The 69,880-nt window shown below is 46.8% G+C and overlaps 1 long non-coding RNA gene across 2 annotated transcripts; it reads left to right on the top strand.

The window, feature by feature from the left end:
• The first annotated feature begins 27,198 nt into the window (after positions 1-27,198).
• On the top strand, positions 27,199-55,236 carry LOC142771417 (uncharacterized). 2 transcript variants are annotated; one of them, XR_012885907.1, is made up of 3 exons: positions 27,199-27,333; positions 44,731-44,867; positions 55,152-55,236. It is a non-coding gene; the product is annotated as an uncharacterized LOC142771417 (long non-coding RNA). The 2 variants fall into 2 exon arrangements; XR_012885906.1 differs by lacking the exon at positions 55,152-55,236 and adding an exon at positions 44,928-45,060.
• The last annotated feature ends 14,644 nt before the right edge of the window (positions 55,237-69,880 follow it).

Below are 69,880 nucleotides of genomic sequence, written 5' to 3'. Positions count from 1 at the left end.
TTTGGGTGCACGTTAAAGAACCCCAGATGACAGAAATTTCTGAAGCCCTCCACTAAGGCGTCTCTCATAATCATATAGTGCTTTTGGGACGTTAAACTCCACATATCAATCAATCAATTGAGTTGTGGTTGTATTTTTGGTAGATTGTCATCGTGCGGCGGCAGCACGTGACCCTTGCCGTCACATTCTCCTAGGCGCACGCAGGGTGCAGGTGATCAGACCCTTCTCTTCCCTTTTGCCACCTCTCCTTTCATCCTACTCTTTCCTTACACAAAAGCGCTGATGCTTTAGCTCCAAGCCGGAGGCATTGCTCGCTGCCAGTGCCGTTCGTAGTGGGGTCATTGCACGCCAAACATATTACCTATTTTGGCGACCACCTCAAATGGATTCGAAGAAATATCCTGCTGATTTACACCATTGAAAGCAGTGAATCACTAGAATAGTTTGGGAAGAAAAAACTTGTGGTCACGGGAGCGCTTTCCAAATTTATTCAAATGTCGTATGACTGTTCGGGGAAAATTTTTTTTTGAGTGTCACCCCCTTTTTCAATACCAAAATTAGTTTATATAATAAGTAATGGTGACTGTGCAAGGTGTTTTAAGCTAATCATCATTAGCGCAATTTTTTGGACACATACACCTACAAGAATTTAGCCGCAAGGTGTTATGTTTGCAGTCTTTATTATTGCATCACTGGTCTTTTAATGAATATCTGAGAAATTAGGAATTACTCCATTGAAGGTAGATTTTGCAAAAAAAAAATTACCTTCGCACTCCTCAAGTCGCAAAACTTCACAAAATATCACAAATTTCCCCAAATCGTCCACTTTGTCCATATTGAGGCCAATTTGCACCACGTGGTGGTCAAATAAAGATAACATTTATATCCAACTTGAAAGGAAGTAAGCAGTTCTTTTGATATCCCAAGTTATATCATTACAATTTTCGTTTCGCGGAAGAAAATAATTTTTGAAGTTTCCAATTGGCGGCTATCTTCCCAGTTGGTTATATGGCAGCTTCCCTCTTGTTCTCCGGGGCCCCGGTATTCCTCAAGACAGACCAGGGCGTTTCCTATCTGCCTGAGTATAAATAGACGACATGCCTCGTACGCAGTTGATGTTATCGCATGCGCTCTTCGTGCGACTGAGTTGGATCGGCTTGCTTCCCCTTTGCTTCAGCCACGTTCGTTGTGCTCGCTCGCGTTCATTTACCCACGGCTAGAACACACGATTTCCAGGGGCTGTTATCGATTTGGACTTTATATGGTGCGTGAAGGCGATGCCGATATCGGAAACACGTTAAGAGTATTCATATCACAGTAAAAATAATAAAGACGAACTATGAACAAACGAATTTTAGTTACATGCACGCAGGCTCTCTGTCAACACATCGTGCCCCCAAATAAATGGCCTGGTATTGATTGATATGTGGTGTTTAACGTCCCAAAACCACTATATGATTATGAGAGACGCCGTAGTGGAGGGCTCCGGAAATTCAGACCACCTGGGGTTCTTTAACGTGCACCCAAATCGGAGCACACGGGCCTACAACATTTAGGTGGCCTGGTATTGGCATTTCGGCTAGAAAATAACTAATTAGAGCAGCCAACTTCTAGAATTTTTTATAAGGTCCACTGAAGAAGGACATTTTCTCCGTACCTACAATAACAGCGCTACGTCCTTTGGCGTTCAGGGCTATTTTAGCCTTCTTCTCACAAACTGAGAGGCATACGTGAGCTTTACGTCAATTTTTGCCGTGCTTCTGAAGGACTGTTTTTACAGTGTCGTACACCCAGAGGGTGATGTCGTCATCGTAAATGGTGTGATGAAATCTTTGGATGGTTTCAAGTTATGAATGAAGACCAATGAGGGTGAGGTTAAACAACAAGGGAGAGATCACGGAACCCTGCGGGGTGCCCGCGCTTCCCATGGTTATTTCGGACGACCTGAGTGTTCCCACAGTGCTAGTCGCCGTTCTGCCCGTAAGAAATGCTCTTATATAGTTGTACAAGCGAATCCCAAGTTTAGGGTATTGACCTGAATTAGAATGGTGTTATGCGTGACAGAGTCAAAAGCCTTCTTGAGATCTATACCAAGTATGGACTTAGTAGAGCATCCTGTACTGTCTATGATGTGATGCTTAAGCTGCAAAATGGCATGCTGCGTTGAAAGATGCATTCGGAGTTAAATCATGGTGTGTGGGAAAAATCATTGTCCTCGAGGTAACTTTTCAGTTTAGCCAGGAAAGCGTGTTCCATCAATTTGCCCATGCAAGATGTTAAGGAGATGGGCCTAAGATTGTCAGTATTCACTGGTTTGCCTGGTTTCGAAATCAGAAGCACCTTGTGCTTTTTCCACTTCGGGGGCAAGATTCCGGTGTTCCAGCTGTTATTATTGTAGTCTGTGATATGCGTGATCAACTCATCGTCAAAATTACGTATTATCTTGTTCGTGATTTTTTCTGGACCTGGCGCAAATTTTGTGTTAAGTTTTTGTTGGGCGGCACGGATATCTGCTTCGGTGAATTTTACGTCTAGAGTGCTGTTGACCTGGCCCGTATAATCTGGATTCTGCTGAGTAGGAGTCTGAGAGATATATTGGGTCTCTACCTCCCTGAAAAACTCCTCGTCCGTGCCCTTGTAAGAATTGTTTAGTTTGTTGATGGTTTGTCGTTGGGCGGTTTTGCTGTCTTCTGGATCGAGCAGGAACCGTAGAAAATGCCATGTTTTACTAAGAATTATATGTCTGTCCATCGCATAACAGGTTTCGTCTCAGTGTTGCCGGCTTAGCTGTGTTGCGTAAATCTTTATCTCTGTGTTGAGGAGTGCTATGTGTTTCCTGTGGTTTCTTTTGTGTTGTGTCTTCCACCTTTTTGGAGCGATTGCTTTGCCTCCCACACGTCGAGGAGTCGGCATTCGATTTCTTCGAGGTATGCCTCGGGACGTACGATTCGGGTGGAATTATTATCATCCTGTTTAAGCGTGTGTATCCAGTCCTCTATGACGTTCATGAGTTGGACCTGGTTCTCACGTGATTTGCGGAATCGGGTCCAATCTGTCAACTTTATCTGTTCCCCTATGGGTTTACGTGGGCCACTTTGAACATGTACTTTAATGCTGCAGTGGTCTCTGCCCCGGTCTTCCAGGGTATTTTTGCAGCTGGTTGCAGATGTGTTTCTCGTGAACGTCAGATCAGGCGTTGTGTCTTTACTGGAGCTAGTGCCCGCACGTGTGGGCAGGCTAGGGTTGCTGATGAAAGTTATACCCTGCTGCTGCGAGTCAAACCAGAGGGCTTTACCTTTAGGAAACACGTTTGAGTATCCCCAAGCAGTGTGTAGTGCGTTGTTGAAGTCCCCCAAAATTAGGATGGGATTTCGGCCAGCGATGTTGAGGGCGTGTTTAAAGAGTGTGAGAAATCTGTGCTTCTTTTGTTCAGGGTTGCTATATATGGTTAGTATAAAAAGACATTCATGTCTCTTGCGTTGCAGAACGAGTTCAATAAATATATTGTTTTATTGGCAATTTCCGTGTCGTGTTGCGTCAATGTAATGTTTGGTATAACTAGGGTGGTAAGGACAGTCGTCTCTCCGTTGGCATGTCCAATCGAGCGATAGCTTTCCAATTTAGCGAGAAAATGTGCCTCCTGCAATAAAATATTATCGGGCTTAACTTTCTCCTTATGGTAATAATGAAGATTTGCTTGCTTGTTTGCGTAGCTTTTACAATTTCATTGCCAAATTGTGTAGGCCTGGTTTGTAGCTATGATGAGACGCAGGGGGTAGGAATGTCGCCGGCTGTATCACACAGAATGCCGACGAGGAAGGTCGCTTTACAGTCGCCATGGGGTCCAGTCCGCTGGGTGGCAGAGGGGTGATTCTAGCCTCCACAGCAATGAGTCGCTGTTGCGGGTGTTCGTTTTATTGCTGGGTAATTTTAGCTAAATTCTCTACGCGGTCAGTAAGAGCTGAGATCAGTCGGGATGAGTTGTTCATCCACTCATTTATTTCTTTGACTGATTGCTGACTTTTTTCAGGACTTTATTCTTGGGCGTCATGCGTGTGGGTTTTTCTTCATTGGCTTGGGTATCGGCTCTGCGTTTGGGATGTGGTGGTGTTGTACGTTCCTCCATTTTCAGTTGGTGTAACAGCTAAGAGCGGTGGCACTACTCGTGTAGCATGTTCCATTTTTTATAATGGTGTAACGCTTTCCTGAGGAGCCTGTTTTCCTCTCCTAAAGCCGTCATTTTCTGGTTGAATTTTGCTAACATCTGTTTTAGCTGTGCTATTTCAGCCTATGATTTATCAAGTTTGCCTTGAGACACGGCCTCCTCAGACCCCGGGCGCGCCTCCTTGACTTAGTCTGCCCAGCCAACCTTGACGGTTGCACTAGGTCCAGGCGTAAAGCTTCGAGATGTTGACTGCGACCGGGAGTGGGGCCGGAAGCGAGACCACGACCGCGACCGAGATCTCGACTAGGCTTTTATTTCGGGCTTCCGGGCAGGAGCAGTGTCCCGCTGCTCAAGGCTGTTGTCGAAAGGCGTTCACTTCATCGGGAAGTCTTCATATTGTTGTTGTTGTTGTTGTCGCTCCCATAGCCGGCGTTTCACCAGGTATGGCGTCTTGTAACGTGCCCTGCACGCCTTTTCGGCCGTCTGGTGGTCGCCGTCGCATAGTTGACAAGGGGCTTGCATTGGTGATCTTGCGCTGGTTTGGCCGTATGAAAGCCACGGCACACTTGGTGTTTCGGTTTTGGGCATACATCTGCGCAGTACCCTAGGTCACCGCATTGATAACACGTGTCTATTTGCTTGCAGTAAAGAGAGCACCTCAACATTGCTCTTCCGTATCAAATGTATGTTGGGACGTGAAGACCAGCGAACAGTGCGATCACCGTGTCGTTGTGTTGCTGAGGCACTTCGCAGTGATGGCTGTGGGGTTCTTTGTCGTAATCATACTAGCCGTAATATCTCGGGCGGTATCTTCCAACAGGATAGCACGTATCACACCTTTTGACGTACCATGTGGTGCTGCTTCATATGCGCTGGTATCGCACATCTTGTTGCCGACCACAATGCGAGAGATTTTCTGGTATCTATCAGCATGTGCCTCAATGGGTGTGCTCACAACGATGATAATTTGCTGGAAATTCGGGCCTATTGTGTCCTCATCTTGGGCTTCTCTCGGAATTTCAGCGGCGTGGTAAGTGCTAGCCGCCAGTCGGCCGGCTCTATGATCGGCAAGGCTGCCTCTAGGTCGGATGATGACCTTATAGTAGCCTAGGTGCAGTGGAGGCATCCGGCTTACTCTTGTTACTTGACGGAGGCGTTGCTCACGCTGTTTCTTGCTGTTATTCCCTCGTTGGGAATCCGCACAGGGTTCCACTGATTGCCCGCGGGTCGACTTATTTTGAATTCTTAACGAAAAATGGGTCCTCCCTCCACAGCGACCTCCATGTGTTTTCAGAAAGTCGGACGCGTCAAATGCGCCGACCGGCGTTTCTTGGTGTCCGCAGAGCTGGGCCGGTCTAGGCAGCAGTGTCTCTGGAAGCTGCGTTGCCGGTGGCTTGGCAGGCGTTAGGCATAGCTCTCCCGCCAGCGTGGTTGACGAAAATGCGTCTCTGAAGGTGTCAAAATTCAAGTCCCCACATGAGAGTTGGTGCCGGGTGATTCCTGATGACAAGCTGAATACGCGGCTACCAAAGTCTTGTGGGCTCGCAGGTGACTTCTGCTGCAAAACATTCGTTGAAACCGGAGCCGACACGACGCGCGTCCACTCGCTCCGACGAGAGCAGCGTCTCTCCGACTGGATTGAACCTGAATTTTCCGAAAGAAAGACAAGTAAATATATTTATGAGGACGCTGATAGGTCGTTTCGCAAACAAGTTTTTAACTGCGAAAAGACCCAGGTGATTGAGTGAGTTTCAATTTCTGCCTCTATATCCTTAACAGTAAAACTAAGTCATATCGGAGAAATGTACTTAAGGAACATAGGTTTTTTAGATGCGGAGCATCTTATACTCGCGCCTTGTAGTGCGCCGTTCGCGCCGTCCGCACCGCTTCTCGAACATTCGACAGCTGACGCGCGCGCATGCGCCGTACGCCGTCGCCCACTCTTCCACCATCTGTGCATCCCTTCCTCCTCTACACACCGCGCGCGCTTCACTCCTCCACCATCTGTGCACCCTTCCTCCTCTACACACCGCGTTCGACATCTACAATTCTCCTGATTCTCCAGTGGACGCGCATGTGGCGTCGCGCTTCGAGAACATTCAACAGCTGACAGTGCATGCGCCGTCGTGCTGTATATATACTCAAGGTCGGCGCTCGCTCGCTCAGTTGCCGCTCGTCGGTTGGTTTGTACGGCGCGTCGACGTCCAAGGTCGCGGTGAAATGAATTCCAACGAATCCACAAACACAATGATCGACGTCCCTTCGACCAGCGCCGCCCTTTCGCATACGTGTGTACGTGTTCACTCATTTAACACCCCCTCCTACAACCACGTTAACCAATTTAGCCATCGACCCAAGTAAGTCGCAATTTAACACCCCATTTCACAACCACGTTAACCAATTTAGCCATCGACCCAAGTAAGTCGCACTTTAACACCCCGTTAACCAATTATATGGTCCGCATCCTCCTCAGTGTTCCCCCGAGGGAAGCTGCGGGCAATTTTTTTGTGTGTTGAGAATGCTCACGAAACATGTCCTACCGATTCAGCAGAATACCAAAGCTTGCGCAATGAGAACAGCTTTAGCGCTAATATTATGTTTCGCTGGTGTTTACGCAAAAAAAACATACTGTAAGCAAAACGACCCGTGTAAGTGTAGTCTACAATATTAATGTGCCTTACGGCAAATAACGACAATATCATTTATATCAGCTTAGTTCTGGTACCCTCACTAGTATAGTACGAAATTCGCGTTTCCAGTGGTTTTCGACATGTTCATCAAAAACATCTACATACCATACAGCCTTATCAGAATCCAAGACACTTTGACTCTTATGCTTAAAAAGACTTCGTGGGACAGGCAAGATTAAAAGGCATTAGAGAGGCTGATTGAAAAAAATTGGCAGGTCCCACGTACCGTGGGAATCTATAATATGCGAAGCACAAATGAGAAGTGTTGATATGTCACTCTAAAACCAGTACAACGTTACAAGGTGAAGGAAAATGACGCCATACATGACTTTCATGTCATAATTATCATGTTTGGATGCGTCGCTTACCTTCATCTTCTATTCAGGTCACGTGAAATCAAATTTAGTATACGTGAAGCTAGCAAAATGGCCGCGAGCACACTATATGAGCGTGGCATGGTGTCATGTTCTTACATATTATGCTGTCAGGATTGTCATGTTTCCACCAGTCATATTGTAACAATGCAGAAACAGCAGCAGTTAAATACAGAAAACTCACTTTAATTGTACCAGAACACTGGCAAACTGATCGACCCTCTTCTTCTTTCTCCCGCTGCGCGTGTACTTCGTTGTTCTCTTGGTGCTGCTTATTCAATGTGGCATTCCCCTCCCTCCTGAGAGCAGCGTCCCGATGCTCTTCTACAAAAGACGGTGTAGTAGATGTATGATGTAAATCAGTCTGAAAAATAGGGCTTCATTCGCACAACTTCACAATTTCTGTTTTTTGCTGGCGAGTTGTCGAGGGGCTGTCAGGAACAACCACGTAATTAACGGCGCTCGGGCGTTGTAAAACTGTCTAGGCGCCAAAATACTTCTTTAGCATTTTTTCAGACAGTCCCCGGCGGCGGATAGGACTCCATACCCGAACTTTGTCACCGGGCCGATAGACGACATGTCGGTGTCGCAGATTATAACGTTGGGCGTCGTAATTTTGCTGCCGGGTGATTCGGACGCGTGCAAGCTGCCTCGCTTCTTCTGCTCGTGGGTAAAAGATGCAGCGTCCGAATCGATGTCATTGCAGTCGTGCAGTAACATGGCGTCAAGCATCGTCGTCACTTCACGGCCATAAAGTTGACTGAACGGCGTTCTTCGTGTAGTTTCTTGCTGCGCTGTATTATAGGCGAACGTGATGTACGGAAGAATGTCGTCCCAGTTCTTGTGATCCACGTCAACGTACATACTCAACATGTCGGCAATAGTCTTGTTGAGGCGTTTTGTTAAGCCGTTGGTTTGTGGATGATAGGAAGTGGTTTTCCGATGGGCTGTTCCACTGAGCTCAAGCACTGTCTTAAGGAGCGCGGCCGTGAAAGCGGCACCTCGATCCGTTATTATGATTGTCGAAGCACCGTGCCTCAGGACGATATTTTCTACGAAGAATCGTGCGGTTTCAACGGCGGTGCCACTTGACAAAGCCTCTCTTTCCGCGTAGTGCGTAAGATAATCAGTGGCGACTATTCCCACTCGTTGCCAGCGTGGGAAGTCGGATATGGTCCGAGGAGATCCATTCCAATTTGGGCAAAAGGTACTGTGGGCACTTGAATTGGTTTTAATAGTCCAGCTGGTTTTAACGGTGGCGATTTTCCTTGTTGGCAATCGAGGCACGTGCGCACGTAATGCTTCAGAATAGCTGGAAGTCTTCGCCAGTAGTATCTCTTTTGGATTCTGGCCGATGTGCGTGTGTATCCGAGATGACCAGACATTGGCTCATCGTGGCAAACACATACGATCTCCTCACGGATTGACGTTGGAACGACAAGTAGGTGGGTGCTTCCTCTGGGAGAAAAGTTCTTCTTATAGAGAACACCACTACGTAAGCAGAATGACGGCAGGCTCCTTGCAAATCTTCTAGGAACGGTTGTTGTCCAGCCATTCAAAAACTCAATAAGGGGAAGCAACTCGCTGTCTTCTTTCTGCTTGCCCCGCCGCGGTGGTCTAGTGGCTAAGGTACTCGGCTGCTGACCCGCTGGTCGCGGGTTGAACTCCCGGCTGCAGCGGCTGCATTTCCGATGGAGGCGGAAATGTTGTAGGCTCGTGTGCTTAGATTTGGGCGCACGTTAAAGAACCCCAGGTGGTCGAAATTTCCGGAGCCCTCCACTACGGCGTCTCTCATAATCATATGGTGGTTTTGGGACATTAAACTCCACAAATCAATCAATCTTCTTTCTGCTTGCACGAAATCCTAGTAGTGTCGACGACTCCTACAAACGCCATGCTGTCATCTTTTGTGTCATCGTCGCGCTTTATCGGTGACCTTGATAAGCAATCGGCGTCGGCGTGCTGCCGTCCGGACTTATACACGACCGTCATATTAAACTTTTGAAGGCGTAAGCTCCACCGTGCGAGTCGACCAGACGCGTCTTTCAAGTTGGTCAGCCAGCAGAGGGAATGATGGTCGCTTACTACGTGGAAGGAACGACCATAGAGGTACGGACGAAACTTCATAACCGCCCATACGACAGCAAGACACTCTTTTGCCGTTGTGGAGTAGTTGGACTCGGCGCGGGAAAGTGTCCTACTAGCATATGCGATTACACGCTGAGCTGAGTCTTGCCACTGGACGAGTACAGCGCCTAAGCCCACGTTGCTGGCATCTGTGTGGACCATGGTAGGAGCATCCTCATCAAAGTGAGCAAGCACAGGCGGAGTCTGCAGGCGTTGTCGGAAATCGTCAAATGCCACCCTTTGATCGTCGCCCCATGAGAACGAGACGCCTTCTCTTGTGAGTCGTGTTAACGGTGAGGCTATGTGGAAGGAATTGGCAATAAATCTTCGGTAGTATGCGCATAGGCCAAGGAAACGCCTGACTGCTTTCTTGTCTTTTGGCACCGGAAATTTTCTGACAGCCGCAATCTTATCGGGATCAGGAAGAACACCTTCCTGGCTCACCACATGACCTAAAAATTGGAGCTCTTTAAAACCGAAATGACACTTCTCGGGTTTCAGTGTTAGGCCGGCAGACCTTATTGGCCTAACTACCGATAGAAGCCTGCTCAGGTGTTCCTCAAATGTTTTTGAAAAAACAATGACGTAGTCCATATAGGCCAGACATGTCTGCCACTTAAGGCCTGACAGAACGGTATCCATCAGTCTCTGAGATGTTGCGGGGGCTGAGCACAATCCGAATGGCAAGACTTTAATTTCATAAAGCCCGTCAGGCGTTACAAAAGCTGTTTTTTCTCTGTCTCGCTCGTCGACCTCAATTTGCCAATACCCACTTTTGAGGTCCATTGACGAAAAGTAGCGTGCATACCTCAGCCTGTCGAGTGAATCATCGATGCGCGGTAACGGGTATACGTCTTTCTTCGTCACACGGTTCAGCTTGCGGTAGTCGACACAAAACTGCAAGATTCCGTCTTTCTTTTTAACCAGCACTACCGGCGACGCTCAAGGGCTTCTTGACGGCCGGATGACGTCATCATCGAGCATTTGCTTCACTTGTTCCTGGATCGCTTCACGCTCTTTCGGTGCTATGCGGTATGGGTTCTGTCGTATTGGCCTTGCCGTCTCCTCCGTTATTATCCGGTGCTTTGTCAGTGGCGTTTGACTGACTTTCGAGGTCGATGAATAACAGTCTTTGAACTGATGAAGAAGATCTACTAGACGCTGTCTCTGCGCTGGTGACAAATCCGTGCTTACGTCAATAGGTGGTGGGGCTGACGTGGCTTGCGGCTCGTCCCGTTGTACTACACAGCACTCGCGGATTTCGGTGATCTCGTCAAAGTAGGCAATTGTAGTGCCTTGTGTTATGTGTCGTCGCTCGTTGCCAAAAATCGTCAACAAAACCTCCGCTTAACCACACACAACATTGACAATACTTCTGGCAATTGCAACACCGCGAGAGAGTAGAAGCGTGAATATTTGTCCAGCGATTCCTTCTCCAGTATTCTGCTCGCTGCACGTGACTAAAACAAGGCGGCAAGATAACGGAGGTACGGTCACATCGTCAATGACTCGCAGGGATTTTCGGTGTAGCGCTGCGCTTTGATCTGCTGAAAAGGTCAGTACACTGTCCGGTATATTGATGATGGCACCATATTCACGCAAGAAATCCATCCCCAAGATTGCCTGTTTGCAACACTCAGAAAGAATAACGAAAGTTGCGACGAAGGATGCATCCCCTATCTTCATTCTTGCGGTGCACTTTCCGGTAGGTGTGAGTGCTGCCCTCAAGCTCCTCTAATCTGCGGTCCTGTCCATTCCATTCTAACCTTCCTGAGCGTGTCTGCCAGACTCTCACTCATTATTTAGAAGTACGCGTCAGTCTCGAACAATGCCATGACGTCATGTCCGTCAATCGTAATTGCAACTTCGGCAGTAAGAACCCCATCTTTCGTCAATTCATTGAAAATGTGTCTCTCTTCGCTCGGCAGCATTGGGGGATTTTCAGCACTTCGACGATTCGCAACCTTCCCCCCTGAGGTCGCTGCTTTTAGTTTCCCCAGTGTAGACTAGGAGATCTCCCTCTTGGCATGTCAGTGGTGCTCCGTCTAGAGGATGGAGAATAACGCCCAAGAGAAGGTGATTGCGACCGAAACCCAGGAGGAACATCCCGCGAGGTCATGACACTTGTGTCGACGTCAGGCGTGCCGTTGCAATCACTCCGAGAAACAGTGGAAGGAAACCCTTGGTACCCTGTGACGCGATACGGGCAATACCGAACGATGTGGCCTGCTTCCCCACAATGAAAGCACAGGGGCCTATGGTCAGGGGTACGCCAGATGTCAGTTTTGCGAAGTGGGGGCCACCTCGGCGTCGAAGTTTCTCTGTAGTACCAAAGCGCTGTCGGCGGATGTTGCTGGTGGTGCTGACGCGGTGTCGGCACGTTCGCTGGCTGTCGGCGGACTATGTCTGCATAGCTTGCCCTGGGAATTCTCGTGTTCGGCTCAGGAAGCGACAGCGCTTGCCTGATCTCCTGGCGTACAACTTCCGTTACTGAGGCGATCGCACAGTCATTCGGTTCGGCGACGAGCTTCTTGGCCTCTTCTTGTACGATTTCTCGTATTAGTTGGCGCAAAAAACCTTCGTCGGGTGTTGTTGCTGGGGTCGTGGCTGCCACGCTGATCGGTGCACTGTGGGTTGGGCGGTCATACTGGCGCTAACGTAAATGCAGTGCGCGTTCTATGGATGTTGCCTCCTTGGAGAATTCATCTACACTTGTAGGCGGGTTTCGTACGAGACCAGCGAAGAGCTGCTCCTTAACGCCCCGCATGAGGCGGCTAACCTTTTTGGCTTCCAGCATATTAGGATCTGCTCGACGCAATAGCCGCGCCATGTCCTCAACAAACATCGTAACGGATTCATTTGGTTTCGGAATTCGTGACTCGAGGAGACGCTGTGCGATTTCTCGTCTTTCGGTGCTCGCGAACGTGTCGAGGAACTTCTACCGGAACTCGTCTCAAGACGACCACACACGATTTGTGAACCATTTTTGGGCTCCATCTTGAAGCGGAAAATAAACGTAGCCCAATTTCAGTGTGGTGTTCAACCCGTTAACATTCGCTGTGTGCTCGAATACCTCGACCCAGGCAAGTGCGTCCTCATATGCGTTTCCGTAGAAGTCAACCGGAAGTCGAGGGTTCAAAACAGTTACCTGTGACGTGCTTGGGCTGGACATGTTGGGGCCAGTGCTTCCAGGCACCGTCATGATTTCTGGCACGGTCACGCTTTCTGGCAATGGACCGAACTCTGAGCTGAGGCCTAACAGGTGGCGGCTGCTGCGGTGAACGGGGGTGTCGATGCGCGGAAGTCTTTCTGGACTAGATGCGGGGCTGTTGTCAGGCGTCCCATACTTGTACCTCGCACCTCCACCAGTGTCACAATGCAGAAAAAGCAGCAGTTAAGTACAGGGAACTCACTTTCATTGTACCAGAACACTGGCAAGCTGATCGGAAGAGAACCTCTTCTTCATTCTCCCGCTGCGCGTGTACTTCGTTGTTTTCTTGGTGCCGCATATTCCATTCGGCAATATATTCCGTCAGTCATTGAGGTCACGTAACACCAAATTCGGTATATGTGAAGCCAGCAAAACGGCCACGAGCGCATCATTAGGGGCCACATATACTCCAATGTAGCGTTGACGTGCACGCACGCTGGGCCCAGCGACACTGCATTAGGAAAATGAGAGCACTCTATAGTCTGACGCCAGGCGCGACCGGCGTCCGTCGGAGCGGCCCGACAGCAACCAGCGCGAAATGCGAGCACTTCGCGCTTATGCGCTACCCAGAAAACACTGCGCCTCCATCTTTTTGTGATGACGCATGCGTCAAAGGAACGCAGCGCGGCACGCGCCTGTGTGTATATGGCAGTACCAGTGCCTGGCGTGGCAACGCCGGCGTGACGCGACGAAATGAACGCCGGCGAGCACGCGCACCGCGTCACGTCGAAAAGTGGTGGTGCCTTGATCGCGGCATGTAGTCATGTTCTCACGTGACACGCTTCCCATGATTATCTTGTTTGCACCAGTCACATACCTTTGTCATTCATTGGCACCATGTAATAGAAAATTTGGCATATGTTGAGCTAGTGAAACGGCCGCGAGCGTGTCATCAGTGTGGCATGTAGTCATGTTGTTAAATGACACGCATGTCGTCATTATCATATTTGGATGTGTCATTTACCTATGTTGTCAGTTCGCAACGCGTAATACCAAATTTTGTATAATTTAAGCTAGCGAAACGGCCGCCAGCGCATCATGAGCGTGGCATGTAGACATGTTGTTACCTGCCTACATCTCATGATTATAATGTTAGGGTCTGTAATTTCTGATCGCCATGCAATCATGCCATACCATACCAGTTTTGCAACATGCTATGTGAACGAACTCTCCGTAAGGGTTGCAGGACCATGAAATGTAAATCATGATACTCATGATATACATGTCATGATTTTCATGTTATGACTTGACAAATATGTTATTCAAACATTCATGTTGTGCCATGCTAACTTTGGTATGGATACTATTATGGAAACGGCCAGAAGAGCTAAGTCGTTGGTGAATAGATAGATAGATAAATAGATAGGTAGATAGATAGATAGACAGATAGATAGATAGATAGATAGATAGATAGATAGATAGATAGATAGATAGATAGATAGATAGATAGATAGATAGATAGATAGATAGATAGATAGATAGATAGATAGATAGACAGACAGACAGATAGATAGATAGATAGATAGATAGATAGATAGATAGATAGATAGATAGATAGATAGATAGATAGATAGATAGATAGATGCGCTCAAGGTCGCTGAAGTTCGCTAAGAAATGCTTCGTATTTAAAAGTCGCAGCTTTGCCGTAAAGGCAATGCAATGAACGTGATAGCAACAAATTGGAAGGTCCCGCGCAGAATGGCAAGCAGGCCGAAACGTGCCCCGCATTTCTCACGCACAAGTGACGCATGAAACGTACTCGCACGTACAGATGAACGTGAATAAGCGTCTCAGTTGTTACTTCGCCTGTCTGAAAAGCACGTAATTTTCGCAGAAGGTGGATGTGCAGCGATTGCAGTGACCTTTGTGCACCCGGTAACTACAACACAATACGTACACACGATCCTCCTCACTACAAGGTAAGGAAGCGCGATCGAGTGTAAAGGCAATTTTCTCTACTTGGGCTAAACTACTCGTGAGAGATGAGAGCTGCCACGCGCTCAACGCACCGTCTTGCTGATAATGCTGGAAACAAGATAGCTCCCCACACCCGCCGCCCCGAGATGCCCGCCAACAGCGGCAAGTGGTAAATATAAATCGCTTGTCGTTTTAACGTCCAAGGAGGTACGCCACGGTGGCTGAGTGGTTAACGCGTCGCATTGACGACGCGGAGGTCCCAGGTTCGATTTCGCGAACAGAACTCTTTTTCATTAATATTTTTTTCTTGCGTTTTTATATATATACAGATACGTATACATACACGGTGCTTAACATCGACGCCAACGTCTACGTTGATGCCGGCAGCGAAATCCAGCCGAGAGTGTCGATATAACGGGCACGTCGGCTGGCCGTCGGCTGGCAGTGGGCACGTCGGCTGGCCGCCTGTAACAGCCATGACCAACCCTTTTGTTTTCTTTATGCAGTGGCTTCTCGCACGGGAGACATTCACGGCCGATGCATCAAACAAGCTAGCGGATTCCGTCGGCGCTGCGCCGATCTATCTCGGTGACTGCGCAGAAGAGGCATCGCTTGTTGTCAACTCTTGGACGCCACCACCGTCATCGACTGACGCCTATATAAGCAGCCGAACATCAAAGCTTTCCTTCAGTGGGCACCTCGGCTGGCCGGCTGTAACAGCCATGACCAACCCTTTGGTTTTCTTTATGCAGGTTAGTAGCAAGTATTTCTGTGTCAAAACTAGTGATCCTTGCTTTATCCAGCTGACGTGCCCCACCAGCTTATGCATGTGTTACCTGTACGTGCGGAACATAGTACTGTTTCTGTTGAAACTTTGTGGCGATATCGAATCGAACCCAGGTCCGACTACTGAACAAATGTTGAAAGAACTTCTTGAAGGCCAAAAGACTATGCATAAACGACTTAATACTATAGAGTCGAAACCTAAAAAGGTAGAAACATCAGTGTCAACCCTCACGGAACTGAGTACCAAAGTCACCAATCTCGAAAAAAACAGTGCAAGGACTAGAAAAAAGGCTGGTGCATTCAGAAGACAGAAGCAGAAGAAGCAATCTCTTTGATTTTTAGCATTCCTGAAAAACCAGCAGAAACACCAGAATCGCTGGAATCAGCAATAATTGAAGACTTGTTCAAAACTAAGCTTCGTGTAGAGGTAAAATCTGTCGAAAGACTACACAGCTTGGGGCGTAAGCAACCCGACAAACCTAGACCTGTGATCTTAAAGTTCACAGATGAGAGGGAAAAAAGACACGTGCTGAAGAACTGTTCTAAACTGAAAGGAATGGGCATTTCTGTGTGTGAGGATTTCTCGGCAGCCACGAGGCAAATCTGAAAAAACCTATGGGATAGTGCCTCTGATAGCAGGAAAGCGGGAGTAAAGGTGAAACTGTCATATGATAAAATTTGAATTGATAACGAAACGTATGAATGGGACAGTATTCACATTAAGAGAGTTCCTATTAGTCGACACAGTAGCAGGCTGCGAGATAAGAAGTGACACAAAAGCAAGGAAACTGAGCAGTTTCGTTGTCTTAACATAAATGCCCGTAGTTTTATTAACAAGGTCGTTGATTTATAAAGTGTAATAATGACCCACAAACCGCATATGTTGATAATACAGAATCGTGGCTACACCAAGACATCGGTGATGATGAAATAACGCCACCAGGCTACAAAATGTACCGTATTGACAGAGATTCGCGTGATGGCGGTGTTGTCATCATGTTTCGAGAATCGCTATATGTGACACGATTACCCAATAATAAGGGAATGGAATGTCTTGTCGTTAAAGTGTTATTTAATGAGCTACATATTGTCGTTTGGGTTTTTTACCACCCGCCCAATTGTGGCGATAAGTTCGTGGAACAATTAAATGAGTTTTTGTGTCAATATAAAACGAGTAGTTGCAACGTCTTAATCGGTGGCGACTTTTATTTTCCCATGATAAATTGGTCGGATGAATTTCCACAAGCCATCTCTGCTGCATCTGTATCTTTTCTTGATGTTTTCTGTTCCATGACTTGACGCAGCTTGTGAAAACGCCCACTGGCATTCAAAACGAATCTAGCACAATTTTAGACCTGTTTCTTGTTAGTAGAGGTATATATAACCGCAGTCCGGTAATAAAAATTTACGACGGCAATTCGGACCATAAAAATGTGTCATTAGACTTTCAACTGTACTATGCTAAAATGCCTGATAAAAAGACCATTTTCATACTCGTATTTTCGCGTGCTAGTGATGTGGACATAATAGACGCTCTTGATCATTCTTATTCCGATTTCCTAACGCTTTCCACAGAAAATGAATGTTCTGTTGACAGATTGTGGTGGTTTTTCAAAGATCTAGTAAATAAATGTATCCAAAACTTTATTCTTCACAAACGCAAAGTATTAAACCGGTCTAGCCCCTGGATTACGAAAGAAATCGTACGCCTAGTGCGCAAGCTAAAGAAGGCAAGAAAGCGACAAACTTAACGACCACCATTGTCTAGACTAGATTATATATTAGAGATGCATCCCACACTGAAAGCCAAATTCAAAAGTGCAAAGGAAAAATATTAAAGCGAGGCTTTGACAAACTTTATCTTGACGTCATCAAATAGTTTTTGGCAATATTTTTCACCGAAAAAAAGTTTAGTATAAATTTTATCTATTAACGGTGATGTTATAACCGACAAGAGGGAAATAGCAGGCGCAATGAATGATTACTTCTGTTTAATGCACACGCGAAATAATGACGTTAACCCTGATTTCATCACCTATGACACCATGCCACCTATCGATGACGTCTGTATCACTGAAGGGGGTGTCTTGTCGCTTCTGCTTAATCTCGATCAAAAAAGTCACTGGGCATGGACTCTGTACCTAACGCCTTTCTGATAAGGTATGCTGAATGGAATGCCAAATACCTATGCTTGATCTTTAAATCATCACTCCTGCACGCTGAACTTCCGAGTGATTGAAAGCACGCTAAGATCACTCCAGTACGAAAAACTGATGACCATTCGCTTGTGTCCTTGTTTAGGCCTATCTCATTGCTATGCACTAGTGTCGAAATTCTACAGCATATAATATTCAAACATTTGTCTATGTTTGTCAAAAAAAAAATAACCTAATCACGCCCCTTCAGCACGGCTTTCGCAAAGGGTACTCTACGGTAACGCAGCTTATTGAGACGTTTCATGACCTAGCAGTAGCGATCGATATGAATGGTCGAGTAGATGTTATATTATTGAATTTTAGAAAGCTTTAGATCGCGTGAGTCACCAGAAATGGCTAATTAAGCTCAAACCAATTCTGAAAAATGATAAATTATTTGCATGGATAACTGCTTATCTTTCAATGAGGAGCCAATGTGTTGCCATTGGTGGTGTCCCCTCGAGTTCCGCCCCCGTAAAATCGGGTGTGCCTCAAGGGTCAATTTTGGGGCCGTTGTTTTTTCTGCTATTTAGTATTGATATTGTACTAAACTTGCCCGTAAAAATAAAGCTTTTCGCGGACGATTGTATACTATGTCAGAAAACTTATAGTAACAGTGATCAAGAATCTTTAAATACCGCACTAGCAATGCTACAAACGTGGTGTGAAAATTGGCAGATGACAACTAATTATAACAAAACAGTAGCAATGCGAGTTACGCGTAAGAAACAGCCGCTTCTGTTTACCTATCACGTCAATGGTCATGAGTTATGTGAAGTCACTAAACACAAATATTTTGGTCTCATACTTACATCAGACTTAAAATGGAATGAACACATAGAATATATTGAAAGAAAGGCAATGAAAAAGCTTGGCTATTTGCGAAGGAGGCTTGTGAATGCCACACCACACATAAAACTTCTCGCGTACAAAACCTTCATTAGACCAGTATTAGAATATGGAGCTGCAGTGTGGCATCGCTTTACTGAGTCCAATAATAAAAAAATATATAAATGGTCCAAAGAAAATCTGTCCGATTTGATTTTAATTGTTATAGTTTGCGTACTTTCCCTTCACTTCTACTAATTAAAGCGGATCTCGAAAAACTACATGACGGAAAAGGAATGGGGAGGCTGAAGCATTTTTACATCATTTTCCACAACAAAATTGTTATCAACAAAACAGTGCACATTAGACAAATAAGTGAACATGCCGCGCGCTCGCATCATTCAAAGAAAGTTTTAAATTACGTAAGCTGCACAGACACATTCAAGTATTCATTTTTTTCTAGAACTACCCGTAAGTGGAATTGCCTATCACCCGATGCTGTACAGTGTCCAACAGTTGATTTCTTTCTACATGCTCTCAATAACCACTAACAGTTTTTTGTACAGTCATGCATCCCAAAGTTACGCAATGCTTCCATTTTTGAGTACGTTTCAGTCAGCAAAGCTATGCCATTGTTGTAAAGTTTTTCTTTAGGTTTTTGTAAATTGATACAAAAGTGTGGAATTGTAACCACTGTCAGTATGCTGTGTGATGTGAATTACGTTTTTTGTAGTAAACATTTCTGTATGCCTATTCCTGCTTAAGACCTGGTAAACAGGTCAGCAGTATGTCGTAAATAAATAAATAAATAAATAAATAAAATAATCGCAATAGAAGGCGCAGAAGGCGAATACGCATTATCAGAACAAGCACATTTGACAGTCCCTCAATTTCTTTTCAGTGGATTTGCGTGGTAGTTCTTCCTTCGAGTGTTATTTAAATACTGGAGGGGACTAATTATCTAAATATGTGGTTAATGGCAAAAGACACGATAATAAAAAAGATATAAGAAACAGGCCCTGCAAACCTCCCGCGTAAAACAACAAGCATAGTCCTGAGGTCTGGTAGACAAGACTGCCATAACTACAGGACGTCTCCTTCTTGTGCACACGTTTCAAAGACCCTTCTAACGTGTTTTTGAAATGCCCGTACACTGTAGCTCCACCAAGACCAATTTAAGAGCGTTCTCCTGAGGAGGGTCACTAGTCAACACGATGACAGCACTTCTAGGTCGCTTCCTTCTGTGGCTGTGCTAGCCTGAGAGTTATTGCGTTAGCACATAACGATAACTGCAACTGTATATGTTTTTTTGCATCAGTGAACAAACCTGGCACTTTATAAGGCGAAAAAAAAAGCCCGATTCATTCGCGCGATTCTAGACGCTTTCACGAAAATATGCGGAAACTCGCCCTTTCAATGATAGCCCACAGTGATGCCATCGTCTGACATTTCAGCTCAAACTCACCTAGTTTGTTTGAATAGATCATTCGTCAGTGCTTTTGCACTGTGCCTATTCTATAACACTGTAGGCGGGATGCCGCGCGGGCTCACGCCATCTAGATTGGCCATTGTTGCGCCGCTTGTTTTTGTGCATTTCTTGATAGGTTGCAGCACGCTATAAGCAATTTGCTTATTCACTGCTTGGAGAGTAAAGTGCGTGCATGTTCATAGTTTGAAGCACACCGCAACGGTTTGCTTGTTCACCAGTTTGAGAGTGAAATGTGCCCTTGTTGGTAGGTAGCAGCACACAGCAAGTGATCTGCTTGTTCACCAGCTTGAAAGTGAAATGTGTGCCTGTTGAAAGTTTGCAGCTCACCGCAAGTGATTTCCTTGCTCACTGGTTTGAAAGTGAAATGTGCACTTGTTGATAGGCAGCAGCACACAGCAAGTGATTTTCTGCTTCAGTGGTCTGAGAGCGAAATCTGCGCTTGTTAATAGGTTTCAGCACACCACGTGCAATATGCTTGTTCACCGGTGTAAAAGTGAAATGTGTGCTTGTTGATAGGTTCCAGCACGCCGCAAGCGATTTGCTTGTTCACCGGTTTGAGAGCAAAATGTGCGCTTGTTAACAGGTAGCAGCACACTACAAGCGATTTGTTTGTTCAGCGGTTTAAGAGTGAAATGTGCGCCTGTTGATAGTTTGCAGCGGTATATAATTGATTTGCTTGTTCACCGGTTTTAGAGCGATATGTCGCTTGCTGAGAGGTTAAAGCACACTGCAAGCAATTTGTTTCTTCACCGGTTTGAAAGTGAAATGCATGCTTGTTGATTGGTTGCAGTACACCGCAAGCGATCTGCTTGTTCACCGGTTCTAGAGCGAACTGTGCGCTTGTAGATAGGTTGCAGCACACTACAAGCCATTTACATCTTCACCACTTTGAGAGCGAATTGTACGCTTATTTTATAGGTTGCAGTACACTGCAAGCGATTTGCTTGTTGACCAGTTTCAGAGCTAAATGTGAGCTTGTTGATAGTTCGCAGCACACTGCAAGTGATTTGCCTGTTAATCAGTTCTAGAGCGAAATATGCGCTTGTTGATAGGTTGCAGCACATATATAGGTTAGGTTAATTTGGTTTTTATGGCGCAAAAGCAGCTAAGGCTATGCTGCACCAGACACAAGACTTTCAGGAATGGACACTGAAAAGATGAGATTTTAAAGCTTATTTAACAGGTTATATTCTTTCAGAAAGTTTAGCAAGTCAGGCAGACGTACTAGAGGGTCATCTCCTAGGAATAAAGCAGGATGTAAAGGTACGCGTTGTTTGTATAGCTTGCTGAAATATTTTTGTCTCTGTGTTTCAATGGTAGGACATGTGATTAGGATGTGCATAAGGTTAACGCTTCTTGGCATTTTTCACACGTTGGTTGCTCTTCATTTGTGAGTAAGAAGTTGTGTGTCAAGTGTGTGTGTCCAAAGCGAAGTCGGCATAATACAACTTCAATAAACCGTTGCTGGTGACGGCAGGTCTTCCATTCCCCGAGTGTGGGTTTCACCAGGTGGAGCTTATTGTTCGTGCAGGTGTCCCTTTGCTTTTGCCATTTTGCTAGTAGAGCCAGCCGAATTGTTCTCTGGATATCTTTAAGGGGAATTTTTCCTTTTGTTACTATTTTATGGACTGCCTGGGAAGCATAAATATCTGCTCTTTCGTTTCCGGGTATCCCAACATGACTTGAGACCCAGCAGAAACGGATGCAGGCTGCCTGGCTGTTTAAGTATACCACGTTTAAAATGTCGCCCACTATTGGCTCACATTCGGATTTTATATGTAGTGCTTTTAGTGTGCTTAGTGAGTTGGTGTATATGATTGCTTTCTTGTATTTTTCAGCGATGATTTTCCGAACAGCTTCACTCAAGGCATAAGCTTCAGCGGAAAAAATGGAAAAACTACGAGGTACTTTCACAGAAATTGCACTCTTCGTCGTCGCAATCCCAATACCCACGTGGTCTTCCGTTTTTGAGCCATCTGTGTAAAATTCTTCGTAATCCTTACATTCGTGCTTAAGTATATTATATTCTATTCTATTAGGTGCGTCTATTAGCTGCTCCGATTCCAGAGTAAAAGTAAGTCTAATATTTATGATGCTTTCGTAAGTTTTTGCAAGGCAACTTGTTAATGCAATGGGCCTGATACTACTTGGGGTTGTTGGGGGTTTACCAGGTTTTAGGAATGGTATGACTATGGTTTTTTCCAATCTTCAGGCATTATGCCAGAGTTCCATATTTTGTTGAAGACTTGGAGAAGTGCCTTCGCGGATGCTTGGGATAAGTGTGCCAACATTGTGTAGTGTATCTTGTCAGACCCTGTTGCCATTTTTTTACCGGCAGAAAGTACCCTGTTTAATTCGTGCAGCGTAAGCGGAAGGTTATGACTTTCATTTGAGGTACTGCTAGTAGGAAAACTTTGTCTTTCTGCATTTTCTTTATATTTCTGGAATGTATTGGTGTTATTTGCTGACCATGATACCTTATAAAAGTGTTCTCTTAATAGGTTGGCCAGGTCTTCTAGTGTTGATTGTGTGTCTGGACTTGTAGGCAGTGATATTGTGTAGGAGGAGTACTCTCCCTTGAACACGGTCGAAATTTGGGCTTGTTGGTGCATTGTGACGACAGAAAAAAGCGCAAAGAAACGGGAACACAAGACGAGGACACACGGCACAAGCGCCTGTGCCATGTGTCCTCGTCTTGTGTCCCCGTTTCTTTGCGCTATTTTCTGTCTCCCTTGAACTTCCTCACCTGGTCCCAGATGTGTTTAGATGTGACTGAACTGTTAATTGATGATATGTATTTTTGCCATGAATCCGTTTCTGCCTGTCGTCGAATAAATTGGGCTCTGGCTTTCGCCTGTTTGAAGTTGATGAGGTTGGTGTAGTTGGGGTATCTTCGTAGAATTCCCCAGGCCTTATTTTCTTGTTTTTTGGCATCAGCACACTCGTTTGTCCACCAAGGGTTGAGTTTCTTGCGTGCGATGCCGGATGATTGCGGTATTGCTTTTTCTGCTGCTAAGATTGAAACTTTGAGGAACTCTTCATTTAGTTCCTCAACAGAAAGCTCCGATGAGAAAACTTCATCGAGCTTAGCCTTTTCTGTGAAACTGGCCAGTTCGCGAGCTGTAGTTTCCACCCGCGTAGCCTGCTTGTTAAAGTTGGGTAAGATGGTATGAGTTTTATGATGCCGGGTTGATGATCACTACCATAAGACGTGTTTACAACGTCCCATTTAAAATCGTTAAAAATACACGATGAACACATGGTGAGATCTAAGCAACTAAAAGTGCGCGAGGTTGGTGAAAAGTAGGCAAAAGCCCCGGAATTAAGAAGGCAGCTGTCATTTGATAAAATGAAACCTTCCATGGCTTGCCCTCTTGCGTCAGTTTTGTCGCTACCCCAAAGGGTTGAATGAGCATTGAAATCCCCAACTAAGATAAATGGTTTTGGCAACTGTTCCACTAGATTTTCTAGGTTTTTGGTGGTGAAAAGGGTGTGAGGTGGGACATACAGTGAGCAGGTGGTGATGGTTCTGTATGATAGGCTGGTGACGGCTACGGCCTCGAAAGATGTGTTTATTTGGACATCCCGCGTAGGAGTGCTGCCCTGCACGACTAAGGCTACTCCTCCTGAAAGACGGTTGCAATGTTCGCGGTCCTTTCAAGCAACATTGAAGCCTTTTAGGAAATGGCCGTGTTTTGCACTAAGATTTGTCTCTTGGAGGCAAAAGGCTACTGGTGAGAATTTGTTAATGATGTTCTTTATGTCACCTAAGTTATGAATTAAGTCTCTACAGTTCCAATGTACGATAAAAGTCATGGCGGAATAAAGATAAGTAAATATACTTATGGGGATTGATCGGTATAAAAGATGATAGGTGACAATACTAAGAAATAGAAATAGAGAGAAATACGATAATCATTACGGTTATCGCTTACTTATTGTTGTTACTGGGGCTTTGTCCTTGTCCTGTTTGGTACACTCGAGAGAGCGCTTATCCTTCGGTGTCGATGACACCGAAGTTTTGTGGTCGATCTCCATTGCCTTGTCTGAGGCGCTGGCAGATCGAGAGTGAGGCGCTGAGAAACGGATCTCAGGCCTTGGCACTCTATTGAGTTTAGGGCCCAGGGAGACCGGAGTCTGCGGGCCCTTTGATGTGCATGGAGCAGCTGGCACTGCTTCTTTTACGGGGGCGGTTTGAGTCACCACAGGACCACTGGGTGTGATAGCGGTCGACTCCCGAGGCCTTTGTGACGCTGCCCCCGACTGCGTCACATCGGCGTAACTTCTGTGGAAACATCGGCGTAACTTCTGTGCTTCGCTTAATGATATTTTTTCTTTGACGGTCAGAGCGATCACTTCTTTTTGTTTTTTCCAACATGGGCATGACCGGGAATACGCTGGGTGTTCCCCGTCATAGTTAACACAGTGGGGTGAGAATGAGCAGTTTTCTGGTTTGTGGTCGTTTGCGCTGCATTTTGCGCATGTTTCTTTGCCTCTGCAAGAGTGCGAGGCGTGTCCGAATCTTTGACATTTGAAACAGCGTCTGGGGTTGGGAATGTAGAGTCTAACGTTTATTTTTAAGTACCCAGCCTTAAGAGAGGTGGGCATTTCACGTGTTCCAAAGGTTAGTATCACGTGTTTCGTGGGCACTTCCTGATTATTGCGACGGATTACAATTCTTCGGACTTTTATGACGTTTTGGTCTTGGAAACCTTCGAGGAGCTCATCGTCACCAAGGCCTAAGAAGTCTTCCTCAGAGATTACTCCCCTGCTGGTGTTTAGAGAGCGATGGACCGAAACAGTGACAGCTGTTTCTCCAATGCTGGTTAGTTGGAATAGCTTAGGCACTTGGTCTTTTTCGGTTAGCTCCAAAAGGAGGTCACCGCTTGACATTTAGTATGCTTGGTATGTGGGTCTTATTTTTTCTTTTAGGCACTTCGCCACCAAAAATGAGGATTATTTTCTTAGAGGTGTGCTGTCAGTGTGGATAATGTGGTTCTTCGCGAAAGTAACTTTAGTTTCTGTCGAGACGTGATACCTTGTTTTGGTGCGGCCTCTCTTACAAGACCGATAAAGGTCGGCGGATGCTTGTAAAGCCATACAAGTATGGATGTGTTCGGTAACAGCGGCGACCACCCACCACGGAGCCCAACAAGGGGACGCGGTTGGACTTGTTGAAACAAGCCCTCCCGACGCCAGCCGTACGCTGTCACTACTACCCAATGTACTTATCCAAGGTGGGATACCTACACAAGGTTAACCCTTGCCGCCATGAATATCGGAAGTCGACAGAAGTGAGGAGAAGACAGGAAAGATAAAAGTGTGAGAAAAAGACGAAGATGCGGGAGGAGAGAGACAGGAAAAGGCGACTGCCGATTTCCCCTGGATGGGTCAGCCCAGGGGTGCCGTCCACGTAAAGCTGGGGCCAAAGGGGTGTGTTGCCTCTGCCGGGGGGCCTTTAAGGTCCAATCACCCGGCGTCGGCTCAACCCCCAGGATCCCCTTTTCCTCGGACACGGCAAAGCCACGCACGGCTAGCCGTGGGAGGGAGTCGAAACCCCCCCGTTAGCTCGGGTCCATAGTGTCGCTACACACCAAACGCCTACTTGCGCAGGTGCCCCTGCGGGGGCAGCACATATATAGTTGATTGGTTGCAGCATGATAGGTTGACTCGGAGTGTCGATGTCGTTCCCCCGAGGCAACTCTTATGAATGATTTCAAGAGTAATGCTGAAAGACAACATCTTGACGGCAAACGTTTTTGCTGAATGTATGAGGCTGTGACCAGACCACGAGTGATAGTGACGTTGAAAGATCAGGTGTTAAATTAACTGACCCGGATAAAGTCGCATTTCACGTCTTTTTATGCGCTATTATTTGTTCTCACGTGTAAATGGCTTTAATTGTATTTAGTTTATGATTCACTTCAGCGAGATTGAAAACAAAATGCGTAGTTTTTCTTCTGCATAAATTGCAACAGAAATATTGTCGACAATATTAACCAAGGCTTGCGGCGAGGAGGCTCGAGTTTGAGCAGCGATGTGAAATGGTTAGAGTGATGAAACGTGAAGTGACTCCCACAGTCGATGTTCCTCGGCTAACTTCTAACGTCTTCACTAGTACCTTCCGAACAGCGTTGTTATCAACGCATCTTCTTAACGTCGAAAAATTTGAAAATGTGAAAAGCGTACATGTTCATTCTTTTTGATTTCTATGTTTCTATCACGCTGATCGAACCTGCAACATTCGTTTGCAGGTGGAACCCAAACGCTGCTGCTTAATCAGGTAAATACTTCAGTTCCTTTGAATAATGAACTCTCTAATCGTGAGTGCGCAGCTAATGACGACGTTGTCACATATTTGCGAACGTATCACCATGTTAAACATTCAGCTCCATGCAGCAGCAATGGCGTTTCTCACTAGCGGTCTACTGTGGCGGCAGGCCCGTCAGGGAGGCTTGCTACATAATACCTCGGGTTTCATCCACTTTACACGTCAATTTTAGTTCGGGCAGGTTTCTGTAGCGCACACAAAATTTCGCAAAGCGTCGTTCATTCGTGGTGGCGGAGGGGAAGTATAGCCTTTCACACAAGCGTATATGCTTAGGTGGCAACCTTTCATATTTTCAGAATGTATTTTGGTCTCATTTATTTCAGTGCAGCTCATGACTTCATCCGGTGAAAGTGGAACGGGCCGTACGTTCTTTTCTCATGCTAACAAGAGGGACGACGATGCTCCGGGTGCCATATTGAATCGTCCACCCCGTCACCTATATTTCGTTGGCATTATGAATTGACAGGCGCACTTGTGGTGTTCAATTTCAAGACGACCGCGTTTCCTCCTTTCTTGAGACGTGTTCGTCGAGTGCCGTACGCGAAGCTTTAACTTGCGTGTCTTTTTGCGAGTGGCGCCGACTGTGCTGCAAACACTGCATGCTAGACTCATATGTACAATTTTCTTCCAAGTATGTGTCTTGCAAAGCTACCTCTAAATATACAAACATTTATTACTAGCCAAGGCTTCAAAATTAAATATTATATGTCTTGGTCGGTGATCGGAAGCCTGAAGCAGTGCATTCATGCGCGATCGCTCTACCTCTCTTTCCCATTGTTAAGACAGTTCTCTAAATTTCTTGCTGTCATTATATTGGAGATTGATATTTGTCCATTGTCTATTTCCCAAGGTTAGAATGAAAACTCTATACAAACCTTTGTTGCAGATAAGCCGGTGTACTGAGAGCGTTCTGTTTTAGGCAAACCAAACGTATACAATATGACACTGAAGATGCGCTATTCCTCCCCGTTCCTCGCAAAAATAAAAGACCCAACTATTCTATACGGCAATGTTCTATTGTTTCGTAATAGAGAAACAAGTAGCGGGGAAGCATTTTCTACTGAACGCACTACAATGAGCTTCGTATTCATAGAGTGGCAATAGAGTGAATTAGCATGAAAAGAGAAATTGTCGTAATCATTTTCACCATTTTTTCTACTAATGTTCCAATTGCAACACCTAATAGAACGAGGCCTTCTATGTCTCTGGATATCAAGCAGGTCAGTTACTGTTATCCTGTACTTGAAGTAACATAAAATGCATTCAAGGACAGGGCGGCATTTTCGAGGAGGCGGACACGGTCTGCCCTATAAATGTTTGTTTTTGTTTGACGAGTCATAGTTGCCTTTGATTGGCTGACTTCATGCTTCAGTCTGTACAGAACGTATTTTTAGCTACGCATACCATTAGTGAACACTTCATTACACATTTGAACAAAAAACCTACGTTTATAACCTTTAGTGATTGCTGGAACTGGGCAGTGCCGCGTGAATTTTATGGAAAGAATGCTAAAACTTGTCGATCCTTCCACTCCACGTTGGTGCGAGCTTCTTATTTGTTCGTACATCCATAAATTGATGAACTGGTATATCTATATCACCTTCTCTACTTTGTGAAAGCCTTTTAAATGTAAAGCATTTCTTTGTGAATTTAGGATATTTTCTTCGTTTATGTCTGTTTGTCTGTCTGCTTATCTATCTATCTATCTATCTATCTATCTATCTATCTATCTATCTATCTATCTATCTATCTATCTATCTGTCTATCTATCTGTCTATCTGTCTGTCTGTCTGTCTGTCTGTCTGTGTGTCTGTCTATCTATCTATCTATCTATCTATCTATCTATCTATCTATCTATCTATCTATCTATCTATCTATCTATCTATCTATCTATCTATCTGTCTGTCTGTCTGTCTGTCTGTCTGTCTGTCTGTCTGTCTATCTATCTATCTATCTATCTATCTATCTATCTATCTATCTATCTATCTATCTATCTATCTATCTATCTATCTATCTATCTATCTATCTGTCTGTCTGTCTGTCTGTCTGTCTGTCTGTCTGTCTGTCTGTCTATCTATCTATCTATCTATCTATCTATCTATCTATCTATCTATCTATCTATCTATCTATCTATCTATCTGTATGGCTGTCTGCTTTCTTGAACGTTTTTCTTTTCTTTCACTTTCTCCTCCTTTGAAGTTATTACATCGCTCTTTTCTACCACGAGACAAAATTGAATTCAGGCAGTCTGTATGTCAGCCATACATTCTATCTCAAAGCGTCGAAAGTGCCTCAGCCTGTCTAAGGTGGTAGGCCACTCAAAAACAAAAATTTTATTAAGGGCCGGCAGCGTTGGAATAACTTTTTCATCAAAACCAGCATGTCTTATTTAATTTACCCAGTCATTGAGAGGGCAAAATATTGAATATTTATTTATTGGGAGGTAATCTTCGTCAAATTCGCATTAAATGTGCTAGCCACGCCAGCTTTGATAAGTGACTATTAGGTCGCTTTATTCAGCAAAGCTTTGACATTTGTTTAACTAATGGCCGGAGCTATGCAGTGAAATAGAATAAATATTGTGCAGTGAATATCAAGAAAGTAATGCTAAAAAACCCAAAAAACGGGTGGAAAAGCCAATTTAGAGCCAACCTGTTGAAGAATTCAGCTGTAAACTGAAAAATAATCAATGGATTTCTTTTATTCTAGTTTGTTGCACATATATATATGTTTTAAATCATTGTGCAAAATTTCACTTCAAAGTATACGCTGAAAAATACGTTATAAAAGGTTGCGTCGCAATATTTGGAGCAAATTGTTATTTTCAGAAAAACGTAATCAAAGATTTCGAGCTAGTAAAAAGGGTCACAATCTTCGCATGAAGGCCTAAAATGCACCAGATTTATTGCTGGGCCCTTCTGCGGAAGCATAATTGCCTCCTTTTGTTCTTCATAGGATCATTTCTATAGTGCGATCGCGGAGACGCATCCGCGATCTCGGAACATACCCGGGTGGCTGCTCGTCTTTTCTTTCTGGACTGTTTTGTTCCATCCGCTGACTTGCGTTTAGCATTCTGCATGCTCAGGTGATCCCTGGCAATGCAAGCTTTCGTCGTGTTGTACCCTGGTTCTATGCCAGCTTGCCTCAGGATATCTAGGGTGCTTACAGTGCCATTATTAAAGTGTGCCACAGCATCATGCAAGGCAAACATTACTGTAGGCAAGCTTACGTAGACCTCTTTGGGGGCCCGCTGCCATATTAGACCATTGAAACACTCATTAGTATTTTGAGTTTTTCCATGAAGGCACTTCATTAGAAGTTCATCAAAGCACAAATCACTGTAGACAGTTTTAACTTTGTTGAGAATATCATTTGGAATTCCTCCTTTGTGTGCATATTTCCCTTGGCCGAGTGCTTTGACCTTTTGGTATCCGCACCAGCTTTTCGGGCCAAGTGGATACAGACCATTTATAGGCTGCTTTTCAGTAGAGCTGCAATGAAAAATCTGGCAAGGGTAGCCTTTTTCATTGCTGAAAGGTTGCCCAAATCAGCCCTTACGGCGATGCCATAGTAGTTTTGCAGGCGGTCAAAGAGGGCACCTCGGAGCTTTCCCTTACCACCGAGTCCACACACTGTCTTCTTCAGTTTTCTGAGGCGGCAGCCAACACGCTTCTGGATATGCCCAATACATTCCAGTTTCTGCGCACTGTCCTTTCTATACATGTCTTTGACAGCGGCATAGCTCTTGGAATTACCATCGCCGTAGTAGTGCAGGTGCTTCAAATCTCTTTTGCCTTTCGACCTTTCAAATATTCGGTATAGACCAACCGTCTCCATACTATCAGCACTTGCTTCATGGTTGCCTAAGGATACAGCCTTAGTAGCGTTGACACGTGGAACAAATGCAGAACGAAGTCTTACGTAGCCTGACCAAGGCAAACAACCAAAATTCCGACGAGCATTGTGCGTCCCCCTTGTGGCTGTTGTTAGAGATTAAGGAAGACTTTTAAACACAAAGTTGTATTTAGTGACATCATCTTATATAACAGTCCCAATAAAATGCATAAAGTATCTTGGATAGCAATAATATAAACGAAACAACACTTGCTTTTGAAAGCGATTTTTCGAAACCGAAACCACAGTTGGAAACGTGGTTCCGCTTTTGCTATAGGAGCATAGGGTATAGAAAACTTGCTGTAACTCGCAAACTAATGACGCTAAAAGGATAATTTTTGTTGCAAAATATATGTGAATGTTTGGGCGTGCAAGAAAACAAAACTCTAGAAATTTACTTTGCAAAAAATGACTTTGAAGGTGGCCTACTACCTTAAAAAAGAACGCATGCAACAATCGTATAACCGATATGTCAATTAGTGTGGAAGTGTCGTTATTCACTTCCATAATGTGGCGAACTTTACATGTGCATGACTCCTCATGGTAATGTTAAGCGTAGAGTTAGTGCTGCTAATAACGACTTCTATGACCAATGTGTCTGATGCGCAAATGACCGCCACGTAGTGTGCGCTGCGGGGCGATATAACTGGCGCCACTGTTATAGCATGAGTGGTTGCTTTAAGTTGGATCATGAACTAGTATGTACAGTCGTCAGCAAGCTTTACGCGGGCGCTCCGACGCGCTACCTCAACTACACGTATGTCATCCTCGGCTGAGGTGCACTGGCACCGTCATGGTGGAAGAGAAGTTATGTCAAACACTACTCGAGTTTCACGCCCTGCTACAGGCTAGACGTACATGTCAACCCCAAGACTTGAATCGCAAAAAACAAAAAACAAAAAATAAGAGATACTTGCGAGACTCTACGTGTCCAGTGGGTGCGTGTCTGTATTTCCGGTGGTAGAGCTGCTTCAGTTCTGTACCAATCCTACGAGGGTTAAAAAAGTTTTACCACTGCCTAAGGTGTCCAGTAAAACCCCTGCAGCAAAAATATACTGGTGCAAGTACGGTCGGACGATGTGAACTTACGCACATGTTCTTTCCCGTGCTTCTGTTTTCCGCAGCAGCACCAGCTCTAAAGTTGTTGTTGTTGTAGCTATAAAGTACGCCTGCAATGGTGGAACGTCATCGCGTCGTCTTCCATCGTGCGCGGGCTGATGGGAATGTCCCAATCTCATTCTCGACCTCCACGGCGTGCACTCGTGTCGCGACCGGCCCAGCCGACCGTGCGGCACCACACGCGTGGTGCACAGACAAACGTATGGCACCACATGAGTGCACAGAAAACGCCACTTGTGCCGCCAGCTGAAGATGCTGTTACTGATGTCAGCCACCAATCACTGAGCAATGTTGGCAATGCAACAGCTCAGTATGCTGGGATAGTATGTCCGTATGCAAGGAAAACATCTTGGCTGCAGGGTCCAAACCCACGGGGAACTACCTTAAAAAAACGCCTGGCCTGCGCGTAAGGCACAGCACAGTCCCAGTGAAAGCTAGAAGAGCGGCCTCTCAAAGCATTTTCTATGCACTCATTGGGTAACTACGGCAAGCACGCTTGCTTGATACCCACTGCGGCATTATTAATAATTGTTTTGGTAGTAGGCCAGCAATCACTATGCTATTTTTCGTCAATTTTCTGAGAAGTGTAATATCCGCTAAACATTGGCAAGGAATTTTGGGCCAATTGTTCATGCAGTGGCCGACGACGATGAGGAACTTTGCCCGAAGTGGGTATGCGCCAGAGTTATTAGGTGAAGGAGGAGAAGAAACAAAGTTTATTATAAAAGACGAGCAGGTTTAGGTGTCCGGGCCTCAGAGAACAAATTTTTGTAATGAATTGGAACATTCGATGACCCACTCGTTGTAATATTCTCAGTGTGCGGCGACTGGTTGTTCTGTCACTATTTTGAAACGCTTTGCAAGTTGTTTTGAAGCGATTGCTTTCCCAACACCAAGCTCGCTTAAGGCAACTTTACCACCAAGTCTCAAACACCAGTGTCGCTCAGAGGTAGAATACTGGCCTGGCACCCAGTGGACCCAGGCTCAAGCCCCACTGGGTCATTGGCGCTAGGCTTTTTATGGGCATAGCTCCTTATGGCGTGGGTGTGTACACCCTTTGAGGTAGGTAGTTGTAGTAGGTAGTCATCCGCATACCAGTTGCACATAGCCGCGTTCGGGCACATATCCGTATGTTCACATTTTACGAAAAAAAGTAGCACACCGTCATTACCACGCTCTTGGTGTTCGCAAAGCGCGGACAGCAGAAATGCAGTACATACTCTCGTATAGTTCTTAGATTGTCTTCTAGATGGAAGTACTTGTATATGATAAATATATGATAAAAAGAAACGAGATGGTGGTAATTGACGTGTTCACCATATGGACAGACGCGCGAACGGGTGCACGTACGGACGGACGAATGCACGGAATGCAGAATGAATGGATTGACGGACGCTTCGCCCCACTCATCATCATTTATTGCGTGTATATGCTGTGATTTTTTTTTCTAATTTCGTGTGATGTGGTAACGGACACCAGCGGCGGCGGCGGAGGGCAACTAAGGTTGCGCGTGACCCGGGTGGTGATCTCATAACAGCTTTTGTTGTAAAATCTGTTTCAGGACACGCTGCGAAGCATTCGTGTTAAAACTGCTAACGACTGTACATGCCAGTATACTCGGCCTGTCTGGTAAGCTCAATATGTGCCCACAACTACTGAATCTACACGGATAAGTGGACCCCCGTCATAATCGTTTGCTCAACACGGAATATCCGAAAGAAACTGCTTGTGGCTGATTGTCTTGAATGACGTTCATTTTGACAATAGGTTCTGTTATGTATTTACTTGAATAAGGTTGGCCACCATGAGTGCCCACAGTGCCACCTCAAGAACAGACTTCACAGTACGGACGACACGTACTGCACCCTCCCCCCTTCTCTCTATTCTGGTCACGGTAACACTTGTAGCGAGCAAGTCGGCTGGAAATAAATGAGCTATGCCTAGAGAACACGCGTGATATGTCAAGCATTTTTATATTTGAGCACCTTATGGTCGAGCTCAGTCCTGTGTGTGTGCGCCCTTAATGCACATGCGCAACAGCTGGCCTAAGGCCTGCTAGGACGTGCTCCTGCACTAGCGCGTTTTGGATCTTTGTAAGAAACTGGGTTAGACGATGCGGCCTCTCAGCCTTACACTCTCTCAGCTATCATGTGATAGCATGATGATAGCAGGAAGTGTGATGAGCGATCCGCTCGTTCGTGCCGCTTTTGAGGCAACAGGATAGATGGCGCTGCGGCCCGTATTCACGTCACACACTTGAAGCAGAAGTGCGTGATTTAGAGTGTGAATTTGCATTTTTAAAAGCTAGATTGCCTTAACACTTAGCATGTTGTAGATCATTGATATATTATGCTTGTGTGACGTGAAAAAATGCGAGAAATTTGCATGGATACAGAATGAGCTGGAAAAACCGTGATCAACAGGATGACGAAAATTTGGAAACTCAATAATATAGCTCGAGAGTTAGTTATTTTTATAACTCTTCATGAAGAAAAAAAAACCAGGCCTGCGCCAAAGGCACAGACACTCATAGCGAAAGCTAGAAGAGTGGCCTTTCAGAGCCTTTCAAAACACTAAATGGGTAATACGGCAACGCTTGCTTGATACCAACTAGGGCACTTTAATTAGAATTTTTTGTATTGCAGGCCCGCATTCGCAATGTCATTTTTTGTCAATCTTCTGAGCAGCGTGGTATCCGCTAAACTCTTGCAAGGAAATTGGTGCCGTTTGTTCATGCAGTGGCTGACGACGATGAGTAGTTATGGCTGAAGTGGGCATGTGCGAGAGTTAATAGGAGAACAAGAACATGCTTTTCTAAAGGGTTGGAGCATTGCACCACCTAATACTTACGCTATTCGCAATGTGCGACGACTGGTTGTTCTTTCGCTGGTGCGAAACGCTTTGTAACTCGTAATAATGCAATTGCTTTCCCGACATCAAGCCTGCCTAAGGCAAGTTTGCCAACAAGTCCCAAGCACCGTTGTGGCTCAGTTATTGCGGCCACAACACAAGGTACGAACCATTATACGATCACGACTATCCCGGAAGGGTCTGTTCCTGAGTCGTTGTGAAGGGTGGAACCCCTGACAGCTCTCAAGAAATCTCAAAGCTAGTGTCCCTTCACTAGGACTGCCACCACTTATATTCGGGACCTTTACGGCATTGTTCATGCACATAGTGTCTAGAGCACACAATAAAGCAAAAAAAAAACTGATGTGGCTCGGTAGTATAATACTGGGTTGCCACTAAGCGCACCTGTGTTCGAGCCCCACTGTGTCATTGGTGCTTGGCTTTGTTTCTAATTTTGCACTATGCGATTACGGACACCGGCGGCGGTGGCAGCGGTGGCGGCGAACAAGTGCGTGTGACCCGAGTGTTCATCTCCTAACAGCTTTCGCTGTAAAAAGTGGGGACAACAACAAAACGCTTTTTAGGAGCAAAGCTTCTCATAAAGACTGAGGTTGGGTCCTTTTTAACCATGCATGTGGCGATGAGCGAAAACACAAGGAACCTGTTCAGGCCGACGGCAGGAGCAGAAGTAAGCTTTATTCTTTTCTAACCGCGGAGCATGCTGCACGATGAACAAAGCGCAGGAGCGGGTACATGCACCTGAGCGTGCCATAATTATTAGGCGGCCAATGGTATGATAATGGCCGCTAGAGGTCTTCACCTCTTTTATCAGAAGGGAAGTGATTCACTGGTCTCCAAAACAGCCTTAGCGGTCAGTCGATTGGTTCGAACCTGCGTTTAAGCAGTAGCAAAGATGTTCACAGCACATATTTCCGGCGCTGTCACTAGGTAGGCGGGTTTAACTCTGTTGATTGCCACGACCTCTTTGCGACCATTAAGCTCGACGGGAACTGTTTTTTCTGTTCGACTGAACACCTTGAATAGGCCGTCGTAGAAAGGCGTAAGAGAGGATCAAGATACCTTCACGCCGTACGAAAACGCGGCTTGCTGCGGCCAAGTCCTTGCTGACAAGGACGTTAGTCGACAAAACATGGCGACTAGGGCAAGGACGCAGGTGAGAGAAGAGGAAACGGAACTTGAAACGGAGAAACAAATCGGGCGTGGTGACAGTACCTGGCACGAGAAATTCCTCAGGCATACGCAGCGGCGTACTATAGACCAACTGCGCAGCTGTGCAGCCGAGGTATTCCATGAAAGACGACCGCACGCTAAGCAGCACACGAGGAAGATCTTCAGCCCAAGATGAACCGGTGTGGCGAGCCATCAAGGTGGGTTTAAGTTGACATTGAAGGCGTTCAACTATTCCTTTTTCCGATGGGTGGTACGTAATAGTATGGCTATGATGGACTCTGAGCAGGCGCGTTAGTTCACGAAAGAGATTGCATTCAAACTGTCGGCTGCGATTGGTGGTAACAACGCTGGGGCATCCGAAGGGTGAGATTCAACCACTGACAAACGCTGAAGCCACGTTAAATGCCGTTATGTTGGTGAGAGGAAAACCTTCAGGCCAGCGGGTATATCTGTCCACACAAGTGAGAATGTAGCGAGCACCTCGACACGGTAGGAGTGGGCCATCGATGTCGATGTGAACGTGATCAAACCGAGCATCGGGTGGGCGAAACGACTGAATTGGCGATTTAGTGTGTCGGGTCGTCTTAGAGCGTGGACAGAGGAGACATTCACGCGCCCAGCACCGTACGTCAGAGTTACCACTCGGCCACACAAAGTGGATCGTAATGAGACGCTGAGTAGCACGAACTCCGGAGTGATTGGCGCCATGGAGTTTGTTGAATATGTCACGGCGAAGTTGGAGAGGGATAAATCATCGAGTTCGACCCCGTGACTAGCACAAGTTACGATGCCCGATCAAAATTGAAGGGGAACTTCAGTCAGTGCCAGTGATGTGGATGAGCGGATGTCCCGACGTTTGACATCTGTAAGTTGCGCCGCGGCAATTTCTTCATAGTCAAGTGTGGGTGCTGATATATCATTGATACGGGAGAGGGCATCTGCGACCGTGTTGACTGGGCCTTCAATGTATCGAATGTCCACGATGAGTTCGGAGATAAAGATGAGGTGTATTTCTCGTGTAGTATAAGTGTCATAATTACCATGAAAAGCAAATGTCAAAGGCTTGTGGTTCGTGAGGACGTGAAAGTTTGAGTCCTCCAGTATCTGAAATGTTGATTGCCTAATTATACCGCCAGCAGCTCCCGGGCGAACTTGCTGTAGCGCGTTTCTGCTGATTTTATTTCCTGCGAGAAAAACACGAGTGGATACCCAGGATTGCATTGCAACTGCTGTAACACCGCGCCGACAGCCACATTAGATGAATCGTTTATAAGACGCAATGGTGCAACATGCAGATAATGCACCAGCAGTGTGGCGTCTGCCAATGCGTTTTCGGTAGCTTGGAAGGACAATTTGGCGTCAGGCGTCCATGCCAAGAATGATGACGGAGCTTCGGTGATCTTGAGTACGTCAGGGAGCGGTAAGATTATGCGGGCAATGTTGCGGAGAAAAACCGGCAGTAGAAGTTGAGCAGCCCAAGAAACTCGCGGAGCTTTTGGATAGACGTTGGGTGAGGAAAGTGGCTAGGGCTTTAAATTTCTGGTCCAACGGTCTGATGCCCTCACTAGTCACACGATGGCCAAGGAACTCGATGTCTTCGACACCAAAGAAACACTTTGCGGAGTTGATGAGAAGGCGGTGTTCCTGGAGCCGAGAAAACAGGAGGCGCAAATCGTTGCATTGCTGTTCGGGAGAAACGCTAGCTACAAGAAGGTCGTCAAGATACGCAAATACGAAGAGTAGTCTATGGGTTACTTCGTCGATAAACTTTTGGAACGTCTGAGCAGCATTTATAAACGCGAACGGCATGCGCACGTACTCAGAAAGCCCAAATGTCACAATTGCAGTCGTGGAAATATCTACTGGCTCAACCGGAATCTGGTGGTATGGCTTTACCAAGTATATTTTGCTGAATATCACCGCTCCTGCGGGGTTGGCAGAGAAGTCGTGAATGTGAGGGAGGGGATAATAATCAGGGATGGTGCGCGTGTTGAGATCATGGTAGCCGCATCAGGGGCACCGATACCTTGTGTCACGCTGTCGTACCATGTGCAGAGCTGACGACCAACTGCTCGCCGAAGCACGGATGATGCCCAGTTGCAGCATGAGGTCTAATTCGGTTTTGGCGATATCAAAGTGGTCCCCCGCGAGGTGTCTGCGTCGGAAAAATACTGGAGGGCCAGTAGCGACTGCACAGTACGTTAAATTGTGAAGGACTGGCAGCTCAATTTGGAAGGTTTCTCGATAGCTGGAAAGTCTAACAGAATTGAGGCTAACATAGACGATCCTATCTGTGGCGATGTTGCAGTGGTAAATGTTGGGGGTACCAGAATGCCCTGTATGGACATACTAGTCGTTCTGTCGACGAGTCGACGTGCGCAGAGGTCAACACTGAGGGAGAAATTGGTCAGAAAATTAGCACCCCATATCGCCATGCGTACGTCTGCAACAACGAATACCCATCGGAAGCTGCGTCTGAGACCCAAATCATTGGTGAGAGAGCACTAATCATGTGTTTTGATGGGAGAGTTGTTGGCTGCTTGAAGGTGTGCAGTGTTTGGAGAACGTTGCCGGTCTAGTCACACCGCAGGAACAACACTGGCCTCTCCACCCGTGTACACAAAAATCGATGTCTGGCAATCATGTCAGAGTCGTAGAACAGGTGGCTTGTCGTATGGCAAGAGTCACTAGCCGCCATCAGAGGATCCGTGGTATGTTCCCTTGCCAGCTCCAAGGAGGTCGGCATAGATGTGCGCTGGCACTAAAGGTGCTGTGATACCAACAGTATATGGGTCGAGGAGGACCTGAACAGGAGCGAGATATCAGAGAAGATCTAGGACGGCAATCGGAATCTCGTTGACGAGAGGGGGATGGTGGCCGTAGTGCAATAACCGTTTTAGCAAGGTGATCAAATAATTGCTGGAGGCGAGTGGTGGTCTTCGAGTTGTGACAGCGGAACGGTAGATGTCGTTGCCACAGCACCTCTTGATGAATAGACAGTGACGCGATCGGCCAGCTCCACCACATTGTTGAGGATCAGGTCATCTCATAGGGTAACGAAGGCTGTAAGCACGTTCTGCGGCCGGCGCTGACGGAACACCTCTCGCAGCAGCGGGCTGTTAACGTCCATCCGACAGTGATTGAGAAGCCACTGCAGGCGGCGCAGAAGTTGTGACGGTCGCCGGTTGCCGAGCTCCTTCTCGTTGAGAAGCTGCTGAAGACGCTTGCTGAGAGATACAGATTTGCGATAAAATATCGTTGCCTTGAAGCGGTGATAAGTATCGCTCTTAGGGGACGTGCCCACAAGGTCATGGCACTCTGCAACCACGTCCGTTGAGAGTGCGGAAACAGCGTGCTGGTACTTCGCTTGCTGTGAAGTAATGCGTCGAAAGGCGAATATGGCCTCGATGTGGGCTAACCAGGCTTCAGAATTGTGTGGCCAAAACAGTGGCAGATGAATATGCACCGTGGCGATGTCTTCCGTGCCGATCGTCAGTCTGTCAGTCGTGGTCTCGTCCATGACGCAGTGATCGCCTTGCGACACTCACGTCCGGGTCACCACGTTATAAGGACCGAGGTTGGGTCCTCTATAACCATGCCTGTGGCGGTGAGCGAAGACACAAGAAACTTGTTGAGGCCGACAGCAGGAGAAGAACTGAGATTTATTCTTTTCTAACCACGGAGCACGCCGCATGAGGAACAAACCGCAAAGGCGTGCACATGCACCTAAACAGGCCTTAATTATTAGGTGGCTGATGATGATGATTATGACCACTGTACTCCTTAAGTAGTAAGTAGCCACCGATGGCATATACCCGCTCTAGAGCGGGTATGTGCCATAGAGGATGCGAGATGGTGGTACTTGGAGTGTTCTCTAGATGGACGCGCGGACGGACGCATGAACGTACAGACAGAGTAGCAGACGGACGGAAGGATGAATGAATGAACGTGCTGACGCATGTACTCACGAATACAAGGACAGACGAATGGATGGAATCGCAGACGGATGCATGGACAGACGGACGGAAGCATGGATGGACGCACGGATAGTTGCGCGGATGGACCTAAGCAAGAACAAATGAGTAAACGGAAGCACTGACGGCCTGACGGACGCAGCGCCCCACTCATCATCATTCAGTCCTGGATTTGCTGTGATTTTTTGTGTACTCATCCAAACGCTACAGCCTAAATGTTCTTATAAGACGGGTAAGCTTCAGATGTTATTTTTGCTCACGGGTAAATGCAGGCTTCTTGTTCAGTGAAATGGTGTAAAAGTGGAGGCGCGTAATGAAAAAAGTGTAACGATGGCAGTGGGCATGGAGCTCGAATATTAAAAAGGAAGAAGACTTGCTGTGATCGCAGGCTTGCGTTCAGTTAGCCCTTGCGATGGCCCGTAGCCCGACACCACTAGCGTCTGTATGAAGCTCCGTTGGAGCAGACGGATCAAAATGTCGGAGTATGGGAGGCGTGGTGAGAAGCCGTCGGAGTTCCTGAAATGCATCATCACACGCCTGCGACCACGCTGACAAATCAGAACTTCCGGCAAGAAGATTGGTCAAGGGGGTGATAATGGAGGCGAAATTGCGGACGTAGCGCCGGAAGTAAGAACATAGGCCGATGAAGCTTCGAAGCTCTTTGATGGTGGTTGGCTTTGGGAACGCCGCGACTGTATTAAGTTTCGTAAGGTCCGGAGAATGCCGTCCTTAGAAACTACATGGCTGAGAATTACAAGCTTGCGAGCGCCGAAGTGGCATTTCTTCAAGTTAAGTTGAAGTCCCGCCGTGGAAAGGCACGTAAGAACTTGCTCGAGGCGGCTGAGGTGTGTCGCAAAGTCGCTTGAAAATACCACAATGTCGTCCAAATAACACAGGCACGTTTTCCATTTCAGACCTCGCAAGATGGTATCCATCATCCTTTCGAAAGTGGCAGGCGCATTGCAGAGGCCAAAGGGCATAACGGTGAATTCATATAGTCCATCCGATGTTACAAAGGCTGTCTTCGGGCGGTCACCCTCTGCCATGGGCACCTGCCAGTAGCCGGAGCGTAAATCTAACGAAGAAAAGAACTCCGCACCTTGTAGGCAGTCCAGAGAATCATCGATGCGCGGCAGAGGGTATACGTCTTTGCGCGTTATCTTGTTGAGTCGGCGGTAATCAACGCAGAACCGGATGGATCCGTCTTTTTTCTTGACGAGAACAACCGGTGAAGCCCAGGGACTAATGGAGGGCTCGATGATGCCACGCTTCAACATGTCGTCCACTTGTTCGTTGATGACACGGCGTTCAGCAGATGATACACGGTACGGACGCTGTCTTAGCGGGGCTTGTTGACCGGTGTCAATACGGTGAACGACCGCAGAGGTTCGGCCTAAGCCTGACTGGTCACGATCGAATGAAGAGCGAAAGCAGAGTTGAAGATTTATAATCTCTTCGCGCTGAGTTGGTGCGAGTCTATGTGAAAGCCTATGTACATAGGCTTTCACATAGATTAAAAAAGGTGGCTGGAAAGTATGATGTGAAAGTAGTGTTTTCGGCCAAAAACAAAATAGGAGGAGTGTGCGCGTTGGTCAACCAGAAATGCGACAGAGGGACCAACGCACATAAGAGATGTAGCATAAGACATAAGCTCAGGTTTGTTGAATGTGCACACAGTGTGGTGTATTGCATACCTTTATCATGCGGTTGTGTATATATAGGGCAGACTGGCAGGTGCATTAACACGAGGCTAAGAGAGCATATGTCAAGCCTGAAAGGTCGGCCTGTAACCCATTTGGCAATGCATTGCAATGAGTGCGCATGCTCTCCTTGCTTTAGCGACACTACCTTGCTGTATAGGAGTAGAAACAAGACGTCAAGGGAGATAATGGAGGCATATCATATAGACAAGCAGAAAGACAACTGTGTTAGCCACCCTTCAGTAGCTTTACTAACAAAAGAAATCGCGCTCCTGTCTGTCAATCAATGAAACTGTTATCGTTTTTATGTTTTTGTTATCGTTGTCGTAAGTGCGCAGTGCATTGTGTGTTTTTTTTTTTTTTTTTTTTAGGTCACCAGGGAGCGCTGTTCCGAGGGTTAAAAAGAGTCAATGTTTTTCGATTAATAAATCAGTTGTTAGATTGCGCCAGTTTGTATTCCTTTCTTTGTCCTTGTTCGCCTGCGCATACATTTTCAGGATGGATAGATTCCAACTAGGCCGAATCGCAGTTTTGCTTTAGCTCAGAGTCGATGGCATCCGAGAATACGTCGAGAACATCATTAGGCGTGTTGGTAGGAGTGACAGCACAAATTGGGAGCGAAACCGTAGAGTCGGGTATAGTAGCCGGAAGAATGCACTCGTAAGGTTCGTAGCTTCCCAGGCATTCTCCACGTAGTAGGGATGACGGGCTGTCCGAAGGATTGCACACATAAATGGCAGCGTGACCGTTGCGAAAAACGACGACGGCAAACGGAAGCATGAAATTTCGACGGCACGCAGATGGGACCGATGGCATAAACAACACAGGCGATTTCGGGGCGGAGGCACACGACACCGAGACAACAGCTGAGAAAGGCGCAATGTCAACGTCAGAAGCAGCAAACACTCTACACGAAGCGCCATCGTCGGGGTGATAGCACGGCACAGGTAATGCGAGTTCGGAACGAGCACAGCCGACCAAAGCGGAATTTGACGAAAGAAAGTCCCATCCAAGGATAACGTCATGCGAAGAACGGAATAAAACTACAAATGAGACGACGTACATCGCACCTTGAAAGACGACTCGTGCAGTGCACAAAGCTGAAGGCTGAATATGATGGGACGTAGCTGTCTGCAAAGATAGGTCGGTAAGTTGCGTGGTCACTTTCTTCAAGTTTCGGCACAGTTTTTCGCTAATTACAGATACGGCAGCTCCAGGGTCAACAATCCGTGCACTTTAATGCCATCAATATAGAGTTCGATTTCGTTCGGGGGACAGCAGTTAGGTCTTGAAATTTTCGCTGCCAACGCAGTTCTTGTCTCCGGAACTGCGCCCGTCAGTTTTCCCCTCGCAGTGGGCTGTTGCGACGTAACATTGGAGAAATAGATCTGCGACGAGGAGAAGGCGAGTGGGTTGAGCCGGATGGGCGGCGACCAGTACGTACGTCTAGAGGTGGATCAGCAGGAACGAGATATCGCGGCTGAGTGGGCATGTAGTGTGAGGCCCCTGCAATGTCATGAGAAGGGAAGCTGCGACGGCGGCAGTGACGAGCTATGTGGCCTGGGATGCCACATGAAAAACATATTGGCCGATTATCCGGAGTGCGCCACTGGCTGACGGTAGGGGCACTTGTTGCCGAGTAAGGTACCGGAAACAGTCGTGCAGACGGCGGCTTCATATAAACGTTCCGAGTTGTTTCGTATACAGCCGGAGACGGGACAGTCAACGGGCGGGCAGGTGGCGTCGATGAATAAACGTGGCGAGTTGCTTCGTAGATAGCCGGAGACGATGAAGCGCGTGGCGGAGCAACAGCGGCTGCATATGTTAGTGGTGCTGTAACATATGGTGGAGCCTGAGCTGGCGGCAATGTTTCGGCAACTTGCGATTCAATGACCTGGCCAAGCGAAGGCGATATGGGTGCCATCGGCTCGGTAGTTCTGGTGATTATAGATAGCTGCCGGGCGACCTCCTCGCGTATGAATTGCTTTATGAGTGGCATTAAAGCAGAGTGGTCCGCAGTGTCCTGGTGATAGTCGAGGGATGAAAGGTCCGCGGTGTCTTGAGCAGCGCAACGTGTGGAAGCACGTTGCCTACGCAGATCATCATAACTTTGGCAGAGCTGAATCACCTCGGCGACTGTTTGGGGACACTTCGCAGCAAGCATTTGGAATGCACCGTCATCGATTCCTTTCATTATGTTTTTTATCTTGCCTGCCTCATCCAAAGTCGTGTTGACGAGCTGGCAGAGGAAGAGCACATCTTCGATGTAGCTCGTGAAAGTCTCATCTGTTCTCTGTAGTCTGCCACGCAAGCGCTGTTCAGCACGAAGGTGGCAGACAGCAGGACGTCCAAAGACTTCCTAGAGGGTTTTTGCTAATTCCGACCAGGTACTGAAATCACTTTGATGATTCCTGTACCATAGTTTCACCACGTCGGTCACGTAGAAATTCACATTTGTGAGCTTATCGGCTGCGTTCCACTTATTGTACGCGCTCACCAGTTTATACTCGGCGATCCAGTTGTCTACATCTTGGTCCTCTGTGCCACCAAATAAGGGGGGGTCGCGCTGCTAGAGAGCGCCAGCGCAGAAGACAGGTATGGGTGCGAGACCTGGAGTGGCGGCCTGAGACGGTCGCGGATCAGTCATCGCAGAAGGTGGTTGGAGTGTGCGGCTACGAAGTCCCAGGGTGAGGACCAGATGTATTTCAGCACTTCCACCACTTGAAACGGGGTGTTTAACCAGCAGGAGTTGACTCTGCGAACGAAAGTTTTATTGAGCGCAAGGGCTAACTGAACGCAAGCCTGCGATCACAGCAAGTCTTCTTCCTTTTTTATATTTGAGCTCCATGCCCACTGCCCTCGTTACAAAAGAAACATTTACTATTTGGTTTGTCAGGCCTTCACCGTGCTGTGCATGTTCAAGCACGGCAGAATTCATCTGCATTCACGAGGTCAACTGGGCCAAGCTGTCATGGTGTAGCTAATTATAGCTGAACCACATCGTTTAGTCTGAATAACAGGTGAACCAGGAAAGTTTGACTTATAGCCTGTCGTACACCCAGGCCCCATAAATCAACTGTGCATCTGTAAAATTAACCGTGCGCCTATGCCAATCAACAAAAGAAATCATGCGCTTTCCGAAGCGGTAGAGCTTCAGCGACATGAATGTGGGAGTGAGCGTCCCCGCGCGGTTCTCTCTCCTCATGCATCTGCGCCTCCCATAGGAGCCGGACGCTGGTCGTCGCATTGCTCCATTCTAGCCACTGTACATTGGGGAACGAGATTCTGTAGACACACGTTGAACGCATGCCCGTGTGCCGTGCTCCAACAAGATTTTGGGACAAGTAACAGGAACAGAAACCACAGTGAATGCATTGTTTGTTCCAGTTGTAAGCAAGCGCTTAAATCAGACAAGCTACCCGTGATGAACCGAACTTTGGGTCAACCCATGTGCTACTCAGCATGCTACTCATGTTTCTTTTAGTGGAAGTAGGTGCAATTTTTTTTTTCACTTTTGTGCTGTAAGAGTGGAATAGAAGTGCCTGGTTACTCTTCTTCAAAGTGTCAACAGTGACAACAGCGCTGGATAACGTTGGCCATGTGCATTAATTATATTGTTCTTGTGAATCCTTGGGATGCGCTACCTGATTATCGGCGCATATTTAGGGTACAATTGCATGGTGCGGTGCTTTTTGTTCGCTTTCTAATAAATTTATTATTACGTATAGGCACTCACACTTCAGCACTAAGAGGTCAATAATTGACAATATTGCGCAAATCCTGAAAATTGAAAGGAAATGATTTATTGAATTACCATGTTTTGATTGAATAGATATATGTATATATTACCCGAAGCATAAGCTTCCAATGTTCTTTGTCTTCATTTCAGTTTGTCGACACATCTCAGAAAATATGGACGTACGAGACAACTAATAGAACACACGTTCGATGTGAAGTCGACAAGCGAGAATCGATAAGCCAGTTGTCCATCACATTCCAAAAATCTTGCCTGATCGGCGAAAGACGGTGAGCTTTTGGCTTGCTTTCGCCATTTTTCTACTTAACATGCATACTTCTTCGTCGCAGGTGTGACATGCAGATACAAGGCATCTTTGATACATTTTACAAAAGGCGGATGACTCTCTTTCACAGAGGTTGGGCTTACTCATTCACTCGCTTACAGTAGTCAGTAATTTCAGTTGTTCCAGGACAACGTCACAGGCCATTCAATTATTACATATATGTTTATTGACAAACTAGGGGTATCTTTACGTGCTTTAAATATAGTTGTGTGCGTCTGGGTGCTCTCACGGCGACCACTTTGCATCAGTTCATGCCAGGAATCACCAGAGAAAAGAGGCACAGCGTATGTATCTGATAGGCAAAATAGACAATGACATGAATAACATGGCATGCCTTTCACTTACGCCATAAATCTCTTTCCCATAGTCAAATATAGGATAAATGTGAACGCTTTAGAGCACTATACGCACTCTAGTATGGGAGAGCAAAAAGCTGTCCCAGGAGCATTGTGCGCCGATTATGGCGAGAAAAATTGCCCGCCGCTTCCCTCGGGGGAACACTCAGGAGGATGCGGAGCATATAATTGGTTAACGGGGTGTTAAAGTGCGACTTACTTGGGTCGATGGCTAAATTGGTTAACGTGGTTGTGAAATGGGGTGTTAAATTGCGACTTACTTGGGTCGATGGCTAAATTGGTTAACGTGGTTGTAGGAGGGGGTGTTAAATGAGTGAACACGTACACACGTATGCGAAAGGGCGGCGCTGGTCGAAGGGACGTCGATCATTGTGTTTGTGGATTCGTTGGAATTCATTTCACCGTGACCTTGGACGTCGACGCGCCGTACAAACCAACCGACGAGCGGCAACTGAGCGAGCGAGCGCCGACCTTGAGTATATATACAGCGCGACGGCGCATGCACTGTCAGCTGTTGAATGTTCGAGAAGGGGGAGGAGCGCAACGGCGCATGCGCGCGCGTCAGCTGCCGATGTTCTCGAAGCGTGACGGCACATGCGCGCTACATTATACAGCTAGCGAATGTTCGTGAAGAGGAGAAGCGCACGCGGTGTGTAGAGGAGGAAGGGTGCACAGATGGTGGAGGAGTGAAGCGCGCGCGGTGTGTAGAGGAGGAAGGGATGCACAGATGGTGGAAGAAAGGGGAGGAAGCTTGCGGACGGCGCCGCACTACAAGCCTCGAGTATTAGATGCTGCGCATCTAAAAGACGGAATAGATACCAGCACGCATGGTACACGAGTGTGTACCACACGTCAATTCATCTCCGTATGCGCCAAGGACCGCTAAAATGCATTCTTGAAACTAAGGTGCGTTGCGAAGTGCACACAATTGAAAAAAATCACAGCATATCCACGATGTGAATGATGATGAGGGGCCGAATTGACCGTCTGTCTGTCTGTCTGTCTGTCTGTCTCTCTGTCTGACTGTCTGTCCGTCCGTCCGTCCGTCCGTCCGTCCGTCTGTCTGTCTGTCTGTCTGTCTGTCTGTCTGTCTGTCTGCCTGTGCATATGCTGAGCCGGCTACGCCGCCGGAAGGACGCCGGCTTGCCCTAGACCATAAGTAGCTTAGCTTCTAAACACACTGTTATAGCAACGACATCACGTCAACCAATGAGCTGTTCTTAAGACGCTGGTGTTGTAAATCTGTCTGGTAAGCAGAAGGCCCGTGTACAATTATACAAATGACAGAAATGCATATAGATACCTCCAAAACATGGTTAAATATGTGGCGTGAGCATGTCCTTGCTTGCTGCATCTCTAAATTTGACTTTGAATTCATGGAATCTGTTGATTTTACGTAAAGGCGAAGTATCAGTATGCCGACTAAAAGCGCTTTGACTGCTTTCATCTAACTAGCAACCAATGACACACTGCTCTCATATCTTCTAAACTTAACATAAACAAAAATTAGCAAAGGAGGAGATTAGCGGATGAAGACCATGATTAGCAGATTACAAAGTGAATGTCGTGAGCTCTTCTCCGAAGACGCATGGTACAAACACACTCACCTTGGCCTATGGAACTTGGGTATACGCAATAATGGATTCACAATCTGTAGCAAGCCAGAAATAGCAAGAATTGATCTTGACAACGCCGACAATACATTTCGAGTTTTTCGAGCAGGTTCATGTTGGGAAAACGTCATCAGGGGCAAAGGATAAAAGCTGTGGTGTGAGCAAGCAAAAGACCCAGTAGACGACGAGAAGAAGAACAAAAGTGAAAGGAAAGGCAAAGGGTTTAAGCCGTCTAGATCGATCGGTATGCTATCCTACTCGGGGTACAGGAATGAGAGAGTTTGAAAGACAGAGAAACGGAGAGAGAGGAGAGTACGTACACTCCAGGTTTAACGTCACAGTCGTCATAACACTGTTAGTCTGTAACCACCAGTCCAAATCTGTTGCCTTCACTCGCAATGGCCTGTCTGAGCGACTTTCCAGGAATGATGTCTGGCGTCGTCGGTCTGCGAGCTATGCTGATTTCGATTGATTTGAAATGTAGGGTTTAGCCTCCCAAACCCATCAGATGATTATGAGAGACGCCGTAGGAGAGGGCTCCGGAAATTTCGGCTGCCTGGGGTTCTTTAACGTGCACTGAAGTCTGAGCACACTGGCCTACGGCCCTTCCACCTCCATCGAAAATGCAGCCAACCCAGCCTAGATTGGATCCCGCGGCCTAAGGTCAGCAGCCGAGTGCTTTAGCCACTAGAACACCCCGGTTGGGCACTGTGATCAATGCAGTGTAGAGCGACCGCTAGAAATGTTTTCTGGGCATTGAAGTAAAGACAGTCGCAGAATATGTGTTGTAGTGTCTCCTCGCTACCGCAGTTGTCATAGAAGGGGTTGTGAGCCATTTCAATGCGAAATAATAATGACATCGTGAAGGCCACTCTTAGCCATAAACGGCAAATCCTGATTACGTCGTAGTTTAGTAAACATCTGTAGTCGTAAAGTGTTTGGACTGTAGTGAAATTGATTGCGCAGTCTACTTGTATTCTATGTGGATAGAGTGATTTCCCGTGCGGCCAATCAAAGTTAGCTGGCAGCGTGAGTCCATGAAAGCATTATTGTCTCAAGGCTGGTGCCTTGAGATAATATGACGTGACGTGACGTGGTGAAGTGTGATGTGGAGACAATCCTAGAACGCAGTTTGGAGAAGATACGGAATGTCAAACACCAGCTGTTCTTATGGTTCGTGCCGCAGGTCTGATAGCAAAGATTGCACAGCTGCCTTCGAATCCCTAGAATGACCATTGTTGAGGCTGCTCGCTGTGGACTACGTGAAGTGCAGCGTGAAGACCAGTGGGCTCCGCAGCCATCGATGACGTGATCTATCTTAAAAGAGAAGGTAATATCTTTCGCTGGGAAGACCACTGCTTCGTACGAACACTGCCGAGTGGTTGATTCATCAGTGTAAACATGTACGTAATTGGCATACTCCTCGTTACAAAGCCTTAGGGATAGCTGTTGCAGCACCGGAGGTGCAAGATATGATATTTTTCTTATGCCGGGTACGATGAGATGCGCTGTATGTTGAATTATGCATCATGGTGGTGATGCAGGGCTAAATGCTGATGGAACGTGGGTGGCATAGCTAGAAATCGTTGCACAACACGACGTCCGTGGTCTCTGTGAAGGCAGTTTGCAAGGTGATAGCAATGGGCCCGGGGGAAATGTCTTAGGTGGGCTCAGCGGATCCTAGAAAACCCGCGTGGCAGTGAGGTTCTCCAGAACCAACCGGAAGCAGTACATCAAAATGTTGCGTATTAAGGTCTCAAAAGCGCGGATACGTTAATGTAACAGCGCCAGCGATGCGCTGGGTGGCCTACTGTGATACCCAGTGAAGTACGAGACGAGCACCATGCTTCACCCTTCTTAATTGATTGTAACCGGTATATCCTTCTATAAAGATGCTCTTTGAATATGGAGATTTTGTTCCAAAAAGCAGTTTTCCGTGCTGAGCAGTTTTTTTCGTGAAGGTCAATTGAAGTGGACAAAAGACGGCATTTTAATTGACTTCCCAGCTGCAGTAAGATTAGCGAGCAGCCATTGTGATAATAAACACTGAGTAGAAGGATGACGAGATAACAAAAACACAAATCTTTTTACGTTGTTCCCCTTTCAATAAAACTCTAAACGTCGCTTATAGACTGTTTCGCGAGAGCCTGCCGGTCACTAGCAACACTGTGCGTTAACCCGAAAATCACCCCTGAAAACTTACGGTTTTGCTTGTTCTTGCGTGGTTCTAGCGTTTGTTGTTGCCGCGGCTGCGTGTGTTCAGATATTTATGCAAATAAAATTATTCCGGTGAAGCGCTCGCCACTCAAGTACAGCTTTGTCAAGTCCTGATGCAGTATACACGCCTGAAATATTTTATATGCTAGCCAAAACGTTGTTTTCTGACCAATGACAATAGAAAGAGCACATGCTTTGCAGCGATGATGCGAAAAAAGTGTATTCCCGCTAAGAGCACGTAGGTTTTTTTTCTGCCCACTTCATCAAAGGCAATACCGGGAACACACTATTCTCTTCCACCCGCAGGAAACAAGTGTACTGACGCCTGAAAGGGGCAGCAAAACATGAAAGCTAACACTGAAAGGTGATTGCAAAGCTGTTCATTTTATAATTTGAGCGATATGAATGATGTGTACTGTTCTACACAACACGGAAAACAAAGTAGCCGAGCTTAACATGAATCGCCGCACAACACGTACGTCGTGGTGTCCCCGTTTCGTTGTTGTTGTATTTGATTTTTTTAAGTGATGCTGTCAAGTGGGCTCTCATCTGTGCAGGCATATTTGGCTCATCGCCTGTCTTTCTGTAGCTATTGAACATCGCCACAATCAAGCATTTATATTTAGGTATGAGCATAAGCTGTAGATTTAGGTAGGTTCGACTTGAAAGTTTCATTCATGAAGAGCTTCCTCGTGAGTAAATCATGATAGTTCGTGTGACCCTACAGCCACAGTTGACTTATCACATCAGCACATTATATAGTTTCTCAGCCACACGAACACGTCAGACTGCGAGTGATTCTGATCGCCACTGATCTCTTCAAAAAGTGCGGTGTGACACAGACGCAGAAATAAGCGTTTTATCTTGAGGTTGTGTGCTTAGACGAAAACACAAATATGTTAGGGGTTCAAAAGAAGGAAGGCTTAAAGTTAGAGTCAAAAAGCTGAATTGAAGAACTTCCCTAAGAATCCAACCACTCTTCTCCTGCATGTCGACGGTGTGGGTGCGCTTTGAAGACGCGGACAGAGAAAATACAGGTGTACAATGTCAATTCTTGGTCTGCGTCGTCAAAGCGCGATCCACATTGTCGGCATGCAGAACCAACTAGCTCAATTAGGTTCGCTGACAAACGTCTCCTGCAATTTGTGCATTTTCTGTTTGTATAGGCGCGACCACTCTCAGAGCAGGCCATACGGAGCAGGGGGCCGCGCTCACCGTAACGCCAAGACGTATATCCAAGACGATAGTCTTTCTTGGGGGCCTTCGACGGAAACATTTTGGTCTGTCTGCCTGTCTGTACATTTGTTTGTTTGTCCGCCTCAACGATACCTCAAACGCCATTAAACGGCCAACCCTACCCACTGCGCCCACCAATATTGCTCAAGGTTTAGCGTTCATAGTTGTGCAATTGTCAATTAAAAACTCAAATAGTGCGCATATCTGAGGCGCTATAACAACACGTCTATATTTTGTATGTCTGCCTTTATACGAGAACAGGCACACACAAGTAACTCTAAGGACTGTATCGTTTATCACGCTGCGTTAACAGTGCAACGCGATGCTCAAGAAGGTGTTTCTAACGCTTTGCTACGATGGCTCAGTGGTGGCACCTGCCCGTCGCTTTGCATTCTACATCTAATCACCTCCGAGAATGGCGCGCACCTTTCTCCGTGGTCGCGCACGCTTTCGTTTTCGAAGATAACTGCCAGATGGCGCTCGTGTCTAACCTGCCTAGATTCACTTGTTCGCCTCCGCTACACGCTCGAGGCACTCTAATGCAGCGCCTTCAGAATACCATTCACCGGTTTTCTTGCACAGAACATCAAATAGACGTTGTGTTCACTCTTTCCAGAAGCAAGCCTATCGTATTTCGATGCCATATACAGTGTAACATGTAGATTCGGGCCAATTTTTTGTAAGGCGACCATCGGCCACGCGAGCCGTGTGCGACGTCGTGCCCCTTCTTGTAGCCGCTAGATGTTGCTTCTAACGCAACTATAAGAAATGCGCGAGAAATAGTAGACGAGCAAACTTAAACACACCGCGAAAACACCACCGGGACCTTGAAAAAGCATTGCGGGAAGTGCCGCACAGGAAATCTGCTGGGGTAGGCCATTGGGTGAGAGGTGGTTTGTTTACAAACACCGAGACAGCCTATAGGGAAACATCTTTATAGACGTTCATCAGCTTCAAAGGTGTACGAAAATATATAAAAAAGGTGTGTCTGATTTCTCAGTCTACAAATAGGTACATAATGAAGACTGAAACGTGTCTTCACAGAGGCAATTAAGCACTAATTGTAAAAAACATGGCCAAGAGGACGAAGGAATGAAAGCTGCAGAAACAAATTGTAATATCACGCGAATAATGGTAAGCCCCTGGAAACTAACAGCGTACACCATATTCTAATGCAACCTAAAATATGTGAGCGCCACCCTCAAAACCTCAGTGCGTTTCTCCTTCACCTATAAGACGCAGTCGCAATGGCTTGGTTTCGCTCAAATAGTATACTTTTTCAGCTAATCACGACATTAGGAATTCAATCACACCGCTATTACTTGAAGCAATACGTTAGGCAGGCAGGACTGTCACAGTCCTTGATAAAATCTAGCAGGATATTCTACCATTTGCTACCAAACCGACAAGATAAGAAATATGTCAGTATTGAAGTTTTACCTATCTGAACTTACCGTACCTAGCGTACCGAGTTTCTAGCGTATCAAACTACTTAGCGCACCAAGTTCAAAATAGCTAATGTAACTGAAGCTTCGGCATACGTCTGCATTCTGTGTAGTGTGTAGCAGGCTTTAAATCACTCTGAATTATGCGCCTGGCATCTTGTCGATGCTGCTATGCAGCTATTACGTAGAATGAAGGAAAAAGACGGAGTAACACGCGTTTCTTTTGCAGTGGCGGGCCCACTTTGAACCATGAATTTGCGATAATCGCATGTTCTGAAGACCTATCACAATCTACATGTGTAGCACGCATCATTACTGCAATACAAAATGTGGCTTTGTGAAGAATGAATACAGGTTGTTTGTGTTTGTTTCCTTTGTATTGCCAAGCAGGGGAAATTATTAAACGCGAAGCACTTCTAACCAAATCTCAGCGAGTTTGAGCCATCTATCTATCTATCTATCTATCTATCTATCTATCTATCTATCTATCTATCTATCTATCTATCTATCTATCTATCTATCTATCTTGACATCTACGACTTTGAGCTCTCCTGGCCGCTTCGATAAGCGCACCTGTACCGAAATTGCTGAAGCATAACGTGACTGTATGACAAGCATAAGTGATAGTATTATTATAAAAATCATGACGTCTATGTCGAGAAAGTCATTATTTACATGTCATGGTCTTGCTGCTCTTGTGGTGGTTTCGTTCACCTAACATATTGCGAAACTGGTGTGATATAAGACATGCCTACATGACCAGTATAATTGACACACCGTAACGTTGAAATAATAAAATATGTCTCAAGTAAGAGCATGAATGCACGCCACGGTTATAGTGCGCTCACGGCTTTTTTGCTAGCTTCACGTACACCAAATTTAGTGTGACGTGACTTCAATGGATGACGAAAGCGTAGGAGTGGTCCCAGATGACAATCATGGCATGCGTGTCATGCAAAAACAAGATACACACCATGCTCATCATGTGCTCGCGGCCGTTTTGCTCGCTACACGTATACCTGAATTGAGTATTACGTGAAGCGAACGAATGACAAAGCTAAGTGACACGTCCAAACAGGATCATATATCATATGTGCGTCATGTAAAACATGACTACGTTCTACCCTCAAAGCTTGCTTCACATATACCAAATTTGGTATTCCGTGACGTGACGTGAAAAAAGGTAGGTGTAACCTTAAGAGACAACAAGAGAGCAGAGTGGATTAGGGAACAAACGAGGGTTAAGGATATCATAGTTGAAATCAAGAAGAGAAAATGGACATGGGCCGGGCATGTAGCGCGTAGACAGGATAACCGCTGGTCATTAAGGGTAACTCACTGGATTCCCAGTAAATGATGATTTGATTTGTGGGGTTTAATGTCCCGAAACCACCACATGATTATGAGAGACGCCGTAGTGGAGGGCTCCAGAATTTTGGACCACCTTGGGTTCTTTAACGTGCACCCAAATCTGAGTACACGGGCCTACACCATATTCGCCTCCATTGGAAATGCAGCCGCCACAGCCGGGATTTGATCCCGCGACCTGCCGGTCAGCAGCCGAGTACCTTAGCCATTAGACCACCGTGGCGGGGCAGGATTCCCAGAGAAGGCAAGCGAGTTAATGAGAAACAGAAGGTTAGGTGGGCAAATGAGATTAAAAGGTTTGCGGGGATAAATTGGCAGTAGCAAGCACAGGACCGGGTTAACTGGCGGAACATGGGAGAGGCCTTTGTCCTGTAGAAGACGTAGTCAGACTGATCATGATGTTGATGACGTGAATGGATGATGAAGGTATATGATCGGTGCAAACATGATAATCATGACATGAATGTCATGTAGGAACATGGGTACATACGACGCTCATGATGCGCTGGCGGCCGTTTCGTAAGCTTTTTATATACCAAATTTGGTAATACGTGACGTCAATGGATGACGAAGGTATATGACTGGTGCAGACATGATAATCAAGGCAGGCGTGTGATTGAAGAACATGATTTCATATCGCACCCATGATGCGCTCGCGGCTGTTTTGCTAGCTTCACATGTACCAAATAGGTAATACGTGAAGGGAATGGACGACGAAGGTAAATGACAGTTCAAAACATGACAATGATCACATGTGTGTCATGTTGAAAATGACTACAAGCTACACTCATAGCACGCTTGTTGCCGCTTCGCTAGCTTCACATATACCAAAATTGGCATTTTGTGACGTGAATGAACGACGAACAGAAATTCCAGGCACAAACATGACAATCCTGACATTGAAGTCATGTACGCCATAATTTACGTTCACCTTGTAATGATGTGCTGATTTGAAAGTGACAAATCGACCTTCCTCATTCTTGCTTCGAATATCATCGATTCCCTCTTCACGTGAGATCTGCCAATTTTTTCTCACTGTACTTTTAAGGAGACGGTGGCTATGCGGTAGAAGACTTGTTTGTCATGCAAACAACCGTGCTTGGAACTTCATACGGACCTAGAATTTTTATTATTTATATCAATTTAATCTTCCTTAATTTTTCGGTCATGCACAAGATGACATTTCTCTCATAACCGTTGACGCCGACACTGTAACGTCTGTGACACACAATCTTTAACGCTGTCGCTTTAATAACTAAGCCGCAGCTAGTTTTAAAAGCTAGTTTGAACTTGCGAAAGCAGCACTGTGCTAGCGGATAATTTGCTGTGTATAGATGAGCACTTCTGTTGAGAGAATTATGCATCCTGATTTTCATTTCATACACGTCGTGATGTGACCTGATTTCCATCGACATCCATGCATTCGACCCGTTTTTCATAGCTGTCACAGTCGCATGCCACTTTGCTAAGACGTTAGTGGTTTAGGGGTGACTTTGTAACACTGATTGCTTTTAGAATACTTTGTTTAAAGTATAGAGATTGCTCTAGCAATCACTGTGTGACAGTTAAAAGACCTTTGATTGTATTTGCGCAACTTATGAAGACGATCAATTAATTGAGAAATTGGTCAGAGCCTAGCACACTACAGCTTTGTTATTAAATGGCATGACATTGCTTCGACTTTATTACTGCATTATGTTCGTAATGCAGAGCAACAGCATACAATCTGCTTGTTAATTAACTTGTTATATGCCTCTTAATTTACTGTCCGATCGGTACCTAATGCATTTTAACGTTTCAACATGACACTACGTTGTGGTGGTGCTTACATACGTTATTGTTCTACTCCTGCACTATACATTATCAAGCGTATCAGTTATGAATGACAATGATGCAATTATGTGTGATGTTAACAAAAAAAGACTCCAGGGCTAGCGTTTTCTTCTTAAACATAACACTTTTCAGTAACTATTACATATGTATAAATTTTCAGATATCTTCAGAAGCGTTGAAACTTTGCTCTTCCTGGCCTCAGACTATTCCTGTGCGGTTTTGAAGATCGAGTCACTATCAGACTGTACGTATTTCATCTTTGGTCGTACATTCAAAGATAAATTTTGCTTTTTACTAACGGCAGTTTAGTGGAACGCACTTAGCGATATGCATTCAGAAAGGTATATACAACGCCCTGCAGCGATTCTTATAGACGTGTTGCCCAACTAAAATAAAGACACTAAGATAGAGTTGTTTTCGACGTAACTACCCATATAATATTTCTGGGATTTTTTAAAAAAGAAACTAAAAAGAATCGAGAAATACAGGAAGACTGATACTGCACTACTGTTACCAATGAACCTGTTCCCACTAGGCAAATTTTTGTATTGGGTTGGCGAAACCATTAACGCGGCGCGTAATGTTTCATTTTTCCTCAACCCTTCGAATACGAGCGTTTGGCACGCGCTCTCCCACTCCCTCAATTGGTCCGGCATGGTATGCAATACTTTCAACGGAAGATAAAGAGGGTGCACAAGAAGGATGAGAAAAAATATTAAGATAGAAAAATTAAGAAATAGGTTGAAGGTGGGATTGAAACAGAAAAAACTTGGGAGAGAGAAAACACAGAGATAGAGACAGAAATATAGTGAAAACGAAAGAAGACAAAAGAAGGGATACTGACAAATAGAGAAAGCAAGGGAAATATATAGACACTGATATATATATATATATATATATATATATATATATATATATATATATATATATATATATATATATATATATATATTCTCGCAGTGCAACGCGAACAAAAGATGACAGCAGCTTACGGCAGCGAAAAGAGCGTATTCAGGATCAGCTGTACAGCAAGATGCCTGCTTCGTTGTCGTCCCAAAAAACCACCTGACCCACTAGCTGGAATCTACAAAACATTCCTATCATCGTTCTTTTTCATATAAACACGTGTCACTTGCCCCTCCTTATAAGAGCATCGCCCCGATGCTAATGCAGACGCACAGTATTTTTTTTTAACGTGCAGTCAGTCACTCACGTACGGCTTCATACGCACTACATGAACAAGTTCAGGCTGGTGCTGGCGACGCCTCGGACATTGGGGACGGTCGGAGGCAACCTCGTAGGTGACGTCACTTAGCTGGCGCGATTCTCGGTATGGCCCGAAATATCGCCTTAGCAGCTTCTCAGACAGTCCACGTTTTCGTACGGGTGTCCAAACCCACACTCTGTCACCGATTTTGTACGTTACAGTTCTATGGCGAGCATTGTAGCGGCCTGCATTGTAGTCTTGTCGCTGGTGGATCCGTAAGCGGGCGAGCTGTCTAGCTTCTTCCGCGCGTTTAGTGAACACGTCAGCGCCTTTGTCGGTAGCGTCCCATTCATGTGGCAACATCGCATCCAGCATAGTCCGTACCTCCCGTCCGTGAACCAAGCTGAATGGAGTCATGCGAGTCGTCTCTTGTTTAGCCGTATTGTATGCGAACGTGATATAGGGCAAAATCTCGTACCAATTCTTATGTTGGACGTCCACGTACATCGACAGCATGTCTTCAATCGTCTTGTTGAGGCGCTCCGTTAGTCCATTTGTTTGCGGGTGGTACGCAGTGGTCTTACGGTGAGTCGTTCCACTAAGCATCAGGACGTGGTCTAAAATTGCTGCCGTAAATGCTGTTCCGCGGTCCGTAATCACGATAGTCGGAGCACCGTGGCGTAACACAATATTTTCTATGAAAAATCTCGCCACTTCCACTGCGGTGCTCTTTTGAATAGCTTTTGTTTCGGCATACCTGGTTAGGTAGTCTGTTGCGACTATAACCCAGCGATTCCCTGCAGTAAAAGTAGGCAGGGGTCCCAAAATATCCATTCCTATCTGTTCAAACGGTGTACGTGGAACCTGTACTGGTTGCAGCTGACCGGCGGGTCTCTTTGGAGGTGACTTGCGGCGCTGGCAATCGATGCAAGTGTGAACGTGGTGCTTGACGGCTGTTGTGAGTCGTGGCCAGTAATATCCCTGCTGTACTCTTGCCAATGTGCGAGTGTAGCCTAAATGGCCAGACGTCGGCTCATTGTGACATGCTTGGAGCACTTCAGTTCGAAGAGGTGCAGGAATAACGAGCAAATAGGGAGCTCCGATAGACGAAAAGTTTCTCTTGTAGAGGACGCCATTGCGTAAGCAAAATGACGATAATGTCCTTGCAAAGACTCTAGGTGCCCTCGAAGAACGTCCGTCCACGTAATTAATAAAATCAAGCAATTCAGGGTCACTTCGTTGTTGTTGGGCAATCGTGGACGCGTCGAGAACACCAAGGAAGGCCATATCGTTGTCGTCAGAAAGAGAAGCTGACTGTACTGGTGATCGAGACAGGCAGTCGGCGTCCGTATGGCGCTTCCCAGACTTGTGTATGACCGTCATATCAAACTCTTGTAACTTCAGACTCCAGCGTGCTAATCGGCCGGTTGGATCTCTTAAATTAGTCAAGCAACAGAGGGAATGATGGTCACTTATAACTTTGAAAGCGCGGCCATACAAGTACGGGCGAAATTTCATAACTGCCCAGACCACGGCGAGGCATTCTTTCTCAGTTGTTGAATAATTGGCCTCAGCGCGTGTTAGCGTCCTGCTTGCTTAGGCGATCACTCGTTTCGTGTCTTCTTGCCACTGCACAAGCACAGCTCCGAGGCCTACATTGCTTGCGTCAGTGTGAAGCATTGTTGGCGCTTGTTCGTCGAAGTGAGCAAGCACTGGGGGTGTTTGAAGACGTTGGCGGAGGTCATTAAACGCTGCTTGCTGTTCTTGATTCCACTCAATGGTGGCGTCGTCTCTGGTGAGCCGAGTTAACGGTGACGCAATCCGTGCAAAGTCGGCGATGAACCGGCGATAGTAGGCGCATAGGCCCAGAAAGCGCCTAACGGCTTTCTTATCGGACGGTACTGGGAACTGTGCCACAGCCGCAAGTTTTTCGGGATCAGGCCGAACGCCGGTACAGCTGACGACATGACCAAGAAACAGCAGTTCTTCAAAACAAAAGTGGCATTTCTCTGGTTTTAATGTGAGGCCTGCAGAGCGTATGGCTCGTAAAACAACTTCTAGCCTCTTGAGATGCTCTTCAAAAGTTGGGGAAAACACTATGACGTCGTCTAGATAAACTAAACAGGTCTTCCATTTTAACCCTGAAAGTACAGTGTCCATGAGCCTTTGAAAAGTAGCGGGCGCTGAGCACAGACCGAAGGGTAGAACTTTAAATTCATATAAACCACCCGGCGTCACAAAAGCGGTTTTTTCCCGATCTCTTGGGTCTACCTCGATCTGCCAATATCCACTTCTGAGGTCCATTGAAGAAAAGTAGCGAGCGTTCCGAAGCCTATCGAGGGAGTCATCAATACGTGGAAGCGGATACACATCTTTCTTAGTCACTTGATTCAGCTTCCTGTAATCCACGCAAAAACGCAGGGTACCGTCCTTTTTCTTAACTAATACTACAGGCGATGCCCACGGGCTCTGTGATGGCTGAATCACATCATCTTCAAGCATTTTAGCGACTTGTTGCTGTATCACTTCCCGTTCCTTTGGAGCCACACGATAAGGATTCTGGTGTATAGGCCTTGCTGCGTCGTGGGTAATTATTCGATGCTTTGTTAGCGGCGTTCGACCAACCCGTGATGTCGATGAAAAGCAGTCCTGGAATTAACTAGCAGCTCAAGAAGTCTAGTTCGTTCGTCCCTTGACAACGTAGTACCAACGTCAAGATTAGGTAGTGATTCTTCTTGAGGTGCTTCGTCTAGGGCCGATAAACTGCCTTGAATTTCTGCAGTAGTGTCAAAGTAAGCGACGGTTGTACCCTTCGGGAGATGTCGGCGCTCAGTGCTGAAGTTAGTGAGCAGCAAGTTTGTGCGTCCAGCAGTGACAGTGACAAGACCTCGAGCAACTGAAATACCGTGGCTAAATATCAGTGAGCTTATTTGGTCAGCAATGCCGTCGCCGTCAAACGGCTCATCCCCTGCCACCGAAACAAGCGTACAAGATCGTGGCGGGACGACCACATCATCATCCGTCAGACGCAAAGGCCCTGAACAAGACGTATGTCTCAGCTCTGAACAATCGACTAAAGTAGGGCTGTTGTTGTGAAATGTAATGACACTGTCAGGGATGTTGATCACGGCGCCATGTTCTCTCAAGAAATCCATTCCGATAATCAGGTCTTTACAGCATGAAGCGAGAACGACGAAGGTCGCCACGAAAGTAGAGCCACCGATGTCGAGCCTTGCTGTGCACATTCCGACAGGCATCAGTAATTGGCCGCCTGCCGTCCATAAGTGAGGTCCCGTCCACGCTGTCTTTACTTTCTTGAGGCGTACGGCAAGGTCATCACTGATAATAGAGAAGTCAGCCCCGGTGTCGACTAAAGCTTTGACTTGCTGTCCATTCACAAGAACGGTAAGGCCCGGGGTCACGGTTTCGTCGGTATTACGTCTTGTCGGCTTTACAGCATCCTGAGGTGGGAGCAATGGGGGCTTTTTTTTTCGTCTTGACAGCCTGCAACCTTACCCCCTGAGGTCGCCGCCTTCAGTTTCCCCGGTGTGGGCTGGGTGACCTCGCTCCTCTGGTGTCGGCAAAAGTGCGGCGCTGCAATGAATGTGACTGGGCAGGAGAAGGAGAGCGTGGTCGATGTCGGAAGACCGGCTCGTAATCAGTTGTAGCCTCGTCATCATTGTTACGGCGGCCGTCGAATGGGTGTCGAGGTACCGGAGGTCCTTGAGAACCGACATCTCCACGGCGGGATACGTACACGTTGGCATGTCGAATGTCAAACCGTGGCCTGAGAGGGCGATATGGATCAGCGCGGTGCCAGTAATAGCTGGCTATGTGGCCTACACCTCCGCAGTTGAAACAGAGTGGACGCCTGTCGGCAGTGCGCCAGGTGTCTGTTCGGCGAAGCTCTGGTTGCCGTGATGACTCCTCACGCGACGAAGGCCATGGCAAGCCAGAAGACGACTGGTCGTATGGGGGCTGGATGGATGGGCGCCACGATGTCTTCCCTTGTGGTGGTGACCAAGGAACAGTTGCAGGTCGCGGGTAGTATGAAGGCGGAGTGGGTGGGGAGCTTCGAAAGGCGGCGGCGTACGTCATGGGACGTTGTTCGGGGGCAGGATCAGCTGTCGAGAATGCTTGGCGGATTTCGTCACGGACGACTTGAGCGACGGATGCCATGGGTGTATCCACTACCGGAGTCCACAGCCTTTGCAATTCTTCACGTGCAATCTCTCTAATTATGTCACGTAAGGAGCTATGACTGTCAAACGTCACAGCGGTGGCCTGAGTTTGGCGGCTGCTGCACAAGCGGTCATATTGTCGGCAGCGTTGGTGAAGGGCCCGCTCGATAGCCGAGGCTTCTTTGATGAAGTTCTCGACAGTGCTTGGCGGGTTGCGCAGAAGTCCGGCGAACAGCTGCTCTTTCACGCCGCGCATGAGGTAGCGCAACTTCCTATCTTCAGTCATCTGCGGGTCAGCCCTCCGAAATAAACGTGTCATGCCTTCGGCGAACATGGCGACCGTTTCATTGGGTTTTTGGACCCTTAGCTCTAGTAGTTGGTGGGCGCGGTCACGTCTGTCGACATTGGTAAAAGTTTCAACCATCTTCTGGTGAAAGTCGGTCCATGTGGACAGGTTGCCTTCTCTGTTCTCGTACCAAGTACGAGCGCTGTCATCGAGATAGGAGTAGGCCCAGCCGAGCTTTTCCTGAGCAGACCAGTGGTTGATCTTCGCAACACGGTCATAGTGGTCTAACCAGTCTTCTACATCTTCATGTGCGCCACCACCAAAGCGTTTAGGCTCCAGCGATTGAAAAAACGTTACCTGGGATGAAGCGGGAGCACTGGTGCCGAGAAGTACAGGCTGGGGGCTGGTGTTAGCCATTTCTAGGTGTCTGGTAGAGGTTTTCTGCGAGAGGTGGCAGTCTGGAGGAATACCTCGTAGCCGACGACTGAATCGATGGACAGGGTTTGCAGTAGGCACGTCCGGGCTGGATGAACGGCTCCCACTAGGACTGTGAAGCATCGGGCAGCGTCACGGCCCAGCACCTCCACCAGTGTCGCAGTGCAACGCGAACAAAAGATGACAGCAGCTTACGGCAGCGAAAAGAGCGTATTCAGGATCAGCTGTACAGCAAGATGCCTGCTTCGTTGTCGTCCCGAAAAACCACCTGACCCACTAGCTGGAATCTACAAAACATTCCTATCATCGTTCTTTTTCATATAAACACGTGTCAATATATATATATATTGTGAGCGCTGATTGTGTTGCTCATCATTTTCACTTTCACCTGCGCATACAAAGCACCGTGATCATCATCATCGTAGCGGCTCGCTGCTTGTTCGGTTGCTGGCTCGCGCGTCTGGGTTGACAATAAAACGGTCGCTCCTTCGTACCTGACGTCGTCTCACAAGTGGTGGAGCGTGCTGTGATTCCCAAGTCCTCGTGCACTACCGGTCACCCCTGGAGCTCCGATCAGGTCGACGGCTGTGCTTGCCAACAGTGATGGCGCAAAACGACCCACCCCCTACCGCCTTCTTCGCACCACCCGCTCAGCCTGCTGGGCCTCACCACACCGTGAGTACCTCGCAACGAGACCCTCCAGTGTTTTCTGGCCTTCGCGGTGAGGACGTAGAAGAATGGCTGGACAGTTACGACCGTACCAGTGCTTGCAATTACTGGGATGAGGCACATAAGCTGCGCTATGTACCCTTTTATCTGAAGGAGGTTGCTAAGACGTGGTATCATAACCACGAACGCGACTTTCCTGATTGGTCAGCATTCACGGTGCAGCTGCGTCAAATATTCGGCACTTCTACAGGACGCTCTGAGGTAGCTAAACAGAAGCTCGCTACCCGCATCCAGGGGCCTGACGAATCGTACACATCGTACATTGAAGACGTTCTGGCCCTCTGCCGCCGCGCCCAAAAGGACATGCCGGAGGCCGATCGTATTCGGCAAGTAATGAAAGGCATCAACTCCGTCGCCTTTAATGCTCTTGTCATGCAGAGCCCGACAACAGTTCAGGACATTATTACCACCTGCCAGCGCCTGGACGCACTTTACTCAATGCGCCTTCCACACGCCTCCTATGACACTCGTCTTACTGGCGAGCATGAGCTGCGAGCTCTAATTCGCACCATAGTGAGAGAGGAACTTCACAGCCTTGTTCCTGCCAGCGCACCGACTTCACCTGCCCGCTCACCCCCTCCTAACCTGCGGGAAATTATAAAGGACGAATTGGCGTCGATGACGAGCGTCGCACGTGCCCCGCCTCCTGTCCCCTTACATGTGCCTACGTATGCCGAAGTCGTGTCACGGCCTCCTCCACCTACTCCACCTGTAACTACGGACGTCGTATACGACCATTTGGCCGCGATGGCAGCCAAGGCACCACCACAACCACACTTCCCTGCCTGGCGCCCTACGCGCCCCGTCTGTTACTACTGTGGCATAAGAGGACATATCTCCCGCTTTTGCCGTCGGCGCCAGCAAGATGAACGACGAGGTTATTCTTCGTACGAGAGTGACCGGGCTGCGAGGTCTGACCCCTACGTTCCAGGAACCTACATTCCCTCGTCACGACGTTCGCCTTCGCCTCCTTTGTCCCACGGTGAACCTCGTTCTTCCCGCTCACCCCGCCGTCGTTCACCATCGCCCTTCCGCCGTACTACTTCGCCTTTACGTTCTGCCCTGATGCCCCTCGACAGCCACTCGGAAAACTAGCAGCTGCAGTTTTTGGAGGAGAAACTGCCTGTCGTCGAAGTGTCCCAATTCCTCCTGCGCGCCCTGCAAATTTACTAACTGTTTGTGTAGAAGGCATTTCGGTTGACGCACTCGTGGACACTGGAGCAGCCATTTCGGTCATTGATCGCGAACTATGTCATCGTCTACGAAAAGTGCAAACTCCATATGTTGGTCCGGTGTTATGTGGTGCTAATGAAAATAGAATTTACCCTATTGGACAATGCACTGTTCGTGTTCTGATCGACGGAATTCGTCACCATATACAATTGGCTGTGCTTTCTTCATGTGCTCATCCGATTATATTGGGCTGGGACTTCCTGTCAGCCGCTTCCGCTGTCATTTCGTGTGGTCCGCCCGTTATTCGCATTACGGACACTGAAAATTCTAGTGCTTACGATTTTTCGTCGCCTCACCTTGTTGCAGCTGCAGACTTTGTACTGCCCCCGGCCCAAGAACGTATCCTCACCATTAGATCCAGCGATACCATTGACGGTGACGCAGTGGTTGTCCCCGATCAGCGCTGCATTTTCCGAGGAATCGCCATCGCATGTTGTCTAGTGCGGTTTTCGCGTGGTCATGCCAGTCTCACCGCCTACAACACGACAACAGAGCCACAACTACTGCCAGAGGGGTCCACTGTTGCCAGCCTTATCGACATAGCACCGGTATGTGTCGTCACTGTATCGTCTCCGCCGTCAGTCGCTAAGTGTACGCCACCAGGAGGCTCATCTAATGCGCTTAAAGCCACTTTGAGTCCATATCTCACTCCAACGCAAACTAATGACTTAATGGCCCTTTTAACAAAACACAAGACTTGTTTTGACGTTTGTTCGGATGGCTTAGGTCAAACTACGGTGACCTCTCATCACATCGCCACAGACGGTTCTCGTATTATCCGCCGTCGCCCTTACCGCGTGTCGTCTTCAGAACGCAAGGTCATCGAGGAACAAGTCAATGACATGCTCGCGCGCAACGTTATCAGACCTTCCACAAGCCCTTGGTCTTCTCCTGTTGTCCTAGTTAAGAAAAGGGACGGATCAGTGCGATTTTGCGTTGATTACAGGGCACTAAACAAAATTACGCGCAAGGATGTATATCCTATGCCTCGAATTGACGATGCACTTGACACCTTACAGGGTGCAGAATATTTCTCAAGTCTCGACCTACGATCTGGGTATTGGCAGATCCCGATGCATGAGTCTGATAGAGAGAAGACAGCGTTTGCTACTCCTGATGGTCTCTTCGAATTCAATGTGATGCCTTTTGGGCTCTGCAATGCCCCAGCCACATTTGAGCGGATGATCGATACGGTGCTGCGTGGCCTAAAATGGAAGACCTGTCTTTGTTACCTGGATGACATCGTCATCTTTTCATCCAGCTTCTCGCAACACCTAGAACGTCTAGACGAGGTGCTCACATGTCTAGCCAAAGCCGGTCTCCAGCTAAATACCAAGAAGTGTCGGTTTGCGAGCCGCAGCATCAAAGTGTTAGGCCACGTTGTCAGCAAGCTTGGCATCGAACCTGATCCCGACAAAGTAGCCGCTGTGCTGCACTTTCCTAAGCCCACCACGCTCAAAGACCTTCGCAGCTTCCTCGGCTTAGCCTCTTACTTCCGCCGTTTTGTCCGTGATTTTGCCACTATCGCGGCTCCTCTTCACAAACTCCTGACCACAAGTGCATCATTTCTTTGGACAGATGACTGTGAAGCTGCTTTCCAGACCCTGAAGCGATGCCTCACGTCAGGGCCAGTTCTTCGCCATTTTGATCCCACAGCCCCTACTATATTACACACTGACGCAAGTGGGCACGGAATCGGCGCTGTTCTGCTGCAGCGTGACCAGGCTTCACAAGAGCAAGTCGTGGCTTACGCGAGCCGTACTCTCTCCCCAGCGGAACGCAATTACAGCATCACTGAACAGGAATGTCTCGCTATCGTATGGTCCGTGCAAAAATTTCGCCCCTATTTGTATGGCCGCCGCTTCACGATCGTCACGGATCATCATGCGCTCTGTTGGTTGTCATCATTAAAAAACTTGTCAGGACGCCTCGGTCGTTGGGTGCTCCGACTGCAGGAGTATGACTACAGTGTCACATACCGGTCGGGCCGCAAACACCAAGATGCCGACGCTTTGTCACGCTGTCCGCTGTTGCAAAATCATGACGCATCTACCTGCTGCGCAGCACCTCCCAGCCAAGAGACCACGCAGATGACCAGTCTTAGTCCCATCGAGCCCACTGCACCGGATGACTTCCTTCAATCCGCAGACCTCACCTCGCTCCAACGTGCAGACACATACTGCCGTACAATCATCGATCGGCTCACCGGCTCATCTCGTGCTCCCAACAGCCGCTTGCGACGACAACTCACGCGTTTCAAACTTCATGACGGAACGCTACTTCGACAAACTTACCATCCTCTCGGTAGCCGATGGGTCCCGGTCATACCTCGCTCACTTCGACTCCAAGTCTTAGAAGCCTTTCATGACGACCCGACGGCTGGTCACTTGGGTTTTCATAAAACCTACGATCGCATTAAGACTCGCTGCTTCTGGCCTGGCCTCTCCACTAGTGTTTCCAGGTACGTCACTTCCTGTTCATCATGTCAGCACCGAAAACGTTCGACATCTCTTCCCGCCGGCCCTCTACAGCCTCTCCCGTGCCCATCCGCTCCCTTCGAGTTCGTCGGCATAGACTTATACGGACCCCTTCCGCTTACCGCCGCCGGTCACCGCTGGATTGTTACTGCCGTAGACCATCTTACTCGCTACGCTGAGACGGCAGCTCTTCCTACTGGAGCTGCCAGCGAAGTAGCCGACTTTGTTCTGCGTGCCATTATCCTGCGCCACGGCGCCCCTCGTGTTCTCCTGAGTGACCGTGGCAAGACATTTCTTTCTCGTGTGCTCGCTGAAGTTTTACAGGCCTCTGACACAATCCATAAGACCACCTCGGCATATCATCCGCAAACCAATGGTCTTACTGAGCGTTTTCATAGAACTTTGTCAGACATGATCTCTATGTATGTCCAACCCGATCACAAGAACTGGGACACAATACTACCTTTCGTCACGTTTGCCTATAACACTGCCATACAACGCACTACAAGTTACAGCCCGTTTTTTCTTGTGTATGGCCGTGCACCATCTTTTGTTCTAGACACCAGCTTTTTGTCCACGCCTTCTGTCCCATCTGCCTCCCTTCCGGAAGAATTCGCTGCCCGTGTCAACCACTGCCGCACAATCGCCCGCGCCAACACCTCTACCATTCAGGCCCAGCGAAAAGTTCGTTGTGATGCGACACGTCGAGTTGTGTCATTCTACCCAGGCGACGAAGTGCTCCTCTGGACACCTGTTCGCACACCCGGCCTCTGTGAAAAATTCATTCACAGATACCTGGGTCCTTACACCGTGCTTGAACGAACATCGGCCGTAAATTATCGCGTCGCGCCGGTTACTTCGGCTTCTGATCGCCGTCGTCGCGGGACCGAGATCGTCCATGTGTCTCGCCTGAAACCTTATATCCAGCGCTCATACACTTACTAAATGAACGTCTTGCAGACCGCTTTCGTGTAGGGGGGAAATAGTGTGAGCGCTGATTGTGTTGCTCATCATTTTCACTTTCACCTGCGCATACAAAGCACCGTGATCATCATCATCGTAGCGGCTCGCTGCTTGTTCGGTTGCTGGCTCGCGCGTCTGGGTTGACAATAAAACGGTCGCTCCTTCGTACCTGACGTCGTCTCACAATATATATATATATATATATATATGTATCCAGAGCAGCTGTTAGGTGGAGAAATAGGAACAAATAAGAAGAGAAAGGAGGGTAGCGTCACGCATAATTACGAAATTACGACACTTTGGTCATGTGACTTGCTTCCACAGAAAATATATTATCCTACTTCTAGCAAAGTGCAGAGCATGTAAGACACAAAGGGGAAACGAAACGAGACCGATGAGCGCAGACTGAAGAAACGAAACAGACAGACAAGCGTCGTTCCTTCTTCACGTCTGGTCTGCTGTAATGTTTGCTAGACAATGAACTCTGATCAACTCCGCCAGCTCTCAACGCTTGTTACATTGCCTTGATCACGTTGAATGTTCCCTAAAAAGATCATGTAACACTTATCACCGGACACCTTCAAGCCAAATGCACCTTGTTTGAGCTGCGCAGGGACGCGAGTATTGCAGCACCCGTTCTATACTTGGGAATTACAAGGTGCCCGTATTTCATAGCAATCTTATGGACACTGTCGGCTGGATTTGGCCGCCGGTGTCGACGTCGATTTCATGCACTCCATATGTATACGTATCTATACATATCAAAACGCAAGAACGAAAAATATCCAGAAGAAAGCACTTTGGTGCGCGGAATCGAAAGTGCGACCTCTGCGTCGTGAGGCGCACTTTCAATTCCGCGAGGAGTTAACCACTGAGCCACCCCGGAGAACGTTGTTCACTGTTCAAACGGCAAGCCATTTATATCTACCACTTACCGCTGCTGTGTTTTCGGCCTTACGAGAAACATGGCGCAGTGAGCGCACGCCACCACATCGCACAGCAGCGCCCGCTCTAATCTCCTACGCGTACTTTGTCCGGCTTAGAGAAGCGGAGCGACGCTCCCTCCCGCGCCCTTATCTTGCTGTGGTGAAGAGGAGGGAATGGTACGCCTTGGCTGACCTCGGGCTGTACGTGGAACAAGTCCGGTGAAGTTACCGGAGCACAAATGTCCCTCCAATCATTGCAGTCCCCGTTCGCGAAAAGCGTGCACTTTCGAGACTTAGCGAAGTAGTAAACGAGACGCTTATTCGCGTGTATCCGTACCTGTGAGTACGTTTCATGCGTGATTTGTGCGTGAGAAACGCGGGGCACGTTTCGATCTGCTTACCATCCTACGCGTGACCTTTCAAATCGTTGCTATCACGTTCATTAATTCGCCTTTGCGGCAAAGAGTGACTTTTTTTTGTTTTGCGGATACTGATGCCCTGCTATTTCGTTCACCAAGAGTGGAATAATTTTAAAAACAGTCCTGCAGCACGTAAAGCTTGCACGTGAAGCAGATAACTCGATTAAGTAATGTCAATAGAGAAAGTGCACATTGATTTCAGATTGATTATGTGTCAGACTCAAAAGATATTGTTGCGGTAAGTGCATTTAAGCAGCAGGACATTATTCAATGTGCTGCTTTTGGTTCGCCCTCAACACGGGTATTTCGAGCAAGAAACAGTCTACGCACTGCTTCAGAAGAGCACAAATTAGCATAGTAAATGATTGTGGTCCTCATGCATGGTGTACGTATTTTGCCTAGTAAGCTGCTCCCGTTTAAGCCTGTAAAGATAGAATAACTTATTGTTTGGGGTATTTTTCGTCAATCAAATGTGAAAAAATTCTATAAACCTTCGCAGGCTACATTTTTGACAATCGCTAACTACTCCATGAGCTCAGTTTTCGAAGGGCATTTTCAAAGCTGCAATTCGCAAATCGCAAGGAGCCCACCTCCATGAACAGTAGCAGTCTCGTACACTATGTTATACAGCATCTTTTACAACAAGCTTTATGGTTGTAATATGAAAAAGCGTAGTGTTTTCGTATTCAAGTATGTGCGTTTCAGTGTACATGTGTATACGCACTCAAACCTTCCAAGCGTTTGAAATAGAATAACTGTGTACACACATTTTCATGGCTCATTCCATGACAACAACAACAACAGCAACAACAACAACAACAACAACAGCAACAACAACAACAACAACAACAACAACAATAATAATAATAATAATAATAATAATAATAATAATAATAATAATAATAATAATAATGGTACTAATAATATTAATAATAATAATAATAATAATAATGTGTCCTCTTAGTTTGTTCAAGAAGATGTGGCAGGCTAGGGGAAAAAGAGCATCCCTTCCAAGAGTACTTTGGCAAGGTATAGAAAGATTGCGCCAAACTATTGCGCCAAACAAGTGGTGATTTAGTTTTAATGTCTCTTACTCGGTGTTTAGGCAGATTTGCCACATTTATTGTCAGAATGTGTTCATTGGGCAGTAATCCTCAAGAGCAGGTTCATCGTGATATAATTGACGAGTATGTCAATTCGAAAACCACTCAATTTCTGTCGAAGTAACAGGCAGAGCGTAGAAGAGTTTACTTCACTATTCTGAAATCAACACTTTGAGAAATATATAGAGTAATGCGGTACGAAAAAAATCGGCGGATCCTATGAACCTTGAGAATCGACGTTATGAAAAGCATGCTTGGGGGGAAATGATGTAATTCTTTATTTAGCGACATGTCACGAAATCACGCTAATTAATTGTGTAATTTCGAAAACACAGAAATACGTTGAATAGCAGCAGATTTTTATATAACCAGTTGTTCTTTGCACTCGCGCAGCGATTCCGTCAGGAACAAGAGTATTAGCAACAATAAAGCGATACAATGAAGCCCTGGTGTTGCCGAGCGTCGTAGCCCTTGGCACTGCTTAGCAACTCAGTCTCACTTTATGGCAACTAACCAAAATTGACGTTAGCCCGTAGGGACGGCTATACCTTAGCACTAAATATATAATGTTAGTGCTCCAAATTGGATAGACAGCACTGCAACCGCAATGAACGTTCAACAACATTAGGGTCTGTCTGAAAAGTAGTTCCGAGACCTGGCTTGGCTCTGTAATAGAATGCTGGATTGCCACGGAGAATGCTTGGGTTCGATTCCTAATGGGGTCCTGAGAATTCATGCTCACGCGTGAAAATTCCTCGAGCGTGTTCTCGCTTTTTCCGGATATATACTAAGTGTCAATGACCTGTGGCACTTACCCAAATACCATTGGCATATATCCGCTCGCAGGTATGTGTCACTGCTTTGCGGCCACTATTTGACGACGTGCGCGACGGGATTGTGACATTATTCATGTTTTGACTAGCGCATCTT

Source organism: Rhipicephalus microplus, chromosome 9 (assembly GCF_043290135.1).
Source record: "Rhipicephalus microplus isolate Deutch F79 chromosome 9, USDA_Rmic, whole genome shotgun sequence".
NCBI classification, from domain to species: Eukaryota; Metazoa; Arthropoda; class Arachnida; order Ixodida; family Ixodidae; genus Rhipicephalus; species Rhipicephalus microplus.
The sequence above is the reverse complement of the archived record's forward strand: the minus strand, read 5'-3'. Positions and strand labels throughout refer to the sequence as shown.